The 70892-nt window shown below is 36.3% G+C and overlaps 6 protein-coding genes across 17 annotated transcripts; 4 read left to right on the forward strand and 2 right to left on the reverse strand.

The window, feature by feature from the left end:
- Positions 1-15546: 15546 nt before the first annotated feature.
- Positions 15547-23425, reverse strand: LOC131011958 (biotin--protein ligase 2-like). Of its 5 annotated transcripts, none has more exons than XR_009097150.1 (11): positions 23246-23425; positions 22888-23155; positions 22724-22785; positions 22122-22270; positions 20588-20708; positions 20237-20392; positions 19602-19647; positions 18450-18522; positions 17238-17314; positions 15991-16099; positions 15547-15901 (listed from the first exon to the last, which is right to left on the reverse strand). XR_009097150.1 is itself a non-coding variant. In XM_057939862.1 (10 exons), exons 1-10 carry the CDS (start codon positions 23352-23354, stop codon positions 16057-16059), a joined length of 1104 nt encoding a protein of 367 aa, XP_057795845.1. In that variant the 5' UTR covers positions 23355-23378; the 3' UTR covers positions 15547-16056. The 5 variants fall into 5 exon arrangements, 2 of the variants coding, with proteins under 2 accessions (XP_057795845.1, XP_057795844.1); XR_009097151.1 differs by having other exon boundaries at positions 15547-15896; positions 23246-23378; XR_009097149.1 differs by having other exon boundaries at positions 15547-15924; positions 23246-23378.
- A 142-nt stretch (positions 23426-23567) lies between these two features.
- On the forward strand, positions 23568-28515 carry LOC131011957 (histone-lysine N-methyltransferase ASHR1). 4 transcript variants are annotated; one of them, XM_057939859.1, is made up of 14 exons: positions 23568-23721; positions 23834-23985; positions 24114-24273; positions 24888-24942; positions 25040-25164; positions 25616-25704; positions 25781-25862; positions 25967-26071; positions 26179-26269; positions 26366-26488; positions 26614-26720; positions 26880-26949; positions 27102-27165; positions 28142-28515. In XM_057939859.1, exons 2-14 carry the CDS (start codon positions 23954-23956, stop codon positions 28305-28307), a joined length of 1269 nt encoding a protein of 422 aa, XP_057795842.1. In that variant the 5' UTR covers positions 23568-23721; positions 23834-23953; the 3' UTR covers positions 28308-28515. The 4 variants fall into 4 exon arrangements, with proteins under 4 accessions (XP_057795842.1, XP_057795843.1, XP_057795840.1 ...); XM_057939860.1 differs by having other exon boundaries at positions 24117-24273; XM_057939857.1 differs by having other exon boundaries at positions 23588-23721; positions 24139-24273.
- A 330-nt stretch (positions 28516-28845) lies between these two features.
- LOC131011956 (serine/threonine-protein kinase MPS1) lies at positions 28846-33971 on the reverse strand. Of its 3 annotated transcripts, none has more exons than XM_057939855.1 (6): positions 33597-33971; positions 32537-32935; positions 31324-32282; positions 30166-30366; positions 29882-30043; positions 28846-29602 (listed from the first exon to the last, which is right to left on the reverse strand). In XM_057939855.1, the coding sequence occupies exons 1-6, from the start codon at positions 33808-33810 to the stop codon at positions 29099-29101; spliced, it is 2439 nt and encodes an 812-aa protein (XP_057795838.1). In that variant the 5' UTR covers positions 33811-33971; the 3' UTR covers positions 28846-29098. The 3 variants fall into 3 exon arrangements, with proteins under 3 accessions (XP_057795838.1, XP_057795837.1, XP_057795839.1); XM_057939854.1 differs by having other exon boundaries at positions 31324-32351; positions 33597-33969; XM_057939856.1 differs by having other exon boundaries at positions 28846-29610; positions 31324-32351; positions 33597-33965.
- Positions 33972-34076: 105 nt separating this feature from the next.
- LOC131011959 (multifunctional methyltransferase subunit TRM112 homolog A-like) lies at positions 34077-35577 on the forward strand. 2 transcript variants are annotated; one of them, XM_057939863.1, is made up of 2 exons: positions 34077-34211; positions 34793-35577. In XM_057939863.1, the coding sequence occupies exon 2, from the start codon at positions 34840-34842 to the stop codon at positions 35206-35208; it is 369 nt and encodes a 122-aa protein (XP_057795846.1). In that variant the 5' UTR covers positions 34077-34211; positions 34793-34839; the 3' UTR covers positions 35209-35577. The 2 variants fall into 2 exon arrangements, with proteins under 2 accessions (XP_057795846.1, XP_057795847.1); XM_057939864.1 differs by having other exon boundaries at positions 34099-34211; positions 34758-35577.
- A 9359-nt stretch (positions 35578-44936) lies between these two features.
- Positions 44937-52303, forward strand: LOC131011960 (synaptonemal complex protein 1-like). 2 transcript variants are annotated; one of them, XM_057939865.1, is made up of 20 exons: positions 44937-45075; positions 45250-45466; positions 45565-45614; positions 45947-46154; positions 46237-46362; positions 46486-46584; positions 47342-48018; positions 48095-48343; positions 48426-48554; positions 48650-48718; positions 48803-48913; positions 49646-49753; positions 49839-49949; positions 50012-50098; positions 50607-50696; positions 50810-50884; positions 51082-51168; positions 51277-51339; positions 51684-51787; positions 52100-52303. In XM_057939865.1, the coding sequence occupies exons 2-19, from the start codon at positions 45301-45303 to the stop codon at positions 51783-51785; spliced, it is 2607 nt and encodes an 868-aa protein (XP_057795848.1). In that variant the 5' UTR covers positions 44937-45075; positions 45250-45300; the 3' UTR covers positions 51786-51787; positions 52100-52303. The 2 variants fall into 2 exon arrangements, 1 of the variants encoding a protein (XP_057795848.1); XR_009097152.1 differs by having other exon boundaries at positions 51274-51787.
- A 4089-nt stretch (positions 52304-56392) lies between these two features.
- Positions 56393-58469, forward strand: LOC131011961 (uncharacterized). Its single transcript, XM_057939866.1, has 2 exons — positions 56393-57194; positions 57803-58469. Exons 1-2 carry the CDS (start codon positions 56675-56677, stop codon positions 58396-58398), a joined length of 1116 nt encoding a protein of 371 aa, XP_057795849.1. The 5' UTR covers positions 56393-56674; the 3' UTR covers positions 58399-58469.
- The last annotated feature ends 12423 nt before the right edge of the window (positions 58470-70892 follow it).

Raw genomic sequence — 70892 nt, forward strand, 5'->3', positions numbered from 1 at the left:
ATTTATTATTTGCAAGACATTGAAACTCTAATTCATTATTATATTCTACTAATTAAAAAATGATACTTCGTCCGTCCACGAAATGAGTGAGTACCAATTTGAAGGTGACATGAGTTTTAAAAAAATTGATTAAATGTGTGAGTGGAATGGAGTACATTTACCAAAAAGGAAAATAATACTCATTTGATGGGTGCGAGCTCCGAGCTGGTTGAACCTAAATAGGTGGCATCTTTTTATTATACGCCACATGGCGTAACCGCTCTCTGTCACGTCACCCTCCTAAATGAGCCACCAAACTTTATATATTAATTGCTCATTTATTATAATTTGAAAATAAATAATCAAATATATTAAATTTATGTGTTCAAGATGTAGATTTTAATTTAATCTCAATTTATTCCAATGAATTTATCATAATTAAATATGAATTAATCATTTTTTATATATATTTCTCTAATATATATCACTACATCAGCGCGCGCGCAACGAACGCAGTATTTGATTGTAGTTAAGAATAAAACGTAGTTAAGAATAAAACGCTGTCGTGCATAGATGAAATTCAGACAACCTGTAAAGAGAGCAACATAATCGCAGTCCGTGGCTTTAACTAATTCATACTACGGAGTATTAAATTAGCAATGCCGTGTGGTGTGAACACATTTACAATCTAACAATTGCTTTTAGGGAATATTTGGTGCTGAGTATCCAAATATCTACAACTATGTGATTTAAATATACAAGTATTGAAAATTTGATAATTTTTTAGAGAACTCTGATAAAATAATAAGAGCATCTCCAATGCAAGTGTCTTAGATGGTGGTCTCCATCTAAGACACACCCCTCTCCAATGCATTGTGTCTTAGACGGGTGCTTAGATCTCAATTTCCACAAAATTCACATTTCTACACTTTTATTTTCAAAATTCCAAATTTCATTAAAATTAAAATTCTACATTACAATAATTAAAATAAAATTAAAGACATTTAAAATAATTAGGGAAAAGTATCACATAAGCCCCTGTCGTGGTGACCCTTTTCACGTCTGGCCCCCTATAGTCGAAGGGGTATCAACTAAACCCCTGAACTAATTAAAATCGAATAATTTCCCCCCTCTGACCTAACGCCGTTAAGTGTCCGCTAACGTTTGGATTTAATTGCACCCTCTACTTCAGGGGTGGATCTGCACCTTATTTTTTTTGTTTTTTTTTTTTATATATAATTTCAGCAACCCACCTCCGACATCAACTTAACCGCCCCCGTACTCATCGGCTCCAACTTACACTTTGTCAGCTCGCACGCGCTCAATCTCTTGATCGTCGACTGCTTACCGCCGACATGCAGCAGCATCACCAACTCCAGATGTGGACCTGGATCGAATCCTGCTTGATCCAAATCCATATCCGTATTTTTTTACTTAGGTCAGGATCCGGTCCAAATCCATTAGGTCCAAAAAAATGAGATTCATGTCCAGATCCATTAGGTCCAAACCTGCAGCTTGTGGTAAAGGGTAAGTCGTCAAAAGCTTTTAATGATTCCTATAGCCTCAATAGGTGGAGTATGACAGGATACTCTTTATAGGAGATCACCTATACAAGTGAAGAAGTGGGGCCGCTTCAAATTATCAATAACACTTGTGAATCCAAGAAATGGTCCAAGGCCATAAATGGACACAACGTAAGAACGAAAGATATTAGATCTATTATTGTGTGTATGTTGTTGACTTGATTTACACAAAAGTTGACCGGTTCAAGACATCGTGTTCACCGAGCAACAAGTAAATCCGATGGCATTACACTAAGGAAGGTTCAAAGCTAACAACTACATATCTTGATGCAATAATAGGTCGTCGGGACTTAGTTTTTGCATTTGCATTAATCATCATTCATGTGGGGGATTGTTGGAATAAATAGCTTATTTAATACCATAGAGACACGACGGTTCGGACCATCACAATACCCTTCCAAAACAGCGGGATATCTCGAATAGTGTATACTATGAGATATTGTGTGTTTTAAGTCTCTCAACACTCTTATCAATGCGGTCCAATGATCCTTTCCAGGATTACTTGTAAACCGACTCAATTTGCTAATAGAATATGTTATGTCCGGCCTTGTACAATTTGATAAGTACATTAGGCTTCCAATAATTCTAGCATAGTTCGATTGTGATACAGGTTCTCCTCGATTTTTGGCTAAGTGTATATTTAAGTCAACGGGTGTTTTAGCCGGAGGTAGATCGAAAGCTTTGAATTTCTTAAGCACATTCTCAACATAGTGAGATTGTGATAAGACTATTCCTTCGGGTGTTCTAAGGATCTTAATTCCTAGAATCACATCCGCTAATCCCATATCTTTCATGTCAAAGTTCTTCTTTAACATTTCCTTAGTTTCTACGATGATTTTATTATTGCTACACATAATTAGCATATCATCAACGTAGAGACAGACAATGACAAAGTTGTCGGATGTTCCTTTGATGTACACACATTTATCACATTCATTGATTTTGAATCCATTTGACATCATTGCTTGGTCAAATTTCTCATGCCATTGTTTGGAAGCTTGTTTAAGTCCATATAAAGACTTGACAAGTTTACAAACTTTAGTTATCATTAAAAACTTGTGGTTATTGCACGTGCTTTTATTGGACTGTTACAAGTTTTGGACCAATCAAAGACGTGATTACAGATGCTGATATTTTAGGGGATCTCGATAATAATCTTTACGTGCAGTGCATTAACTGAATTTGATTAGGTGTAACACTCCCTCGATCCATCAATTTAAGTATTCATATTTCGGTCCCCTTGGGATGGCCTAGTGGTTGGGGTGGTTGCCTGTTATCCAAGAGGTCATAGGTTCGAGTACTCTCGGCCACAATAACCACTAGGTGGGGTGTGTGTGTGGTTTGTATTATTTATAATGTAATTTCATAAAAAAAAAAAAAAAGTATTCATATTTCTATTTCAATCTCTCTTTTAATTTAATACTCCTTCTATCTCGTACTAACAAACCAAAAGGATTGAGTATATAATTTATAATAAAATATAAGAGTGAGGGTTATTTTTTTATGAATATATTTGTCTAAAAAATAATAGAGATAAATAAAAATATTTTTTTTAAATAAAAAGAGAGACAATTATGTGTGGGCAACAATGACATATGGTACAAATAATGAATTATGTGATGATATTTGTTATATATTGACTTTTCATTTTAGAAAATGACCTATTAAAATAAGACGCCTAAATAAAGAAATGTGTTCTATTAGTATGAGACGAATGGAGTATCATTTTCTACTTTTTAATAAAAGTATTTTACAGAATCCTATGCGAGCCCCTTACATTACTTTAATCACTTTCATAAAGATGAAGACCTCTTATTCCACTCACAACACACTCAACCACTTATTAAAATCCTTGTCATTTTCAATAGATATTCCTCTGCCCATTAATAATGACTTACTTTTATTTTTTATTTGTCTCATTAATAATGACTCATTCAAAAAAAATATATTACTTTTTTCATAAAATATTATGAACTTCACCACTTTCTATAACTTTTATTCTTTAATAACTTTTTTTCTTAATAATCTTGTCAAAGAGTACTTAATGAGACTGAGCGAGTACTAAAGTTTAGGGAATAAATAGAATACTTATTTATTATTTATATATACCTGGAGAGAATGTGTATTGTATCCACTTGAGGCCATTTATTCAATAGCTTAGTAATAACGATGGAATTATGAGAGGTGCATTGCTTAAATTCACAGGGACTCGTTTCATACATATAAGATAATGTGTCATATATTATAGGGGTCAGCATTCGGACGGTTCGGGTCAAAATCGAACCGTATCGAAAAAAATCGAACTCAAACCGCTCATAAAATTTGAAATCAAACCAAACTATTTAGATGGTTGAAATCTAATCAAACTGAACCGTAAATTTTCGGTTCGGTTTGGTTCTGCTAAACCATTTTATTGTATTTATTTATTTAAAAATATATATTAGTAATGTATTAATAATATTTAATTCTAGATGATACAATTATAATCTAATATGTATAAAGTACTAAAGTGTAAAACCCTAAAACATGAATTTAATTTTTAATTATTTAATAATGATTTATTTAAAATATATATATTTAATAATTTATTAATAATATTTAATTCAGGCGGGTTCGGTTTGAAAACCGCACCGTATTTTCAAACCCGAACCCAAACCGAAATAGTTCGATTTTTTTAATTTCAAACCGAACCGAACCGTTTCATACATAAAAATCGAACCAAATCGCTATTTTCGGTTCGATTTGGTTAGGTTTGGCGGTTCCGAGGTTTTGCTCAGCCCTAATTAAATGTGTTTTTATCATGTGTCATATTAATAAAATATATTAAAATATTTGTAAATATAGTGTGTTGGTCCGTATATTATAGGAGTATTAAGATTATATAAAATTAATAATAATTATAATTATGATTTGTATTACGTATAACACTTCTTTAAATGGTATGTAGAATCAATAAAATATATATAATATTTTGACTTTTAATTTAGAAAGGGTTATGGATACCTAAAAATATATATACGAACTTTGAGCTCATTTTGATTTTTCCCACAAATTTTGAAAGTTGTCAAAATATACACCAACTTTGATTTATTTTCTTTTTTCCCACGAACTTTGAAATTGTCACACAAACTTTTGTTGATTTTATTTTTTCTCACGAAATATATTGTTATAAAAAATAATTCAAATATTTCTTTAATTTTAATTTTTTTCAAAACAACGTCGTTTTGTTTAAGAAATATATTTTAAAATTAAAAAAATCATGTCACTCATGAATAATTGTTATCTATCATTAATTAAATTATTTGGATCATTTTTCTTATAACAATATATATTATGAGAAAAATAAAATGAGCCAAAGTTCGTGTTTGATAATTCTCAAAATTCATAAAAAAAAATAAAAAAAAAATCAAAACTCATGTATTTTTTTGATAATTTTCAAAATTTATGGAAAAAAAATTAAAATGTGCCCAAAATTCATGTATTATAATAATTATTCCGATGTCAACGTCGAAAATTGCGTTCATTTTAAATTATGCCGACATATACGAACTTTGCTCAATCTTTAACCATCATAAACGAATCAACTATTAGCTGCACATCATTTAAACGAGATTTTAGCTCAATCAAAATAATTGTTGAGTTCAATACGCATTTAATATAACAAACGCTTTGACGCTTTGTTGATTTTTTATAAGCACTTGTTTGTAGAAATACAACACATATATAATCTTCTATAATTCAAAATTTTAAACAGAGAAAAATATTACCCAAAATGATGAAACTGCATAGTCGAAGTAGAAATAGATGCTGTGGAATATCCATATGTATATGAGCATTAAGTGCCAAATAGTAGACATTGTAATCATACTCTTCAAATTCAACGAATTGTAATCATACTCTTCAAATTCAACGACACCGTTTCTCAAACAATACAAACGACAAATGTTCAAACCAATATTATTCCCAAATTGTAGATTGCGACATTATAAATCAGCGGATTTTGCAGAATTATTCTGAATATTTATTTATTTATTTGTGACACGCAATTTTGAAACAACGAATTATTTTGGTTAAAATATTTTGGGTCTGTCCGGGTCTGGACCTACTCGAACTCGGATCGACCCTTACATTTATAAAATATAATTATTTAATTTATATATTTAATATTTATAATAATATTAATTAATTTCAATACCTTAATCCCTATTATTCTCTAGAATTCCTACCGGTAATGTATTAAGTCTTAAAAGTTCAAATCTGAACTCAAGTCAAAACCCTAGCCACCTGCCACCCCTTACCCACTCAAATATGTGTTGGTATCGTATTTCTTATGTTTTAAATTTAAAAATTAAGTGCAAAACAAGAAGAAAAAAAATAACATTGTCAGCGGGTCGGACCCGGACCGAACCGAACCACGGGTTCGGTTCGATCCGGTCCTGGGTCGGTCCACACCTAGGATTCAGTGCGGGTCGGTCCAACATTTCAAAAAATTCGGTCCATCAAATTCGGTCGGTCGGTTCGGATCCGACCCGCTGCTCACCCCTATAATTTGCTAGGAAATTCGATATAAAAATCAATAGAAAGTCATGAGTTACGTTCCAAATAAAAATAAATAAAATAAAAATCATAGCACGGATTATAAGCTTGTTTTGCTGTTCCAGCCTTCCATTAGATTTAGAAATGTCGGTATAAAATTTTGTTTAACAATTATGGTCGTTCTGCTAAGACTGCGAGAAGGTGATTTCCTACGAAAACCTGATTTCAGCTCTGATCTCCTGGATTGTTACCCTGCTTAATCTCCAATATCGGATGGAAGACGATCTTCGAAGATTCCCCAGAGAAAAACACCCACTCAACAAGCGTCACTCAGCTTTAATAGAAACCTAATTCTCTATAATATAAAATTACGTGATATCTATTATGAGAGCTGATACCTATATTTATAATTATAAATATAGGTAAACCTAACTTATGAGCTAGGCTATTTTTCTTCTACTGGACTCATGAGACATTAGGAAAGCCCAGTGATCAAATACAAACAATAAAGATGAGTCTCAAATGAATTACTCCATGATCAGCCCATGTCATAATTAATTCATAAATATTGATTCATTCCATTAGAGAATCAATATTAACTCTCCTTTTATTATCGATGATGGTCGGGGATTGTATTTAGACATATCGAATCCCAGTATTTAAAATATCCAACATCCATCAATTAATTAAAGCTTCTGACATATTATATTAATTAATTTCTTATTAATCCTTAAGTAGTACCACTCAATCTTATGATTGCACGTGAACTTAATCAACCCACAAGGTTTATTGCAATAAATCTTTTCAACTCCTTAAGGGGACGTCATCATCCTATACCGGATAGGTCACCTAATAAAGATTACCACATGTCATATATATATTACTATCACCCAAAATACAAATTATTCAAATTAATATGTAACTCTCATCCATAGTAAAACAAAGTGATACACAAATTTATATATACACCTGAAATCTTATTATGATTAGGTTCCGTTAAGTCACCGAGATCTTGATTCTTCACTTAGGTCAGATAAAAAGGATACATCTCACTGTGATCCTATCAATACGTTTACATGCACTAGTATAGACAAGTAGTCAAGACAAACTATTTCCATCTATATTGCAGCCTAAACCAACAACTCGTCCTAGCGTCGTCTCAGCTGTGATCAAATCTATATCTCATAAGGTTATTCAAATTATATGGTCTTATGTGGTTTACAACACACCATATAATCTACTTATATAGAGATAATTGGGCATACATATGTAATTATGGATAATTCAGATAGAAGATAAGATAGTGAACTTAGAAATCATTGTATACAAGCATAAAAGGTTCTTTTTTCAGTATACAAATTCAATAATTAGTTCTTCCAAATCTAACGTACAAACTGATGAGGACAAAAATATACATCCCTGCGATACCGTAAAAAAATACCCAAATACTAAGAAGGCCCATGATGAACAGCGCTGTTCTACTTTGGAGCAGCCCTGCTCAACCGAAACACCACTGCCAAGAGTAAAGAGAAGCCAAATTATGAGGAGTCCATATAAGCCCACCGAGCTCGCCAATCCCTGGACCATCCAGGTCGAAGCCCAATTTATAAGTACCTTCAGCCTAGCGAGCCCAATTCTTTAAGATATGATCTACTTTATGAAGAATCCAACAAATATCGCTAATTAAGTCCGATATCGAAAAGGTTTCAAGAAGGTCAAGACGAAAGAAGGGGGGATAAACATGAAGACCTATTGTTCTATTCCTAACCTAGATAGAGTTTTATTCCTAGTACAATTCATGCTTATTGTCTATAAATATGGAAAAAAAAATCCTAATGTAAAGGCATCGCCAATCATAATTTTTCTACGCAGAGCATCACGCTTAAAATCAATACCAATTTCTACGTTCCATTACTTTTCTCGTGTTCTTATTATTTTTGGTTACCAGGTGTTATTTTTAGGCACAACAACTGGCACCGTTTATGGGAAGTCGATACCCGAGCTAGACGTTAGACGATTCAGCAGAGGCTATTTATCATTCCGAGCAATCGACCACTGAAATCCATGGAAAGGGAAGGTACCAACATCAAAGTCAACCTAAGCATCAACGTGAATCTCAACCAAGAAGAAATTGTATTTGCTCGAATCCTAGAACTGGCGGCAAGAGCTGTCAACGCGAGAGTTACCGAACCAAGTCTTTCTGGAGAACATGCACATATTTTCAATCTGGTGAGAAATAATTTTGTCACAAATTCCAGGATCAGCCCGCAAAACCCTCATTGGTTACTAGCGGAACTACCTACACATGTGGTCGAAGCCGTAGATCCCTCGACCCGCACATCAGAAGCACACGCTGGGAATTCAGAGAAAAGTTTGCAAGTGCAACGACGAGTACCTTTTAAGAGAAACGGAAGCAGGGGCAGATGTATCAGAGATACACGCAAGTTCCCAAGGTATGATCCGTGCATCGTGACAAGCCAAAGTCAGGGAGATATTTTTCGGAGCTACAGGGACAAAAGTTGGTTCCATCCTCCCAGAACTTACAAGAAGGACCCCCACAGCCAGGGACGAATGACTCATTGTGTGAATTCCACAACAAATATGGGCATACTATAGAAGAATGTGCGCACCTGAGGAATAGAATCGAGCTATTAATACGGATAGGCCGGCTGCGGCAATACACCTGAACAAGAGCCATCATCTACATCACAGAGATTCCACCATCGGGAAATACAGATGATCACTGGAGGAGAGTCAAGCGGGACAATTGATAGAGACAGAGAAATAGAAACCAGGGTCATAAGAGGAAAAACAGAGCAAATAATGATGGTTACCTCTGCCCGTCATGATCCAGAGATCTCTTTTGGGCCGAATGATGAAAGACCGTTAATGCGCCCATATGCCGACGCTCTGGTTTGCACTATCACATTAGCAAGGTGTGTTGTTCGTCGAACCCTCATAGTACACTGGCAGTTTTGCCATCGGGAAATATCTTGTACAAGGAATGCCTACAAGCCATGGGGATAAACACACGACTGAAAAGAACGACAAACCCGATCTATGGATTCGCAGCAGAGAAAGTGTTGCCCCTAGGCCGAGTTGAACTTCCGTTCACAATAGGGTGTTATAGAGCGCAGAAAACCATGACGATGGAGTTTCTAGTGATAAACCAAAGGAAGCCTACATACAATGTGATCCTTGGACGCCCAGCTTTGAACGCCTTCCGAGCAGTTGTGTCCATGTATTACTTGAAAGTGAAATTCCCGGTGGAAAAAATGGTAGGGAAAGTTTATGGTAACCAAGTAGTTGCCAAAGAATGCTATGTTGTAGGGCATCAAACAAGCAGAGCTGGTGAGTCAGGGATAACCACAAAAGGGAAAAAAATATGGGCAATTTCGGGATTGAAAGAAGAGCTTACCGAAGTCAAATAGATATTGCTATCAATTTCATTGTTTGGATTTTTGATCTAATTCGATTAATGTGTCATTAAAGAGAAAATTTATATAAAATTATGTGAAACATTTAATAGAATTCTTATATATGATTTGAACCAATTGAAAAACTCGGTATCACACTTGATCTGGAGCTGATTAACTGTGATCCTTGGAAATTTGTATTTGATTTCATCAATGAACAACCTTTGCATTTTGCAAAGTAAATTATTGTTATTTGTTGAAATAAAAATATAACAAAAAAAGCTGGCTTCGACACGATAATGTAGGCACAAGGCGACGATGACACGACGGCTAGCAGCAGACGAATAGGGGGTAGGGCTAAACTAGAAAAAATGAATCTTGTCACTTTATATAAAGTAAGATTGATCTTACTATAAGAAAATTATGCATTGAATAGAATGCTTACCCAATAAATAACAACTTGTCTTTCTGATCTCCCAATAAATAATCAACTCTTTCAAGAATGTCTCGAACTATTAAAGTTTTTCATAAAATGTTTCGAACTTTTATTTTTTCCAAAAAAATTTCGAACTTTCAACATTTTTCATAAAAGTCCTGAACTTTTAGTACTTTTGTATAAAATGTTTTGAACTTTCGTTATCTCTTATACACTCCCGAACTTTCAGCATTTTGTATAAAATGTCTCACTGCATAAATTTTGGTGATAAAAAAATGACTCTTCTCAAATGAATTGTAATCAAGTTGCGAATCATATACCACTAAGTTGATAATTTAAGACTTCTCTGGCGAAATGAGTCATCTTTCAATCTCCAGATTTTGTATAGCGGGCTGGGATATTTTATGAAAAACGATGAAAATTCAGAATTTTTTAGGAGACATAAAAAGTTCGGGACATTTTATGAAAAACGCTGAAAGTTTAGGATTTTTAGAAGAAAATTGAAGTTTGGGATATTTTATGGAAAACGTTAAGAGTTTGAGACATAAAACATTGTTAACCCTATAAAACATTATAAATACAATAAAACTGTACTTTTATTATAAATATATAAATAAAATCTCATAATCACTTAATTTAAGTACATATATGAATATTTAATGCAATTAGTTAGTTTCTTTTAATTATTGGAACAATAATATTTAAAAATAAAAGTGCCTAATAAAATATTTAAACATGTATTTATACAATTCAAGTCATTATCTGTTTCATTTGAGAATCGACTCAACATAAAATTCGACAAATACATTTTGGCTATTTAAATAAATAACTACTTAAATTTGTCATTAGGGGAGCGCTCCAATGAGACCCCCTATTTTTAGTGAGCTCTTAGACATGATCTCGTGCATTTATTTTAGGGTTAATTCTCTCTAAATCCTTAAACTATAGTCATTTTCCGTTTTTTCCCTCAATCTTTGAACTTCCCACAAAAAACCCCCAACTTTCAATTTTCCCTAATTTTCCCATGACGGGTTTTCCGGCCAAATCTGAAGTCGGAATTTTCCTATGTGGCGTTATTCATGCCAAATCACCCTACACGTGGCAAATCACACCCTCACACGTCACTCTCCCCCTCCCACGTCACTCTCTTTCTCTCTTCCCCCATCCCATTTCCCCATCTCCCCCCGTCTGGCTCCTCCCTTCTCTCTCACCGCCACAACCGCCCAGATACTGGGGACGGCGACGTAATGGAGCTACCGCCGCCTTAGAAACGAATGCGCTCCGGCTCCCCAGCATTCGACGCCCCTATCGACCTCTCGCTCCTCGAAGCCCTCGAGAAATCGCAGCAGAACGCCATCGAAACCCTCGACCTCAAAACCTTAAAGAATCTCATCGAGGTGAAGCCTTCTGCATCCGAGCTTGTCTGTGAGAAGACGAAGCTGTTGAAATGGCTTCAGGCGCGGATTAAGATACGTGAATTTGATAGTAATAAGCAGTATGCTTCTGAAATTCTGGCGATTTTGTTGCAGAATAGTGCTGCGAACCAGAAAAATTGAAGAAGAACAAGGAAAAAACGACGTCGTTTATGTACCTTAGATACTGCGTCGTTTTGTTAAGAATCCGGCGATTCCACGTCATTTAATTCCGGTTCCACGTGTACCCGAAATTGGCCGGAAAACCCGTCATGGGAAAATTAGGAAAAATTGAAAGTTGGGGGCTTTTTGTGGGAAGTTCAAAGATTGAGGGAAAAAACGGAAAATGACTATAGTTTAAGGATTTAGAGAGAATTAACCCTTTATTTTATTAAACCTATAGCTGATATTGTACCTAGAGTGCGAATTTTTTCTCAAGATTCGAATCCTGGAGGGAGCGAAATATTTTAAATTTCGTTATTCATCAGTATATAATATCTTGTTTATTAGTATATATGTCTTATTCATTACCATTTTTTTAAATTTCGATATTCATCAGTATATACTGCATTGTTCATCAGTATATATTGCCTTGTTCATCAGCAATGTCTCGCGAAAAATAAGGATTTTATTGGAGCGCATCCCTATATATATATATATTAATAATATTATCATATTTTATTATTTGAATAATTTAAATAACTTAAAATCATATCTAAATTACAAAATTTCGTAATTTAATAATAGTATATACACTTTCACAACTAAAATTGCACATATATATTTAAGGGTTAATTCTCTCTAAATCCTTAAATTATAGTCATTTTCCGTTTTTTCCCTCAATCTTTGAACTTCCCACCGAAAATTATCAACTTTCAATTTTTCCTAATTATCCCATGTTGATTTTTTCGGTCAATTTCGATCACATGTGGAACCGGAATTAAATGACGTGGACTCGCCGGATTCTTGATAAAACGACGCAGTATCTAATGTACATAAATGGCGTCGTTTTTAGCTTGTTCTTCTTCAATTAAAATTAGGGCTCTCGCACGTAAACCCTCATTCCACAAATCTGACGAATTCCTTGAAATCTTTCAAGGATTGAAGAAAATATCTTGTGCGTTTCCAAAAACTGAAGAATCCACAGCTCTAGCATGGGGTTGAATCGATCTTCCGGCAGCTCCACCTCAAAATACGATTTTGAGAGAAATCAACAGAAGATGTGTAATTGCAAGGTGCCTGCCGTGATTTTGACGTCGAGGACGACGGCCAATCCGTTCCGGCGTTATTATTGTTGTCGGTACCATCATCAGGTAACCTTTCTGCCATTACTTCGTCGCCGATCAACACTTCGCACCTCGTCGCCGATGAACCAGAAACGAGCAGGAGGAACTTTGCTTTGCCTTCGATTCAACTTCCTCTCTTGTGATATGTGGGTATGTGTTTGCAGAAGTTGGTGGCGACCATTCATATTCTTAGCGCCATTTACCCCCCAAGCATTAAACGACGTCGTATTAGGTGATTAAGAGTCCACGTTGGAGCCACGTACCGTCACGTATGAAATGACAATTGCCACATAAGAAAATTCCGATTCCAAAATTGGCCGGAAAATCCGACATGGGATAATTAGGAAAAATTGAAAGTTGATGATTTTCTGTGGGAAGTTCAAAGATTGAGGGAAAAAATGAAAAATGATTATAGTTTAAGGATTTAGAGAGAATTAACCCTATATTTAATTAATATCAATCTTAATTATTTTTAAACTTTCTATTGCATGGTGGGCTCCTTTCTCCACCCATAATACAAGTAATTATCATTATTAACGTTAGTTTTTAAGTGGTGCTCTATTTTTACTCACAATATATTCAACTATTTTATTAAAATTCGTGTCGTCCATTGTTTAGAATTATTTTTTGTGTGTGGAGGAAGTATTATAGATATTGAATCATTTAATTTGCTGGAACGTGATAATAAATAATAATGTGAAGATGGGAAGACATTAATTTTGAAAAGGGTCCACGAGACGTGGTTAAACATGTGATGTTGTAGATGATGATTGACTAAAAATGGTGGAGATCCATATCTATGAAAAACCATGATTTGATTTCATTGATTTGATTAAAAATGCAACGCCCCGATTTTCTTTGCTTTATCAACACGCCTAATGGGATCTTTGACTCACGATTTTTCATGCATTGCACTTTCCATTTCTTTGGATATTGGTAGATTTTTCATGAATATTGTGCCGGTGATCTCGTATATAAGTAAGTAGATGAATTCTCCTTGAAAGGAATAGATGTAAACTGTAATTATGACAATCTCCAACTCAAGACTTTTTCCAATCCACAGTTGCTGAGTTGCAGCCATAATTAACGATAATCATTTCAAAGTTAATAATACTGCTTAATTCTTAAATTTGGACTTCCTCGACTAATAGGAAGATTCTTTTATTTAATATATAATGGGTTAAATATCAAATAAGCCCCTAACGTAGAGGCCCTTATTACATCTAACACCCTATGGCAAGGGGTGTGTCAACTAAGTCCCTGAAGTATTTAATTTCCGTCAATTAAGCCATTCGCCCTAACGGACGGTTAACACCGTTAACTATTTTTTTTTTAATTTTTTTTTCTTCGTGTACCGGGTGTTCGACGAAATGCCTGCTAGAAATCATCAGACTGATCCAATACAACAGCAACTTCCCTGATTGCTTTTGATTTTGATGGATGGAGAGCTTAATCTACTACACCTCTTGACATCATTTCCACTTCAACAGATTTTCACACGGAATAACATTCGCATCGTGCTCCCGCACCAAAAAGACAACCACAAAAAGCTGCAGCTTCCCAAGAAGCCTCGCCATTGTCGGCACACTGAGGCTCCGCTAGACTTCTACCCTCCGATCCCGACTCAGTTGACGGCTGTTATGAAAACGATGCTTGATAGTTATGATAGAAAGTTATCATGGGAGCCGGATGAAATCGAGGCCATTTCATCCCTTTTCCAAGGCAGAGCCCCTCAGAAGCCCGAAAATTTGGACCGGCGGCAGCCTTTGCCTCTCCCGCTTCCTTATAAGATTCAACCTTTGGGAGTTCCCACGCCCAAGAAACTTATTAGAACTCATGTTGTTGTTTCAAGGCAGCATGTGTCGACTCAGACGGACAACAGCAAATTTCACGCCGCCACTGCCTTGATTCGACTCACGGTTAATTCCCTTCCCCAGACTCAACACACAACGACAACCACAACACCAAAATTTTAACCTTTCAAGATATTTGTAGTTGAATTATTGAATTTTGATGGGTTTTTCCTTTACTAAGGCGAGATGGGAATCGGTGATGGAGATGGATGATTCCGCTTTACATGAGAGATAACCCATTGCGATTCCTTCAATTACTAAAAGATGTTGAATTCGTGCATATAAGGTTGGTTGCTTTGCTTTGGTTGCGCGGTTTGTGGAGGGAGAGCTGTAGGTGCCGTGGAACTGTAGATTGTAATTGCAGCCAAGATGAGAGAGAGGGGGGGGGGGGGGAGAGAGAGATAAAATTAAAAAAATAAAAATAAATAGTTAACGGTGTTAACCTTCCGTTAGGACGAAGGGCTTAATTGGCGGAAATTAAGTACTTCAGGGGCTTAGTTGACACACCCCTTGCCATAGAGTGTTAGATGTAATAAGGGTCTCTACGTTAGAGGTTTATTTGATACTTAACCCTAATATAATAGTAAGACTTACTATTATTTAAGTTTTTTGGAGTTCATTTGTTAATACTCAAGTTCAGAGAAAACGAAAGCGAATATTTATTATGGCTTAATATTACCGCCATATTTGACCGCAGTTAGGTTTATTCTCTACAGATACTATCTAATCTATATTCCAACGAGTATTTGAACCCTTAATCAAATTTTAATATTAAGTTACGAATTCACGTTTCTTCTAACCTCTAGTTTTTGCTCCGACATAATTTATCATCCAATCTTACGAATCGAATATATAATATCATTATTATAGGATCGAATACGAATAAGTATTGTTTATATTAGTTAAATAAATGAAGTAAATTGAAAAAAAAAAAATTCCAACATTTAATTCGATTCGTTTCCAACATAGCGCCAGCAGCCCACCCCTGATGAGTAATGACAACTATTATCACCATGCCGTGTTTGGTAGACCAACAGACATCCAATTTGATTCACATATTAAAATGACTCAATTTAAAATACTCGCTTAATAAACTTGTATTGTTTGTATGTACAAAATACCAAAGCTCTGACGAAAAGCGTTGAAACCAATCAATGACAGAGTGTCACTAATTTCCGCCCAAAGTTTTTTGGTTCCTTCTCTTACATGAAATGATAAATTTATAGTCGAATATATGAGTGCCCTTAATTTAATAAGGTAAACAAAAACAAGAATATTTTTGAGTATAAAGTAAAGATTAATAAAGGCAGAAAAGTGAAGTATAGAGTTGAAGCTGCTGCAAATCTTCTTGGAACTAATCATTCAAAGCTTGTCTTTTACGTGGAAAAGGGCAGGCTAACCTAGGAGTTTAATGATGCCAAAACTGAGTAAAATGATTAAGTTTGACCACAATAATTGGCATGTAAAAGAGAAAAAGATAGTAACTCACAAGTCATGAATTCACATGGTGATGGCCTCTTTTCTTTTGGGGTTTAAAGTTGGAATGGAAGCTTGTTCAAGCCAATTTCCTTCTGACCAGTCCTTGAAAGAAATCGAAACTGTAGCCACGTGGGTAGCAAAGTTAGAGCATCAACACACGCAGATGGGATAATACAGAGGAAAACAAACACATAAATGCATACGACAACGAATGACATAGCACAAAACTGCATTAAGCACTTGGGAGGGACAAATTATTGCAACGGCGGGGCTGGCCTCCGTCGGAATAAGGAATGTGAACTGAGGGGGAGTCGAGTGTGGCATTGTTCTTCTCTTGCCATTTACGAGTAAAAGTATGGTGAGACGACAGCTGAATAATGTTAAAGAGAATGTCAGTCGAGTCGAGTGTGTGAGTGCGAGCCACACAGTGTTTGTTAGGTAGCGAAATTGAAAGCGAAGGCTTCTGCCAGATCAAGAGAACTCGAGTCGCCGTCTGTTGTGATATCTATTAGTAGTAATGGTGAAATCACAGAGGGATCAGTCTAGTATCTTTCTAAACATCTCCTTCTCTCCTTTCCTAGGTATGGGATTTTGGGAAGGAACAGGAAAAGTTAGAATCACGGTGCACATCAAAGAGCCTTAGCTGCATGTTTTCACGTTTCACATGTGAAAAATATTTGCCATTTGGCATTAGGACAAACTCAAAACAGAGATGCTAGCTGCAAAAGACCATGCAAAGGTACAACTTCTAGACGCGGGCATCACTTAAAATCATTTAAATCAGAGGCAGGGAAAGCAGGAAACATCAAATCAATGATCTAACTTGGTGAAACTTGCCAACAAGTTGCATCTCAGGGTAAATGAAAAAATAAGATTACAAAATAAAAACATATGGGATTATATTTAACTGAAATTGAAAGACTTACAAAGAGCATGAGTTGCAAAGCATACAAATAATTATTACCCCGGCCCTTAGTTTGTCAAAACTTAATATACCAAGTTTCTGACTTAAACATCAGTTTTTAATTATTTAGAGTTCTAAACCAATACTCGTATATTACATTCTCTAGCTACATAACAAATCTATATCTTTGACATGCTCAAAACAAATTGAAGCACGGGGATAATTTCACTGCTAGTTGCCAAATCAAAACACACACATTATATTTAATAATTTTCGTGTTTTAGGAAACTGAATTCGTATTTTAGGAAACTGAATTTATATTTAAGATTAGATATAGTGGGATCTGTGAGTACCTATTTCCATCTGGATGAAGCTCGCATATCTGACCATCATCAGTGGCAGCCAATAAATATCCAGAAGGTGTTAAGCCCTGAGAAGCAGAAGTATTATGCTATAGCAATAAGCACTTGGACAGTTATAAATGACAGTTAGGCCACTGTTATGGTAACTTCAATAATTTTACTTGTATTTGTAAGAAAAGAATATTTTAGAATATGTCAAATTCAATAGGTGGAATAGCACCGGGCACGGAAGTAAGAGGACATAAATTGTTACAAGCACCAAAAACACAGTGCAATATTATTGGTTAGCGGTGGAAGTTCATAGTTACATTGATGACTAGATACCGACTGTAAAAGAACATAGCAAAATTGATCAGTGGAATCATGCCAAAGCTTGGCCATCTTGCTCTGACTTGCACCAAATAACTACTTCAAGGATTGGCAAAATGATAAAAAATCCTGTAAAATTGCAAAGCTAATAAACCCACCTCCTACTCTTTCAATAATGATTTTGGACTGTAGTTGTCTACACTTGTGTGAAATTATACTGTCAATACATGTTGATACAAAATTGGCTAATTCTTCCTAACTCGATATTTTCTGTATAGCAAAAATAATAGGTTTCCCATCATCCGTGTTGCTCTTACGTGCATCAGCAAACAAATGAAAGTAAAAGTAACACAAAAGGTAAAAAAGAAAAGAAAAAAAGGCAGGGGGAATAAGGAAAACAAAGAGCTGTTGTTATGAACTTTCACGACTTAAGAATTTACGGATGCAAGCTAGGATTTCTAAAAATGTGCATTCTATCTTCCTTCAGAAAAGAGCTCTCAGTGATGTGGCCCCTCAATAATGACAATTCAGTGGGATGGCACTGATAGGTTATTTCCCTTGGTTCACTATATTATCTCTAATTATTCTTCACATTAAATTTGCTCAAGTGTGAATTTGTTCCAGAATTGTTCTGAACAATCAAATCAATTTTTGCTCGTTCTTTAGAAAATCCACCTACATTGCACACTACTAAATTTTGAACAAACCAAGCATTCACCTTATCTTGTTTCGTGTACAGTTAGAGATGATTAATCAAAGTTTCCTAAGTGAGATTGTAATGGCCTCCAGAAATTGCTCGAGGACCAACGCAAAGTGGATTCTGTGGTGAATTGAAGAGCTTTTCAAATAAGATGTAAGGACAAACTCGCGATCATGTTTTTCCATAATATTCACCTGGATTGTGACAACATTTTCAGAAACTTGGTCTTCACTCTCACTCTTTTCCTGTAAAATAACTCGCTGTCCGCTGCACGCAAGTTACATAATAAGAAGCAGGAAAAACACGATATTCTACTAAAGTCACTCATCTGTAAATCATTGCATTCTCAAAATGACCAGAAAATTTCTTCTTTCAGTGATCACTTGTTAATAAATATTCAGGCTAGATCTTAACATGACTGGAAACTTTATATATGACTCTTCTTAAGAACCAAAGCTTGGTTCTTTCATAATTAAAGATAACTGAAGGTTTTCATTAGGAAAGATCACTGAAGGTTACAGTGTACATATTCAATGATGTGCTATTGATACTTTGCCTTTCCCCTCTCTTTCTTTCTTTTTTTCCCCTTCAGTTTTATGCATGCAATGCATATAGGTGGTCTTAGTAATGACAGAACAAGAGACAATGACATTGGTGGTCATAGCCATAGGCCTATTTTTTACTAGTTTTTATAGTGGATTCAGTATTATAATTGCACCTCTGCTGTAATAACAGCAACGATGCAAAGAATAAATTTCAATCTATTTATTGTACTTCTTCACTTCCTTTCCTTATTTCAAACATTCTAGAGCAAGAGATATAAGTTCATTCATTTTGTTTTTCATTTGTGGGAGCACACACATATATATATATATATCTCTTTTTATGCCTAGGGGTGTGGAAACTTTTAAAATTCAACATCTCTGTTTATGCCTACGCCTGTTTATGCCTACGGGTGTGGAAACATATATTCGTGCTTCCACATCTCTAGGCATAAACAGAGATGACATTTCCCTTTTTGATGGGTCGCCATTATGGATGGTGACTGGTAAGTATCTATGCAAACATTGATGTCAGTTAGTCTCTAGTAACAAATTTAAAACCATGATCAGGGAAGATATTAGGACATTTGGAAAATAACGTAGAAATATAAAAAAAATATTGGAAATTATCTTTTTCAAATTTTTACAATCAACATAGCCACATAGATATATCCAAATATATCTTGGTAAAATAGATACACATAAACATTGAATGTTTCATCCTTGGGCGAAAGCAACATGGGATTTATTTGACAGCCATAATCAATATGGCTTGTGTCAGGAATCACCACTTTATAGTCTCACCTGTGAAGCCATGTTTTATAGTAGAGGTTCTCCAGTGCCTGAAAGCCTACATGACAAAATTAACCACCTTTGCTTTCAGAATAAGCTATTGGAATGGAAACTAGTAGTTCTGCAGACCAACATAATTTACTAACATAAGGAAATCCATAAAAAGTTCATTCAGTGTCTAAATAAGTTGATTACACCGATAATACTTTTTGTTGAATTGATAATCGGGTGTGGAAGTGCAAAATCAAATCCAAATGGAATCAAAGAGTGGCATACTTGAACATTAAATTGGAAACATCAAGCATAATGATATTCACAAGACCTGTTCTGTTTTGCTAAAAAATAAAGTCTCTGAGCACATATTAAATTCTTAGGAGATATATTTGGTTGTCAAATGGCACAAAATACATTGTCATTGTTTCCTTTGTTTTTTGTTCCTATAATTGAACTGAAAACCCTTCATAGAGATCTGAAAAAAGAGATCATGCTGATACACAAATATTTTTTTTATGTCGGAACCATACTCTGAACAAAAAAGATATGGAAGTCGCGTCAAATGTTTGATTCATATAGCACTTTTCAGCTAGGCAAAAAAGGAAAAGAAAAACCGTAACAAATTGGTAGAGAGATAAAGGAAAAATGAACACCTTGGCTGAGGAAGATATCATGAAAGACCTCAAATTTATTGAAGAAAGCTGCTATGATATCTTCACGCTGTAGTTGATTCGCAGCATATCCCAACCTCTGCAGCACAGCATTCAAGCATGTTGTTGGTCTTTGATTATCGATATTCAAGCCGATTCCTAAAAGTATAATACAAGTACCTCAGTGGAAATCCTTGTGATTTCAAAAATTGTTTGATGTTATACCATATAGTAACATGACCATACGTGACTAAATTTCAATAGGTGGCAGAAGTAAAAGAGTGAATCTTTTCAAGCATTAAAATGAATGGAGAAGGGGTCTGCTAACAATCCATCAAAGAGAAGAGTATTTACCAGCACTGACATTAAACTTTTTAGACCTATATGTTGATGTGCACAAAATGCCACCCACTTTAAGACCATCTAGATACAGATCATTTGGCCACTTTATCCGGACATCTAGTGAAGGCATTCCCTGAAATGGTACGCTATCAAGATGTGAATAACAAAAAAGAAGTAGAAAAAAGGTCAAGATTAAACTATAGATAAGCACAGTAACCTGGAAAATGAGATATCAAAACTAATCAACAGATAAAATTTATGATTTTACAATCCAAAGCAGCCAGAGAATATAGCTAAATCATTTGCAGAAATAGCTCAGTTTCTTAAAGGAAGTAAAAGCACAGTTTCTAGAAAACCATCACAAACCCCTAATTCTCTCATCGGAAAGGATATAATGTCCCATAGGCCTGCTCAGCGTCCTGAACACTAGATTGAATTATCAGAACTCCTGGAGAATGTTAGCCTAGTTTATATATAATTTCATGTTGATGATATTCAATCAAATTGAAGAATTTCACATCTGCAACCTTGTGTTGTTTACGAAATTGTACATAAAATTAGACACAATCATTGGTAGAGAAGTCATACTCCACAGTCCACACCTACACATTGAAGAGAGCACAGTTTTATTACAGCTTATAACCACAACCACAACCTAAAGATCCATCATGTTCCTAATCTCTAGTAAAAAACTCTATCAAGACGATCACTTTCTATGCACTCAGCTCTCATGTAAGCTCAATGTCTGCAGGTATAACTGCATTAAGCTCTTTGTGATGAAATTATGAATTACTGAGGATGCAAATCAAAGCAACATCTAACAAAAGCTTAAGCAGACAGAAGAAATTTTAAGGGCTCCATTCCATATCAAGCTTTCTCGAGGACTTTCTGATACAAAGCTTGCAAACAGGCTCCAAAGCTCTTCATATGGAAAGGGAGTCGACTCAATGTGTGTAACATTACATCTAGAGCTTATACTACCTTTATTCAACAGCTGAACTGCTGAAGTACTTGCATTGCAACTGCAATAAACAACTATGAGAACTAACTAAGTTCATAACAAATGACGTGACATCTTCAATTTGGTTTGAACAAGCAGAAAGGATAAAAGCACCTAAAACTAATTTGGATCTTGACTGGAGCACACATAAAAACAATATTTTGATCATCCACTCAATCTGAAGTTCTAATAAACGTTCAATTTCTGGCTACTACTCAAAGTTAGTATCATTACTGGTTACTACCAGTTAAGATGCAATATCTTTATGAGCCTAACTTATTCAATTAGTGAAGCGTGACCTCTGATTCGTGTATACTTATTATAGCTATCAATTTTGTATACAGGTTAAAAGTTTAGCACTGTTTCACATACTTGTCCTGCAGAAGGATCTTCAGCAACAACTTAGCTTGGACCGCTAAATAGCTTTATCATGCAACTAACTCAAACAGGATTGGCAATCGATAGATCCCATGACTATTCAAATGAGATTCTATCTTATTTTCGTTTGACAAATGGACACAAGCAACACTCAGCAAAAGCACTTACATTTCTTCGACAGACATCATTAACTGCTTCAGTCATAGCCAAACAAACTACATACTGCACAAGTGGCACCACTCTCCCATCTTCCATCTGAATTGTGAATGAAAAGAGAAGGCATCCCTTTGGTGACTCCCATACATTCTTCGACCGACCTTGAAACCCGAGCAAGATGTAATCAACAAGGGTTAATCATAGTTTGTGCCCCCAACTTTCAGCGTTTACCAAAAAACTGTCCCCAACTTATGCTATTTGAGGTTTTCACTTCAAAAAGGCCCAACTTTGGAAAAAGTGCGACTTATGTCCCGTCTTAATGATGATGGAATAATGAGTCGCATGACCAGAATCTACAGTATTCAATATAAAATTGCAGAAAGAATCCGAAACCCTAAGAATTCGGCAAAGTGACTGATCATTCCATTTTCGGATTCTGTAAGGCAGGGCATAAATTAAACTTTTTACAAAGTCGAGAGATTTTGAAGTGAATACATAAGTTGAGGACATTTTCGACAAAAACTAAAAATTGAGGACACAAACTATGATAACCTAAACAACAATTACACATAATATGGATGCATAGATTCCAATGCACAAACGTAGATTAATACCTCTGCCCTTGAACTGCACGTCAGCAACACACACAGAACCAATGGGCAACTCACCAAAATTACTGCCAAAAATGCGTCAAAATAAAACATCACAAATGGATAAAACTCATTTACAATAAACTACATTTTCCTCATCCAAAAATGCAATAAAATGGAAGCCTTACTTCGCAACAACATCATGCGTGGAAGCTAATCGAGGAGAGTAAACGAGCAGCCTCCCGAAACGAGAAGTCGAGATAGAATTCATGTACGAATTCACACGAAAAACGCCGTCGTTGCCAGCACTCTCAGTCTCCGAATGCAAACACACACTCACCGGCGATCCATCGGGGAGTTTCAATGCGTTGTTCGTCTTCAAGCGCCGCGCAAATTCGTCTTCTGCAGCCGACTTTCCGCAAAGCACGAGCGTCGTAGATGATTCCGACTCCATTTCTGAAATCGAAAATTTAGCGACACAATGAAATTAGCTCTTCATTCGTCGCAGAAATGCAAACACTGATCGCAGAAGTTGATGAGTTATACTTGATGATAAGTAGAGATTCTTGGGGGAGAAGCTGAGGTTTTGAAGAGAGAGAAGCGGAGGAGGTCGTATTAGAGAGAGAAAGCGAGGGGAGCTGGTTACAAAGAGCATGGGAGACTGGCACTGGCAGTGGAGGCGGAGATATCAATTTCGCAGCTTTTTCAGGGATTTTTCATTGTCATGCGGAAAATTTGAGAAGTTTGCAATTTTTAACCGTCAAAACGGGCCGTCGGGCCGGGCCTAGTTAGCGCAGTCTAATCCTCACGCCGAGGCCCGACCCGGCCTGGCCCGCAGACCCGTGAAGAGAGAAACTTCAAATTAAAAGTTGAGTTTCCTTCTTTGCAACTACACACAGTAGCGAATTCTAGCTCTGCGTTAATGGAAGAACTACAGAAGGCATTAAACGGAAAAAGTTTATCAATTTCGACGCTTCCAGAAAAGGGCCGCTGCCTCTTAGCCGCGCGTGATTTCTCCCCAGGTTTTTCAAGAAAGAAGTTGCTTTTCTTTTTTCTTTCTTTTTAATCTTCAATAATTTCTTCAGTTTTTGCAATTATTTCTTCTTCGGATTTTGATTGTTCCTTGTGTTGTAGGGGAAGTGATATTAAGTGAGAATCCATATGTTTCTGTGCCGAACAAGAACAAAGAATCGCCTCTGTGTAAGTGTGAATGGTGCTTCTCATCAACCAACCTGAAGAAATGCTCTGCTTGCCATGTTGTTTGGTATTGCAGCAGCAAATGTCAGGTAAAAATGGTGATGATTGGTGTGCTTTTGGGTTGAAAAGAATGAATATGTCATTATCTTGAACAGGAGTTTGTTTGTTCTCTTTTTTTTTAATGATTTTCTGAAATTCTTGTCTTCTGTGTGGTAAGTAGCTACATTTGTGAACACTTTCAGAGGTCAGATTGGAAGCTGCATTCTGAAGAATGCAGAGTGCTGTCGAAGGTTGACAAGCAAAGAGTGAGTTCACTCACGCCATCCTTACGATTGATGGTGAAACTGTGTATACGGCGAAAGCTGGAAATTGAGAAGGTGAGTGGATGCTTGAAGGCTCTCCTTGTAGTGCCTGAGTTTAATGATTGTTGATAGCTTAGAAATTTGGATCAAGAAGAAAATGTTAATGATGATAAATGTAAATGAATGTAATAGCTAATGTTTCTTTCAGATGAGGAAGGCTTTCACCTATCCCTGCCTTTGCTCTGCATAATTATGTTAACTTGCATATAAATTCTTAATGTAATAGATGCATCGTCTCCTTCCATTTTTGGCATTTCTAGCTAAACTGAATATTGATTTTATATGTGACATAGCATTTACAAGATTCTGATGCAGGGGTGCATTTTAAGTACATAATTTACTCAAATAAAACACATGGGAAAATCTCAAATCTGCAACTTATGTATTGGAAGTTTATCTGTCATGGAATTAAACAACTGCCCTATGCGTGGGAGGACAAAAAAAAGTTGGAGCTGGAGATGGTTGGGTCGTATAATATTAAGGCATTTTCATCATCAATGTGCTCAATTGCTTCAGTTGTTTACCATCTTTCTGAAGTTCTACTCCTTTGAGGGGTAAAACATTCATGCTTAACACTTACAGATAATTGCAATAAGCCTAATGATGGTTGATGATTTTAATGCTGCTAGGTTATCCTTACTTCCACAACAGAAAGTTACAAGTATGTGGAAGCGTTGGTTTCTCGTATCCTTGTGTACTGTTTAGTCCGGACTTGTGCATTCTATGCTATGAAGCGTGTTAAACTTCTGCAGCTATTGTATTCTTTACAAAACTAAAATAGATATGTCAGATATCGATGAGAAACAGCTGCTGCTGTATGCACAGATGGCTAACCTTGTCAATTTGATACTCCAGTGGCCCGATTCTCAGATCAACGTCAAAGAGATTGCCGAAAATTTTTCTAAGGTATCTAATGAACTAAAGATCGGATTCTTTTTTTCTTTTCTTATACTTAGTTTGTCTCTGCTCATATATTTCGTGTTTGGGGAATTTATCAATATCCCACTCGTTGCTCAAGTTACAGCTGGTAACATTATTGTTTGTTGCTTTGATATCCATATATTGTTACATGGCTTCAATATGTATGAAATATGGCATTTAGTGGTTATAGTCACATATGAAGTTGGCAGTCGACGCGTTAGGAAAGTAATTTGTACTTATTGTCCTAAGTCTAAATGCATGAGGGAGATTAGTCATCCTCGTAAGCCATATATATCTGCATTCTTGAGTAAGTGGAACAGAATTTTGATAACCAAAGAGCGTGAAAAAATCTGTTGCCACCTGTCGATGAAGTTTGATTTATTGAATCTATTGGTCTCAATGAATCATTGCCTCACTTCTTATTTTCAACACCCAGCTAGCATGCAATGCACATACTATTTGTGATGGTGAATTGAGGCCCCTTGGAACAGGGCTGTACCCTGTCATTTCCATCATCAATCACAGGTATTTTCTCAGACTTAATCTTCTGCCTCACAGCCTTGCCACATAGGGAATTTCTAACTAGTTCTGGCTATTTTAGCTGTTTACCGAATTCTGTTCTAGTATTCGAGGGAAGACTTGCAGTTGTACGGGCCATGCAGCATATACTTAAAGGTACTGAGGTAAATACCTTATAATGCACAGCTGTTTGAAAGTCGTTTATGCTATCAATGTTTCTTCGGATTTGATGGGTATTCTTATACATCGTTGTCCCTGCCTTCTGAAGGTGTTGATCAGTTATGTAGATATTGCTGGAAGCACTTTAACTCGGCAGAAGGCTCTTAAAGAACAGTACTATTTCACTTGTGCTTGTTCTCGCTGCATAAAATTGGTACTTTGGATAGCCCCTCCCCCTTTCTTGGCAAAATTTCTTTAACAAATTTGAGAATACATCTACTGTTTTCTGCTCTCCTGAACTAGTTTAGTTCCATGCCTAAGGGACAATCTGATGATATTCGAGAAAGTACGATTCTGGAAGGTTATAGGTGCAAGGATACCCAATGCGATGGATTTCTTCTACGTGACTCTGGTACACCTTTGTTAATAAGAATGTTGTTACCTTTGCTTAATTTTGGAGTTTCTGTATAGCTTTGAAGTCATTTTGCTTCTCTCTCTTATGCAACAGCAGATAATAATGGGTTCGTTTGCCAGCAATGTGGACTTCTTCGGGAGAAGGAAGAAATTACTAACCTCACTAAAGAATTGAAATCAATGTCAGAGAAAGCTTCCGAGTTGCTTTCTTCTGGTCGTATCCCTTGAACTCTCTGACTTATTTTCACGCGTTTTTCATCTCTAGTAAGGTAGTTGTAATACTTGTATATGGAAAGTCAAACTGAAGAGATGAGAAGCAATGGGATCCTTAAAAAGATTCAGATAAGAGCAAGGCAATTGAGGCTTATAAGATGATTGAAGGATTGCAACTACAGTTGTACCAACCATTTTCAATCAGTCGTATGCGAAATCTGGAGACTCTCATTAAGGTGTGTTTGCAGTTTGAACTTCACTTTTATAGTATTCTATTGGTGGCTGGCATGAACTCTTGAGTTGTGTAGCACACTTATGCTAACTAAAATGAATACCACTTGCCTTCATTACTTGCTAACTGCTAACATAATTCTTCGAAAATCGTATTTCCATAGATATTTATGGAGCTGGAGGATTGGACGGAGGCACTTTCATATTGCAGATTGACAATTCCGACATATGAGAGTATGTACCGCGTTTACCTAATGCTTCTGGAAGAATGAATCTTAGTTCTGCATTAGAAGATCTTCATATATGTTGCCTTTTCAGAATTATAAACAAATGTAAGTTGATGTTTGTGATGTGCTATTGGTTTAAATACTCTTTTGTTCATGCAGGAGTGTATCCAAGATCTTACCCTTTGATTGGACTTCAATATTACATGTGTGGGAAATTTGAATGGTAAGAATTTTCTACTTTTAAAATATGTACACTTTACCTACTATTAGTTGGGGTTTCTAACACATATATAGAATTTACCTTATTATTAATGATTCTCTTCATATTTAAACCAACAATAAGCTGATTGTATCTATAGGACTCGCTGCCTACTTAAAAGAAAGGGATATTAGCATCAAAGTTTTCTGAAATTGCACCTTTTTCTTTTTTTTTCTTTTTTCTGAACATAAATACACGACCTTTCAATTTTTTTCTGATTTTTCACACGATTTTAAATTTTCCCAAATTGAAGTTGAGTTGACAGTCGAAAATTCCAGCGTGGCCAAATCGGCAATGATAAAAAACGACACAGTATTGGAACTCACCAAGATGTCGCCGTTTATAACTAAATATGAATTTTTAATCCAGGAAGCAGCTTCAAATGGCATCAATGAGCTCAACGATGGTCTTGAAAAATGCCCCATCCTTTCCATAAATATATAGTCACGATATGAATCATTTCTAGACCATGCTCTTGAAATCTAGATATATGCCATGAACCTTTTTTTGAACTTGTCGTGAATTCCCCTTAGTCGAACAATTTATGAATTTGAAACCTATATTTAGTTATAAACAACGATCTTTTGGTGTGTTTCAATATTGTGTCTTTTTCCTCATCACCGATTTGGCCACGTTAGGATTTTTGACTACCAACTCAGCTTCGATTTGGGGAAATTTTAAAATCATGTTCATAATCAGAAAAATAGAATTACTTCATATACTTAAGTTCAGAAAAAAGAAAAAGAAAAAAGAAAAAGAAAAAAAAGGTTGTGTGCAATTTCATAAAATCTCCAAAATCCATGTATTTAGAGGCAAATATCCCTAAAAGAAATTCATATATCTTGAAAGATGATCAAGTCAAGTGGTGATAGCGATGAATCTAGTTGGTGCCCGTTTCCTTCATCTACCATGGAAAGTGTAGCTGAGTTTAAATTTGCAGGTTGCTGGGCGAGACAGAAGCAGCAGTGAGATCACTAACGAAAGCCTTGGACGTATTGCGAGTGACTCATGGAACAAAGAGTCCATTCATGGTTGAACTCGCGAGTAAGGTGGAGGAAGCTCGTGCCGAGGCTTTGTACAAGCTTCATCCTCGACTTGAAGATTGATCCTCGACATCCGCTGCCACGGATTGCTGCTCCCTAGTGGCTTGTAAGAGTTTTGCAAGATTGTGTTACTGTTGCCGGTGTTGCTAAAAACGTGTTCATGTATGTATTCCAGCATGGTGTAGGAGAAGAGAAAAATATTAAAACCTATAGTTCTTGGTTCAAATTGCATATTAATTTATAGTAATCACTTGTCACTTGTCTTGTTTAAGGTGCAATGCTTGTTGCAGTTTGATGAATTTAACAATTGGCATCACATTTGCTTTGCTAGAATGAAAGGTAAACAAGTCCATCTTTCTCTCAATCATTTTATAGTGATTGAATTAGTCAAGTTTTCTGTTGTACATCTTTCCTTTCTTCCCTTTTTAGTGACATTCCAACTCAAATCAGATAACAGCAAATCCTTAAATTCAACTGATAAAATTGGCCAGTCCAAATCAGTTCAAAAAATTTGTTCGACCAAATTTGCTTCAAAAGCTTAATCCAACAAGATATGTGATAGCAGCTGTAACTACAACATGAAAGGATAGCTTACTTGTGATGATGATGATGGTGGCATTTGTCTTTACCACCAAAAATTCTACATATATCAATATATATATATTACAAAGGCAACACTATCCACAGATGGTATGATCCCAAATTAGTATCAAAGAATATGAAAGCTTAACAAAATGGGAACCTAAACCACACAAAGATTGTCATAGAGAAAAACAACTCTACATCTTTTGAAGAAAATGAAGTATTGATCTGGTCTTCGAGTTCTTCACGAGCTAGCTAACTGTTCCTGGAGCTCAAAGCAAACGGTTGAGAATTTGCAAGAACTTGCGCAACTGGTCTCTTGGGTTCGTTAGCATGCCATAGAGTTGAGAGCATAGAAGCGCACCCTTTTGATCGTCTGCAGTTGATTCAACAATGAGTTGAACCAATGCACAGAGTTGGTCAGGAGGGCTAGGTGATTTCGGTGGAACTGGAGGAACGAGAAAAGGGTGTTGGAGTAGTTCAGGGATCCTCCAACGTTCATTCCGGTCCCAAGCAAGACATTTCTTCAAAAGATCCAGAAGCCACGGGTTGGGGAGAGGCTCGTATATGATCTCATGATTTGGATCAGTGATGACTTTGAATTTTGCCCAGAAAGTTCTGTATTCTGCAAAAGGCGTTCGTCCATAGACCATTTGGTAAAGGATGCAACCAAGGGACCAGATATCTGAAGGACGACCACATTTTATTGTGTTGCCGTTAGCATCCGTCTCATTACACATAAATGCTTCAGGAGACATGTAACTTAGGGTCCCGACCTGCAATGCTGTATGATCTTAGGAAATGAAGCATATTCGAAATGCAAATGTTAATGCATAAATGTCTCAATCAAGACAGTATTATAATAGCCAGACTGAAGACTTGAAAGATCGTAGGGCATTTAAAGAGATTTTTTTTTCAATGCTCAAACCTTTTATTATAAGAGAAAAGGTAATCATGTTTTTATGGATTTAATGACTTTCTGGCATGTAAACTACTTTTAGGAGGTAACTACCATCTCTATGTGAATATAACATTTTAAAATAATAGAAGGAAACCTGTGAGTCCCGTTGAATGTTTGTCGTGTCACTCATTATAGCCTTGGCGATCCCAAAATCTATTAGCTTCAGGGAACCTCTCACCAGAAGAAAATTAGCTGGCTTCAGATCAGAATGCACGATACGTTCCTCATGAATAGTGTTTACTGCTTGCAGTATTTGCTGCATCATGATATGAAGTGAAATGTTAATATACTTATATCTTGCTTGAATCTTTGGCAACCAGTTTCGTGAGGAAGTATAGAGGTAATGAAGCAAATGAAGGAATGGATTTCGTGAAGGACCTGCCAATAAAAGCGGAGCCAGTTCTCATCTATGGTTGCATTAGAACCATCCAGTTCCTTCCATTTCTGAGCTAGCATGTGGGCTAAATCAATTTCTCCATATTCAAGTACCATGTATATAAACCCATCATCTCTAACCCTGCCTTCCTTATTACTCATTGAACCATGCATCACTTCCTTGAGTAAAGTCTTATCTGTCACCTAAAAGTACAACTAGATATAAGTTTGTATCTTGTACATGTGATATTAGTTCACATAAAAGAAAGTAGCACGAAGAAGAAGAGAATATGCATAAACTTTTCATAACAAGAAGTTCTTACACTTTAAAGCATAAACTTCAGTAAAAGCCTTCCTTGCTTCTCACGGAACATTTTATGTCTACGCAGGGGACCTTATATTAGTGTTTTAGTTTCTCACATCAACTTTGTCACCAATTTGTTCAGAAACCTTAGCAACAGTTCCAACATGTGTCCCTCAGGACTGCATTTCACTAAAAAAAATTATCATCTGCATTCATATAGATTTGATTTCAACGCATTCTGATGTATTTTGGCAATTCTTTACAGTGAGTGAACTTGTTGAGCAGTTAACACTGCATCATTCATATTCACATAAACAAAACCAAGCTTGTTCTCTATATTCATAGTGGAACACTTGAAGGATACAGAGGAAACAAAAATTGCTGCATCCATTTCAATAAGTTGACGTTAACATGTAACACTTATGGTGTCACACCTGTGACCTCACCAGGGTTATACTTATTTGGGAGAGTGAAGCACAATGGTTACATTCCTCAATATTTTTGTAACAAATCGAGTGGATTAAGGAGCTCTTAGCTAATAGGCAAAACCATCAAACTAAGCATGACAGCAGAGGAAAAAATGTGTTGTCTAGCTAAAATCTAGTTAAACTTGTCCATGATAAGGTTATGATTATAAATTTAAAGTTTAAAGCTATCTTTCAGAACAAACCAAACAAGGAGGACATCAGGATCATAAAAATAAACTATTTAAGGGTATTCATTCAAGCTTACTTTCAGCATGCAAAAATGTTCCGACACATAAATTAATACTCCACTTGATATTCAAATTACATCTGTAGCCTAACAAGTTTGAAGTGGTATAAATACTCATAGCTAGTAATTGATAGAGATAGTACCTCATAATCAACCAGCTGAATGATGTTGTTCTTCCCCCTCAGTTTGTTTAAGTACTCTATTTCTTGGCAGAATCCAAATGCCGTGGCATAGTCACGGCCTTTAAGTTTTATCTTCTTCAAGGCATAAATTGTGCAATCTGATGATATAACTTTATGGACCTCACTACTTCCACCACTACCTATCTTGCCAAGTCTTTGATAGAGCTTCCCATTAACTTTGAAAAATAAGTCAGGATCATAACCCTTCTTACGAGAAGTTGATGTTGCTTTACCAGTAGCACCTCTTTCTAGTTTCTCTGACTTGGAATTTTCCAATTTCATATCTGATGGAGGTACATCTGGTGGTGGAAGTTGAGATTTTTCATTGGGAGCATCTCCTTTGACTGGAATGCTGTTGTCTACTTGAGGGGAATCTTTAGTAATACTATAATCATGTGGTGAACTAGTCTGGAACTCCTTACATGGACCAGATGATTTATTGACTTCCATTGCAGTTGCAAGAGCAGAGCTGACAGCTTGAGAAGTTACGGCTGACTGAGAAGCTGATTCTCCTACAGCATTCTTGGATAAAGAACATGATGGCTGAACAACGTCCATTTGCCCTTCATTTTCTTCAGCTGGCCCAGTGCCCAATTGAGAACCACTTGCTAGAGATTGCAAGCAATAAGTTGTTGAACTAATCATAGGAGCAGAGCTTGAGTTCATTAGCGTTGAAGTAACACAAGAAGATCCAATCAATGAAGACTGTGTCATGGCATTATTCAAATCATTCTGTAAAAAACTTCCAAACTGGTGGAGCTGATCATGAACACCCATTGTCCTTCCAGTCAATAGAGAAGAAATACCGCCCTCAGACCTAAGACTGTTTTCCATTTCCATGCTTTGAAAATTATGATTTCTCCAGTCCTGATTGACAGCAGCTGAAGTATCCACTTGATTACCCATACCCGTCTCTGTTTCTGTCAATGCAATTGAATCCATATGAGACAATAAATTATCTGTTCCAGTAACCATTTGATCATCGGCCCCTGCATAGACAATTTGCAGTATCTGCTATAAATTGTGAACTGCTACTAACCCCTAGTTTTACCACACTACTTGACATCCATTTACATAATAGTTTTAGTTAGTTAACTCATTTTTCATAATCAAACATGCAAAACATTCTGAGATCTCATTGAAGCGTTACTTAAAAAATACAATTTATAATTACCAAGAGATGTGGCAATGGCATCGCTGGAAAAATGAACCTTCCTCTGAACTTCCCCTAGAGCATTCCCAGGGCCTGGTTCCAATGAAGCAACTGCATCATTGATCTGAGGCCTAGTAGGCTGGTCTCTCTGAGTATTGAAAAGCTTAATATTTACATCATGTGGATCTACAGTGGTAAACCCTTCTGAAGGTGGAGATGGAGTTATTGGAACATTGTCGTGATTGTACGCACTGCCATATAGCATGGGCTTGGGCTTTGGAACGGAACTCCTTAATCCCTGACTCTGCAGGATATCCTCTTTGCATTTTACGGAATCAAATCTTGATTGTGGTTTTATACTTGATTCTTTTGGAGGCTCTCGTTGAGGAACCACATTTCTTCTCGGTCTATGCATTACAGCTAATTGTCAATGCAAACAAATCCAATACAAACGATTAGCAAAGCTAAATTGATAATGCACCAAACAAACTTACCTTACTCTACGACAGCGAAGAAATAGTAGTATACCAGTAACTATAGGCAAACTAAGTACCACAAACATCAACTACAAGCACCGGAGATCAACTAAAGATTGTGATATCCCTTTTTATAAAATGCTTCATAAATCACTACCTAAATCAACATTTGAATCATGAAGCTAGCTTGAAGCAAAATTAGAGTTTAATTATAAGACTAGGGTACTACAGTTAAAGCATGAGGTAGAACACCTTAAAGATCGTATCTTTGAAAAAGAAAATCTCGTTGAACTAGATTTTTAATATAATGCAGAATCCACTGAAGTAAGTGGAAACTAATAAAAATGTAATTCACGAAGTAGAAATGAAAACTCCAGCATATTCAACCCGTCTACAGTCAGAACTATCCAAATCGTCGCTGCAAGGTAACACAACAGGATACAGCATAATATCCCAAATTTGTTTTACGATCTTTGCTGTATTTGATTCCTGATTTGTCTTAATTCGTATATTCTCCGTTAAATTGGAGTCATAGCAGATCAGCAGGAGTCATGCTTAAAACCCTAATGCCCATAGCCACACACATTAGCACTAACAGACTATACCTACGGGACGGTGCCGTTTGAAGGCGGCTTGAATATCGCGAACGAAGTCGGGAGGGGACTGCGATGAGGACGACGTCGAGTTGTAGGTGGAGCTGGTGTTGAAGGAACGACTGAGATTAATCGAGTCAGGGTTGATGGTAATCGGACGGCTCTGCTTGGGGTTGAAGAACTTCGCCTCGGCAGGTGGGGCCGGAAGGTCAGGCTCCCCTTCCATCGATCAATCGCTCAAGCATTTCTGATTCTCGACGAATATTTGCTGAGAAGACCACATTCACGGAGATGCATCCATTACAGCACTCTGCACTGTGTGTGAGCGTGTGTGTGTGTGTGTGAGAGAGAGAGAGAGGGAGATGATTTTGAAATTTCGCAAAGGCGCTCTCTGCTGCTTGTCTGCTTATTTGTTTTATTTTATTGTTAATCTATTTTGATATCGGCTGTCTGAGGCCCAACATATTTTGGCCCATTATAAATTGGGCCTTTTAAACATAAAACTAAAGGCCCAATTAGTCATCAAACATATTCAAAGGGCTCTCTACTTTTCTTCGTCTTCGCCAGTTACGAACAGAGACGCCGTTTTCAGGCATTTGGAGGTCACTGCGTGCTACAATACGCCGGGTGCGTACTTCCCTCCCTTCTCTATTTACAGTTCCCTTTTCTTTTTCTTTTTTTTCTTAACACTTTTATGCTGCCAATGTTTTGACTTTGAAATAAATTGAATTTACCCTTATAATTTTTTATTTATTTTTTTCTGTTTTGGATGATGATAAGCACTTCGATTTTCTTTAGTCAGATATGTAATCTGTTTTTAATTTCTAGTTTTAGTTTTTCGACTATGGATTGAATGATGCTATCTTTCTTTTATTTTGATTGAATAATCTCTGTATAAGGTATTACTGCCGCAAAAAGGCTACTAATTTGATTTTAAGAAGTTGGGAGTTGTGAAAATAGATGTGTTATTATGTCCGTTGATTATGTTTTAAGAGAAGCAATGAGCTGAGCAAAAATTGTGTAACAAAATAGGGTTTAGGGTTTAGGGTATATCGAAAAACTACTTAGAATAACGAAATACTCCAGATTGTATTTGTTGAGAAGTGTAAAATTGTATGGATCATTGCTTTTGATGATTTATGGCACTGACCAGTCTATTCAAATTGTTATTAGAATTTGTAGAAGTGATAGTTGAAGTTTGATATTAGGTATTCTTGAGTGAGTGAAGCCCCAAAAACAGCAGGGGAGACCAAGAATGAGACTCTTAACTCATAATATGTTATCATCAAACATCAAAGGTGTTACCAATGGATTCCCGCTTCGGATTGAGGTGGAGAAAATGGTGGAGAAGGAGGTGGAGTTGAACGCGGACTTCCTCCGGAACATGTTTGCCAAGGTTGAGTGGAAGGCACTCGTGGAGGCCTCAAAAACCTTGGGGTATACTGAGCTACCCGACAATGCTGAACCCTCCATGCTCGACTCTGATGAGTTCCTGCACAGGTTCCACCACGCCCTCCTCGAGCTCCACCTTGAGGAGGGCGCATTGGTCTGCCCTGAGACTGGCCGGAAATTCCCGGTCAACAAAGGGATCCCTAATATGCTGCTTCATGAAGACGAGGTTTGATTGCTGCCTTTGCTGAACGTATGTCCTTGTATGGTCGTGTTTAGGAATATATTTGTCGATGTTAGGATGTAAGAGCAAGTTGGTAGGGTTGTGAAGAAACATGACAGATAATTTGAATGGTTTTGTGCTTGTTGAGAAATTTTCAAACGAGTTCTTGTTTTCTTTGAGAGTCGTCTTGTTTGGAGAGTTTCGACATCGTATTTATTGCTCAAGGGGGATCTCTGAATTTGTCAAAATAGAGACTATTTTGATGAATGATTCAGTTCTGTGGTATAGTTGTGTTTGAGAGATGGGATAGCTTCATGATCATGATCCTTAGGTAAATCACGTGTTTTACTATAATCAATGATTTGTTGGATTTGAAATTCATATTTTTCGTGTCAGATTTTTTAATCTCCAGTTATTTTAGTGACTCTTTTCCGACGGTTTATTTGTCATGATTCTTACATTTACAAGGCATATAAATTACTGACACTGTGTTAGTTTTATAATTTTTTTTATTTATTGGTATGCGTCTTTAAACGAGTGAGTTCATCGATCTCCATTTTATCGAGGCTGAATTTCAATGATACTTATCCTCTGGTATTCGGTTTTAAATTTGTACTATAAAAGAAATGTTCATAACATTTTTAATATTTTCTATGTTAGATTCTTCAAAAAAAAAAGTTTTGATGTCCGAGAACCATATTTGAGATATAACTTATTTACCCAAATAATGATAATAAAGAACTTAAGTGACTTCCAATATGTTAAATATTTGTAGTGACCCCAACTAAGGAGATGTACATTGAAAAGTTAAAAAGTAAAATAAAGAAAAAAAAAAAAAACTCAGCTCTGTTAAGTATTTTGCATAAAATATTGGTGGAGACTCGAAGTTATATATATTATTTTCCATAAGTTTACTCATTTTTCACTAGACTTTTTAATTAATCTTCTCAGTAATAGAGTACCCATCTTTTTATCATTGTAGTATTCATTCGTGGATAATTCGGAACTAAGGTTTATGATGATTATCCTTTGATGAGGAATTATCAGAAATATTATTCCAAATTAAGCAAGACATTCTCACGAATTACGGTCTACTTATTCTGGTCATAACACATTAAAAATCAAAATAATTTATTTGATTTTTTTTTTCAGAATTACGAGAGAGATCTATTATATAATCAAATAATCGCACGCAGGTGGAACTACTACCGACACAAAAATGGAAAAACTACCCAAATGAAAAAACTACATGTACAGACAGACGAGATTGAACCCAAGACATCTCACAAATACGAGTATTTAAGTGTCTCAGTTTTACCACTTGAGTTAAGTCTAATTGGCTAAAAAAAATCAAAATCAAAATCAACATAACTACAAATACAATATCACAAATTTTGAAAGAAAAAAAAACAGAAAAAAAATACAAAATATACTATTGTAATTTGTCTTGTTTTACAAATCTCGTCCAATACAACTTTTTATATTTAATTTGTCAAATTTACTACCGAAACTTTGTATATACTTAAATTTTAGAGTTAATACATCAAAGCATCCATTCCATTATTATGATTAAAAAAAAAAAAAAAAACCTTAAAACTTAACCAATTTTATGAAAGAAGATAATTTTTCAAAACATATAATATTTCTAATACTAAATTCAAGTTTTAAAACTTGAATTCTTAACCAACACTAGCGGTTGGTTGTGAAATTCAAACTTTAAAACTCGAGTTTACAACTAGTTGTTGGTTGTGAATTTAAGCTTTAAAACTAGAATTTACAACCAACATTATTATTGGTTGTAAAATATAGAACAACTAGTTATTAATGAGATGAAAGCGTAGCGCGGAGTCAAACCTAAGGTGGCGACGCGGCGAGGAGAATCTAGGCGGCATTCCACATCGACGGAGAATGAAAGGTGCCACCTCTATTGAATGTTTTCGGTGTACTGAGCTCCGATTCTTGGATCTTAAAAAAAAAAAAAAACTTCGATTTTTTTTACATAGTAGCAAATTTGTTGATGACGAGATTTTTCATCGACGATACAGAATCGACGCCTGCACCTACAGCTAGAACTGATTCCTTCAACAAAGTGGTCCAATCTCTTTGTGTCTTGGTGTTGGTGCATTTATTCAAATGAATAAAAACTTGCCTTGTCGAGATATTGATTCCTTCGCACAATAATTTTCGACTGAGTTGTATGAATGAACATTTGGAGCTTACATCATCATCATCTAATTTTCCTTTTATTTGTGAAAGGAATAGCCTTTACGACTGCCCCTGGATTTACTTCTTATTGTCTTTGAATTGAATCTGTTGGTGGCGTTGAGATACATCAGGCAAGCGGTAGTGACGAGGCAGGGATCCGACAAAGAGAAGTGTGAAAGTAATTTTGAGTAACTTAAGTAGTGTGAAATTAATTGAAAATGATAAATTTAAAATTTTTATATGAAAGATAATTGACAAACATGATTTTCGTACATCACTTTCGCATGAACTATTGTCATCTTCCCCCATGATTTGATTGTTCATGTGTGTTTGTATCCTAATTTTAAGTTTTTTTGAGATTTGATGCTTGGTGTAGCTTTGAAATGATTTCAAGGAAAATCAAGGATTAGTTGGAAGACTGTGAGGACATGAGATCGAAGTACACCTCGAGAGGAATCCGTGAGCGTAAAGACGACGGAATCGAAGCTCGAACGAGGGAGAACGGAACCGACAAAGCCGGCTGCGCAGGACCCTACGGCCGCGGCAATGAGCAGTAGCCCGCGGTCACCACCCGCGACCGCAGGGGAGACCGCTGCTCATGTGCCTCGAGTCCAGGGAGTTTCCGTGATCCGGGCCGTGGCCGCGGGCCTTCCACTCCTCCAGACACGGTCCTAATCGTGGTCACTGTCGCGATCGCGGGGAAATGACGAGTTTTCTCCCCCAAGTGGGCCTAGATGCGATTTTCAGCCCTTAACCCCTCTTCTTCCCTCGTTTTTGAGGGATTGATCATTCCCACACATTCAATACTCCCCCAAATCCTCCACAAAAGAACCCTAGCCTCCATTAAAACTTCCAACTACCATTTGAAGAGCATTAAAGAGGAGTGAAAGAGAAGATTGAAGGAAGCCCCATAAATAGAATTTGTCACCTCTCACTCTCTCTTTTCTTTATGTACACCTTTGAGTTAGGTATGTTGATTATGAACATGTTAGGCTAAAATCCTCCTTTGATTTGGGGATTATGCTATATGGATGATGTAATTGATTGATTATTTTGCTCAATATATGTCTTGATTGTCCCATTTTCATTATCTTTTCAAGCCCTAGTTTTATCTATTGCATGAATTGTTGGTCACTCTTTATGCATTTCTCATTTTTAATTTGAATCGGAAGAGGATGATTACAATCACTACAAAAAAAGCGCTGATTACCGACGGCTAAATGCCGTCGGTAAAAAAAGACGGCCGCCGGTAAATAGTGTTACCGGCGGCGATAACGGCGGCAATCTCCCGCCGCTAAACGGTTCGTCGGCAACGACAATAACGGCGGCGAACATCCGCCGTCGGCAGTTGTCGCCGTTAAACGGCGGAGCCTAGCCGGAGAAATAGCGGCGGCAGACACCGCCGCTAGTTACCGAGGGCTATCTTGCCGTCGGTAGAGAGCCACCGGAGTCCGGCTGACCCTGCCGGAAAACTACCGACGGCGAGTACCGCCGCTAACTAGCGGCGGCGAATCGCCGTCGGTAAAAATCTACCGCCGGCCGGTGGTTCACGCCGGAGGATGGCCGGGTATTTACCGAGGGGAAATTGCCGTCGGTAACTACCGACGGCGTTTTGCCCACGGTAATAGTTTTTATTTTATTTTTTTATTTTATTTTATTTTATTTTATTTTATTTATTTATTTATTTATTTATTTTATTGTATATTGTATATCCACAATTTATTTCCGTATTTATACGGTATTGCATACTTTAGACGAACTTCCCAGTCGGCGACCCGACTTCCCAGTGGGTCACCCATCTTGCTTGTGCTATGTGTCAAGCACGCTTAACTTTGAAATTCTTTTCGAGTGATCACCAGTACAGAACACTCGTATTATTGATATATCTACATCTATTAATTCATTTAAATGCTATATACTCACTCATATAATTATAATCTTTGAATATGTGGAGATAATACCTTAAATATGTTGTTAATTAGTGAGCGAGTTCGTTTCGGTCCTTATTTTTATCGTCGGTAAAATATTTAATTAATATTTAATAATTAATTAATTAATTAATTAATTAATTTTTTTTTTTTTTAACATTAATACACCAAAAGTGTTTTAATTTGGTTATTATAATGTGATTTGAATTTATTTGTTTATGTTAAATGCAATCATCATCATCATTGCCATAAATATATAAAACATTTATAGTTTTAATAATTAAAGCACTTGAAATATATAGTTCAATAAAACATAAATTTGAAAAGAAAGTGCAAATGTAATTTTGTTTGAAAACATAAACATAAGTCTAAGCATCATCATCATCATCATCATCGGCATCAGGGTGTGGAGGTGGCGGAGCCTTATACATCATCATAAACGCCTCCAATTGAGCCACGCGGTCCTGCATCTGTTGGCGTTCTGCTTGCTCTGCCGCCATGCGCTCCTCTATCTGTTGGCGTTGTGCTTGCTCTGCCGCCAATCGCTCCTCCAGCGTGGAGATCCGTGTCTCATAAAGCTGCTGAGACACCGCAGAAGTGCCCGTGCTGCGGATAGACCCCCTACTAGCCTGACTCTGCCCGGCACTCCCGACGCCGTAGATCCGTGACCTATCAATTTGCACCACCTCCAAATACACCTCGTCTAGCCGCTCCTGTCGTCCTGTGGCAGCGGCCAGTCGATGAACCTCGGCCTAATACATACATAACAATGCATAATTGTTAGAAAATAAATACATTCACTAAATATTTGAATAAACTTAAACACTTACGTCAATTCTAGCATCTCTCTCCGACGTATAACTTCCGTCGGCGTACGTGTGGAGGCGGAGGAAGGTGGCATAGTTCGGTGCATCCTGGGGAGTACCAGGATCCAAGCTCTGTATATGCATTTATATAAGATAAATAAGTTATATTAGTCAATATATTAATTTAATTTATATACTTAATTATTTGTTAATTACATACCATATACTGCTGCAGGATACGAGTCGACTGGGACCCGCCCACGTGCCTACTGATCCCTGTACCCTCCCCATCGGGATCGGACATCCGGTTGGCACGAGCTCGAGTTGAAACAGCCTCAACCTCGGGCTGATGCCAGTAATCCCGGAGTCCAGTCCAGAAATCGGGAGTCATCCAGACGGGCCTAGACATCTCTCTCCCTTGGCTGATACACTGCTTGAGAGTTGACTTGTAGTCGCTCATCATGTCGGAGTACCTTTTGCGGGCTTTTGTCTCCCACATGATCCTCACGTCATGCTCATATATGGCCACGTTGCGGGATGTTAATTCTCTGAAGAAGAAACTTAACTCTGTAATTGCCTCCCAAACATTCTTAGGAAGAAGTTCTTTAAATGCAACAGGCAGAAGGATTTGCATGAACACGTGACAGTCGTGACTTTTCATGTTGTGCATCTTCAGGGCGTTCATGTCAACGCATCTACTAATATTTGACACGTACCCATCGGGAAACTTAAGACTCTTGATCCATTGGAGTAAGATCTTCTTCTCTTCCCTGTCAAGCGTATAACATGCTTTCGGATACCCTCGAGTTCCATCCACTTTCTTCAACTCTTTCCGCTTGCAGAAGGTGTTCAATTATTCTCTAGATTTTTCTGTATCTTTTGTCTTCCCCTTCACATTCAGGACAGTATTAAACACGTTATCAAACACATTTTTCTCAATGTGCATAACATCCAGATTATGTCGAATCAAAAGATATCTCCAATAGGGTAGATCCCAAAATATGCTTTTCTTTTTCCACCCTACATCTTGATATTTGGCGAGTTGAGCGTTCCTGCCATCGAAGTCTTCGGTAACCTTCACGAAGCCTAACCCCTCGATTTGATTCAAGATTTGTATTCCTGATCTTTGTTCTGGTGGACCAACATTGCATGTCTTATTCCTCAAGAATGAAGTTTTGTTTCTCCTAAACACATGGTTAGGAGGTAAGAACTTCCGATGATTATCAAACCACGATTGTTTTCCACTCATCGGCAAAGTGAATGCTTCTGTATTCTCCATGCAATGTGGACATGCCAATTTCCCAGCTGTACCCCACCCAGACAACATAGCGTACGCTGGAAAATCACTGATAGTCCATATCAGAGCTGCTCGCATCTGGAAATTTTGCTTCAACGATATGTCGTAAGTGTTCACACCAACCTCCCACAGAGATTTTAACTCGTGTATCAATGGCTGTAAGAATACGTCCAACTTCATCTTTGGGTTTGATGGGCCAGGCACGAGGACTGTGAGGAACATGAATTGTTCTTTCATGCACAACCACGGAGGCAGGTTATACGGCGTGACAATAACTGGCCAAGAAGAATATTGACGCCCTGATTGTGCAAATGGGGCAAAACCATCTGTAGAGAGGCCCAACCTCACATTTCTAATCTCATCGGCGAATCCAGGAAAGACTGAATTCAAATGTTTCCATGCCGGAGAGTCGGCCGGGTGGCGCATTATCCCATCGTCTGTGGAGGTCGCATGCCACCGCATATGTTCAGCAGTTGCAGGAGATGCAAACAATCTCTGCAATCGGGGCGTCAAGGGAAAATAGTGCATCTGTTTAGCGGGCACTTGTTTCTTTCTGCGACTCCCAGATGCACGCAAGCTGTCCTTATATCGTGATTGGTCACAGAACATACAACTATGTAGCTCACTAGTTTCCCCCCAATACAACATGCAGTTATTAACACAGCAATCGATCTTCTCTACTGGCAAACCCAAACCACGTAGATTTCTTTTCGTACTATAGAAGTCTTCTGGACAGTTGTTACCCTCTGGTAAAGCAGCTTTCATCATCGAAGACATCTGATTGTAAGTCCTCTCTGACATGTGGCTTTCAGTCTTTATGCTCATGAATTGAGTCATCCAACTTAATTGTGAGTACGTGTCACATCCTGCGTACAATGGAGTATCCGCTGCATCCAACATATTATAAATCTGTTGAGCGTCATTATTGGGCGGCTGCTCCAGATTTGGAGGATCTTGATAATTACTAGGTCCAGCATGGTCATGCACCATCCTTTCGTAGTTATTATATAATCCATCATCCTCATTCATTATAGCATGTTCTCTCGGCAAGACAGCGGTGCTTCCCCGTGACAAACCCAAACTTTGTAATTCAGGACAAATCCACGCCTACTAACATGTTCTCTGACCGTAGGTACATCTAAATACGCTTGATTCTTGCACTTCTTACACGGGCACCTAATGTTACCTTGTCCATCTGTGTACGCCGTTTGATTGAACGCCCACTCAAGGAAAAACTCAAGCCCCGTTTCAAATGCGGTACGATCATTGTATCTCGCGTACATCCACGTACGATTATCACTCATTCTTGCAAATTCTAATTGAAAAAAACAAATAAAACATAATAAATTACTTGAAATCTAACAAAATTTCGACAGCATAACCCCACTATCCTAACTACCAAGTGCTCGACTCTACCAGCAACTATAGTGACCATAGTGGTCCTAATTTACTAAGCCTATACTAGGTCTACCCGACCCCCCAATGTCGAAGCAATAATACAATACAAATAAAAGCAATAAAAATCATGGTAATTAAATTAAAAACAATCATTTGTAGGGAGAAGATCCTTAAGAAATAATCAATTTCTATCCCAAAGGGAGAAGATCCTTAAGAAATTGATTAAATCTATCCCACAATATATATATATATATAATAATATAACATTTCATAAACACATAGCACATAACATTGAATTTAACAAAATTATCCAACATATATAAATTATTCTAACAAACAACTTAAACTAATTGATTAAAATTAATATAATTTAAAATTAATCATGCTTCATAATTTAAAATTTAACTAACAACATCATATATTAAATGGATTAATATAATTTAAAATTAATCATGCTTCATATAATTTAATTATAAACAAAATCTATTATAAATTAATTAACTATATATAACAAATAATTAAATCTATTTAATTAATATATAATTAAATACATAAATAAATTCATAATTAAATAATTAAATAAATAAATTAGAGAGCGTACGGTGGTGGTTTCCGGTGGGTGTCGTGAAGAAGGCGGTGAAACGAGGTCGTCGAACTACAATAAATAATATAAGTGAAATTATATAATTATATATATATAATTAAAATTAATTAGATATATATATATATATATATAGATCTAGAGAGAGAGAGAGAGAGAGAGAGAGAGAGAGAGAGAGAGATACCTGCTGGGTCGGCGGCGGTCGGCGGCGGCGGAGGCGGCGGCGAAGGAAGAGCAGCAGCAGCAGGGGAGGGGCTGGGGGGTAGTTTCTGTTCGCGTGGGGGGGTTGGTTGCGGCGCAGATACTGAAAAAATGGGCAAACCCGCTGCCCTATATTTTAAAGGTTACCGACGGCAAATGCCGCCGCTATATAGCGGCGGGGATTTTGCCGCCGCTAAGTCTATAAATTTAATTAAATAATGCGTATTTTAACATTAACGACGGCGACGCCGCCGTTACATACCGGCGGCGAGTTTGCCGTCGGTAACTGGCCGGTAATTTCGAAATTTCGGGTCGCCTGCAATGCCGCCGCCTTGCCGCCGTTATCTACCGACGGCAAAATCGCCGCCGGTAGTTTTCGCCGGTAAATACGCGCTTTTTTGTAGTGAATAAATTAGGTGTTTGAAACATATCGACTCAATAAATCTGGAGGTTGAGAGTTGGGTGAGAGTTTATCGATCCTATGTGCTTTTGAGAGTTATAGGTTAGAAGTGAACCTGTGACAGTAACTATGACCCGTAATCTACTGTTTTTAGTCGTCCAAGAGAGGGCTAGTTGGAAGATCACTTTAGATAAATAGGTAATGTCAAGACTAATATTGAGCTAACTTGAAGTCTATTAATCTATTGATACCTAGTCCCTAAATCACCTTAATCACTTAACTAATCCACTTTGCTTGTTTTAGTCTTAATATTGTTAGGTAATTTGTTAGATAATCAAACCACTCACTTCTCTACTTGGTCTAAATAGCCCTAGTATAATGACTTAAGGTAATCACTAGAATATAACCACTAATCCTCGTGGGATACGATCTTACTTTCATATATTGCAACTACCCTTTATACTTGCGGCATAGAAAAATAAATTGTGAGCAATAATATGGTAAGTGTGTGTAATTTTTTTTTTTTTAATGGATAGTTTTTAAATTTGCTATTTTAATTTGAACATTTTTAAATAAATTTTACTCCATTCATCCCCTATATTTATGCATACATTTTCTTTTTGGTATGTTTCCCAAATTTATGCACACCTTATTTTTTTATGAGAGCCTATGCACACCTTATTTTTTGGATATTATCTCACACATAATTTTTATAATTTTACCCTTTCAACTTACACTATTTACTCATAATCTACTAAACAATATCCTTTATGTGAGACCCTTTTCTTCACTATTAATATTTTAAATAATTTTTCATTAAAATTCGTAAAAAAAACATCTATGCATCAAGTGTTTTATGGAAAAAAGGAAAATAATAGGTCGGCATAAGAATTGAAAAGAATGCAACGGCATGGGTTACTATAAATACCAGTTGTTTGGCGCCAAATTAATTTCGATCGCTTCTCATCACTGCTCCTGCAAAAAATCCTCTCGGCGAGTACGCTCTTCGGATTGGATTGCTAGAGTTTCTGTTCACAACAGAGGTAGAATTGCGGAATTCTTCTCATAGTAGAGCGCTCAAATACCTTACTTTTGGTCCGATATTTTTTAATCATTTCAAACTAATCCTTTCTGTTACTCCGTTCAATAAATTACTGCTCAAAGTGATTGTTTCCATTGAGATTCCACTGAAATTGAAAGAACTGTGGAATCTAAAGGTTTGAGATCGAACTGGCGCTTGTGCTGCGGAATTCGTTGGTAACTTCGCAATGAGTAGACTTCTAGGATTGTCAGGCATAAGAAGCCTGGAACAGTTCAAATCTTTGTCTGGATCTAGTTCCGGTGCTGCGAACAGGAAGATTATCTCAAATGCTTCGCTTGCAACTCCAGAGTCGGCTTCTTCGGGTAGTTTCGCCAATCTGAAGCTCACAGCAGGTTATAATGACTTTTCGTTGTATTCCTTCATCGCTTGGCAAATGTTAGCAATTTTATGCTAATTTTGACAAATTGTACGATTTGTCGTCTTTCTCCAGAAAAATTGGTCAGGGAGCAAGCTTCTGCGAGAACTGACCTCGAATTGGCGGTAAATTGAGAAGAAAGATATATAAGTCTGTTGTAACGTCTCTACCTGCACATATGTTCTCTACGCACTAAAAATTACTACCTATTTTTTAAAAAATTTATGTTGTGCATGTCTATACAAGTCAATATTTTGATGTTCATGCATATACACGATGATGTGCACGGTATAAGTACGAATTATGTCTAGACGTAAGCATCCTACAATTTTGTCATATGCGTTATATTATTCAAACCAGAAACTGAGATCCGAGTTAATGGACTGCAGGATTTTTTAAAGTAATTTTTGATATCGTGTAATCTAAGAGTAAGTTGAGTGTATATTTGAAAATGCAGAATTCTAAGCTCAAGAAACTGACAGAGCAAATGTCTGTACTGGAAGAGAAATTGCAAATTGCATACAATGAAAACGTGAAGCTTAAAGTGAAGCAGAAAGAAGATGAGAAGCTCTGGAAAGGGCTTGAATCAAAGATCTCATCAACAAAGACACTGTGTGATCAGCTCACCGTAACCTTGCAGCAGCTGAATGTTCAGGTTCAGCAAGGTATGTCTTCTTCATAAAAGGAAAATCTCATGTCCATGGTATATATATGTTCTGCTGTTCTGTTTACCGTAGACTTCCACAGCTGAGAAAGATAAGGCATATTTTGAAGATAAACTGTCAGCAACTTCAGTTACTCTCAGTGATTTGCATGAGAATATGAAGTCTATGTCCTTGAAGTTGGACTCCTCTGAACAGACAATTAGAACTCGTAAGTGATATAATATGTGCTATTTCAGTCTAGAGCTATATTTATTCAGTTTAGTAATCTAGTTGTTGCCTTTGGTGTTTTTTATAATAGAGTATTTGATTTCTTGTTGTGTTATAAATCAAGGTGAGAAGGAACTTATGGAACTTGGCCTTGAAAAGGGAAACCTGGAGACGGCCTTCAGAAATGAACAGAACAAAGCTAATTGTTTGATAGAGGAGAAAGGTAATGCTGATTTATGTGAACCTTTTAGAATCAATTGATAGTATAGTTTGCAAAACTCGAATGCTTGTAATTGAAGCTAGGCTATATTGCTTTGAATGCCTTAACAGTTAGAAGGATAAATATTAATAAATTCCTCGCCAAGGTGGTATAACTCTGAGTTGTTATGTGGACACTTCACATCACCCATCAAATACTTTCAGTAACATCATTTTCCATTTTAATGTCGGAAAAAATTCACAGCATGTTCTACGGAGCCGTTTCACTTCCGGCCTTGCAAATTTATCAGATTAAAAGTTCTCATATAATTCTAGTTACATCTCATCAGTTTAAAAGAAGGTTATGGTTGCCTGGATAGGCCTTACCCTTGGAGATCATCTTGTAGATAATTTGGTTCAAACTCCAAATAATTGAGGAAGCATAAACGCTGCTGCTATTTCAATATTTTGCACAATCCGAAATGCATTTTGTAAATTAGCTTAAAATGTCAAAGTAAAAAAGATAACCTGAAGTTAAAACATACTGCACTGTTTCCATGTGACAAGGATATCTGTAAATGAAAGATTATTATCAGTGCATTGTTTTCAAAGATTATGAGCATTCTGCACATTTTCTCATATCTTAACCCTTTACGCTTTCATTATGCATTTATGTACCTGAACTGGTGTTTCCTTGTTCTTTTTCCTATAGGTTGTTTAAATAAATGTATGTCATGCCCAATTGGAAGACTTTTTACTTATCCTTTTTCTGTGTAAAACAGACTGTGTGTTAAAAAGATTGGAAGAAGATGGAGCAGCACACAGAATTGCTTTAGAAAATCTGACGACTACAATGGAAAAATTGCAACTTGAACTGAGAGTAAAAGAAGATGACGTGCTTGAACTGAGTCTGTCCAAGGAAAAATTGGAGAGAGAAAACAAGGTCCTGTTATCTAGCAGAGATGATTTTTCTAACAGATTGCGACTTACACTAGTGGAGGTCAAGAATCTTGAAGATTTTGTGACTATGCTGGTTGTGAAGTTCAAAGAACTGGAGAGGCAAAGTCTGGCATTTTCAGACAAAGTCATTCAATTAAATGCTTCATTCGATTCATGTTTGGAGTTGGCTCAGATGGAGAAAGACATTGTCTCAAAGTGTGCTCAAAGAAAGTTCGATCAGATAAACGACCAGTGTGCTAGTGTTATATCTGAGAAAAATGCTCTACTAATAGTTAATCATGAATTGAACATTAAAATTCTTGAGCTTCAGAAAGAGCAGGAATTTGCAATGGTACAGCATGCTGAAGAATGTCGCTTAGCAGAAGAGAAAATTCGGAAATTGGAGTCTGAATCGGAAATGCTTGTTACTAAGCAGAGTGAAATGCAAGCCTTGATACTCAAATTGGAGGATAACCTTAGGATTTCTTCAGAGAACTCAAGAATATCAGAGGAAAGAGTGGTATAAGCTCATTCACTTAATTTGGTCTCTCGTTAACTGAATATGGCATGAGTTGATTTTTGTTTTGGTCATGCAGCAAGATTTATCAATGAAATTTTCCGAGTTAGAGCTAAGCAGCAAAGGTCTTATAGATGGACTAAAAACACAAATCCTGAACAAGCAAGAAGAAAGTGATGTTTTACAGAAGGAGGTTGAGAAAAGAGAAGAAAATATACATTTACTCAAGGAAAGAGTGAAAGAGCTTGAGAATGCAGTAGAGGAAAAGGATCAGATTCATGTGGAACTCAAGGCAAGAGAGAAACAGATTGATAATCAGAAAGCAGAGGTATTCTTCAATTGATTTTCAACTAAAAGTTTTGTACAGCTGTCTCTTAGATGGGTCCGTAACTACTGGTCTTCTGTTTTAGGTTATGGCTTCCCTGGCTGACACTGAAAGTAAGCTTCAAGAGGCCAAAAAGGAATATAATCAAATGCTAGAAAGCAAACAATTAGAACTATCAAAGCATTTGAAAGAAATCTCTCAAAGAAATGATCAGGTCTTCTCTCTTTTCCTTCACTATCTCAATTTCTAATGCATATCCTTGTTGCTTTAGAGATTCATCAATATGACTATTTGTTGGAATCTGATCAGGCCATTAACGATATACGAAAGAAGTATGAGGTGGAGAAGCAGGAGACTGTTAATCTTGAGAAAGAAAAGGTTCTCTTGGTTACTTTTCCGTTATGAGGTACTGCATCTTGCTTTCAGTTTTGTTTTAAAAATGTTCATCCTATCAAATTTCAGGCAGATAAAATTATCCAAGATGTGGAAAAAAGGTGTGAGCAAAAAATTGAAGAATTCAAAGAAGAATCTCGACAACATTTGCTGCAGGTGCAGGAAGAACATGCTGCAGCGGTAAGCACTCTGTCCTGTTCAATTCAAGGTTGTCAAGTTTGTGAACCGATGATTCCAATAATGAAATAGAAAATAAAATAAAAAAGGGAACACAATGTAAAACTGGGAGAGCGGTTGAAGAATAACTCATTATTTTTGTTAATTCTAGTTAAAAATAACTGAGTCTTGAAGTGCAATTGAAAATATATTGAACTGATTCGTGAATATAACCATATGAATATGAGAGTGGAGCTAATTATGATTTCCTTTCTCCAAAACCATATAAGACTGAAGTGAGTCTAATACCATCTATCCTCTTTTTCACCACATTCTGAAACATAGCTGAATCTTCCTTTATAGTTACACCTTTACAAAGTTAAATTCACTATACTCACCATTTTTTTCGATATTACTCCTTTTTAGGCTACGTACATATTTTTAACGCTGTTGCTTTTGTAAAGAATATTTAAACTGGATTAGTAATTCTCTTCCTTGTTATCTCTTTCACTAAGCTTTAGTAATTTAAAGCACCATTTTTCTTTACTGAACTTGAAGAAAATAGCTTGCTTGATCACAGGTGCTCTGTAAATAAAAAGAAGTCTGTAACATAGTATTCAGTTTATGGAAAGACCTGCATTTTGAAAATTATATTCCTTGCTTTCCTAAACCATTTTTTGGTTCTGTTTCTGCTATGATGCATGGAGCACAAATATGTTGAGATGACTGAGATGACTGTTGATTTCTTCTATACAGGTTAGCAACATTCATAAGGAACATGCTAAAAAAGAAATGAGCCTCATATCTAAGCACACTGAAGAACTAAGGCGCACGGAACTTCATGCTGAAGCTGAGTTAAGAGAGGTATATCATTTGTCAAATATGTTACTTCACAGTGATATTTTCAGCAGGTGGTATCATGTAGTATCTTATTAACTATTCCTTGCAGAAAACAAAAATGCTTAGGTCTGAGCATGAGGCTCAGTTAAGAGCTTTGAGATGCGAGCATGAAGATGAGTGCAAAAGACTGCAGGAGGAGTTGGATATTCAAAAGGCGAAGGTGAATCATTAATTCCATCTGTAGTTTCACTACAACACTAATGCTGTCATTTGTAAATTTAGGAAGAGAGGCAGAGGACTTTACTGCAGTTGCAGTGGAAAGTAATGGGTGACAATCCACAAGAGGACCAAGAAGTGACTTCTAAAAAGGTCTGCCCCTCTACCCCTACAGTATGAGAAAATAGAAAGAATGAATGGAGTGCTTAAGGGTAGAAATCATGACACATGAACTTTTCAACCTTGTAGAGAGAAAAATATAGTATTGTGCTATCTTTTCTACTATAATAAATTGGATTGATTATATCTGCTAACTTTGAGAATAACAGATGATGATTACCAAAACCATGCAAGTTTGAACGTTGAAATTGCATATATAATATAGGATACAGAAAATTATTTTGTATAATGACATTATCTGAGTTTAGTTTTATTTCTTTCTTCTCCCTTCTTCTTTTGAAATATAACGGATCTTAGTAATTCATATATTTGTTTGTTAAAGTTTCCATTATCTGAAAGATGTAAATACGTGGTATTATATTATCTACCAGTCACTTATTAGTTATTGTCCAGAATATTTTGAGTAAGTTGCTAGCCATTTGTTCATGAGCTAATACTTGCATATAGATGAGATTTACTTGATGAAGTAAATATTATGCAGAACTACTCCATCTCATCTTCTAAGATGAGAAATAAAGAAAGCAACAAAAGAATTCAGCAGTCTCTTGACAGAGCAGAAGTTGATGAAAAGGTGTCTCCTAAACAAATCTAGCCTTTGCTTTGTCCTGTTTCACTCATATGGAATTACTCATGGAGTATTCATGTGCATTTGAAATTTATTTGTTGATTCACTTCACCTCACAGGCAACCCAAACTCCAGTTTCAAACATGTTGAAAAAGGTCGAGAATGTGAATAATCTGCCTAAGCACAGCAGGAAGGTGAGAATTTTACAAGTTACTCTTAAATTTGCAGATAAATGGGTGAATTATTCACATTTCCTCTACCTCTTCTGTGCACGTGAGTTTTCAATCAGTGAATATCTTCAGAGACAACAAAATAAAAGAAAACAATCCTACTTCTGAGGCCAAAGCTATGGTGCTAATAATCTGTCACGCTTACACTTCACAATTAGCAGGTGACTCACCATGAATATGAAATTGAAACATCAAATGGTAGAACAATTACAAAGCGGAGAAGGACCAAAAGTACAGTCATGTTTGGGGTCAGTAGTTATTCAATCATTTAACAGTATTCAGTTCTGAGGTTCCTTTAGACAAGGAGGCAGGCTATGACTGGAATCTTCACTTTGCTGTAACCATTTGTATAGCAGGACCCAAGGAAGCAAAGGAAGAGAGACACACCAAAGGCAAAGACTCCCAAAAATGTTATCCAGGCAAGTGTCCACTAAACCAATCGTTCAGAAACCTGTTTGCATTTGCTCTTGGCATTTTGTTTTCTCTTTAAATTCTCTGTTTCAGTGATTGTTCTTGATTTCGAACCAAATTCATGGATCACAAAAATGTGGTGTGGAAAACAGATAAGAATTGGCATCTGTTGATTCACCTTATATACTATGAACAGCTATGATCAAGCAATATAAAAACTATATATGTCTGCATTTTTCTACATGTGCTCAAGCAGTTTGTCCTGCAACACACACAAAAAAGTCCCGGAATAATATTTCAATTCTAGAATTCTGTTGGCTGTTGTTAATGCTTGGTCTTTAATGTGATCTAGGGAGCCAAAGGAGGAGTCCCTCCAAAACCTTCCAACATAGGTGATTTATTTACTGAAGGATCTTTAAATCCTTATGCAGATGATCCCTATGCATTTGATTAAAGGTATTCCGGTTCACCCTACAATATTCTTGAAATACATGTTTAAGTGACTATTGCCCCACTCTGTGCACTACCCGTTTATCACCTTGCTTCCAAGCTATTCTGGATACCAAATTTCCTCTTTAGCCCGAGTGTGAACGTACTTCTAAACATTTCCGTGTGCTGATTTCTTGAAAATTTTATATGACTATTTTCATTTCTCATGTCAGCCACTCTTTTGAAACAACAACTAAAAACAAGAGAAAAAGTTGTTTTTGAGGTTTAGCAAACAATGTTATTTTGCCTTGTCTAATGCAGTTTCTCTTCTCACTGCAGGATCTGGAAGTAATTTCCACTGTGAATGAACACGCCTTCTTGAAGTGAATATTAGCTGCACTGCATATATATTCATGCATGAAACTAATCTCAAACAAACTTAGTATCTCAAACATATTGATTCTGTCTCATTAAGTGCCATAAATTCTTCTTTTGCTCATTTGCGGCAACATTTCAGACTTAACTTTCTTTCTCTGTTTGTTACATAACTACTTACGTTGAAGTCAATTATACTTGCTGTTCGTGGCTAGCTCCTCTAACCTTCCTGCTAAGCTTTAGTCATATGGACTTCTTGAGTAGATATATTCATGAAAGTAAATGTTTTAGAAACCACCATTACCATCTACCAACTCCCTCACTGGAAAATGCAATTTTTTTACCGTTGTCTCTTTGATTATTGAGTATTTGTTTGGTTTTTATTTATTTATTTCACCTATTGGTCTCGCTCAATAACAAGCTTTCACATTTCCCTTTTGAGCGTCCACTTGAAATCCAAATTCCAAGTTCTTTCTTCAATAAATATTTGGCAAAATTATCGATACACAGTAGATAGTCGGTTTCTTTACAAGAAAAAAACATAAAGAAAATATCAATACACATGACATGCATGCACACACATATATTACATTATTACTCATACATATCGGATTATCTTTGAATTGAAGCGACTTTTACTTTTAGTCCTCTAATAATTAAGTTCCGAATCCATTCCTCATATTCTGTTGTTACGACTACTTTGTATCTAACAAAGTGGAATCAACATTTGAAAATTGAGCTAATAAAAGTACTAGATTTTATTCCATAGCATATGAGGCTTTAATATGATTTTGAGGCATAAGGAATCAAACCAGCTTTCTAATTCAAAGTACCATTAATTATGAAGTAATTAGTGCGTTTCTTGTTCTTAGCAATGCTCTTAGTTCTAGATATTCTAATTAAGCTTGTGTGCCACTACTTTTTTTATATAAAAAAAAATGTTTCAACTTTTCAAGCAAATTATACTAACATGTCGAAAGTTAGAATTTAGACTGTACTGTAACAATCTTACAGATACAGTTGATATGAATGTCGAAAATTTTGCCATGTGGAATTTATAATACTTATGATAGTATTAATTAGAAGCACACTACTATGGAATGAGATTCAGTGTACCACACTTTATGTCCCACTTTGTGTCCCACTTTCAATTTTATTTATTTTCTTATATATTTATGTATGACTTTTGAGTAGATGTAGTTAAATGTTATCGAAATGCGATTCATCGCCCACATGGATTAATTCAGCAGTTTGCGTCATTCAAACTAAACTCAACCATTTATGTTTTGATTAATGAACTTAGAGCATCTCCAATGCATTGGTGCTTATAGGGGGTCTTAGATGGTGGTCCCCACCTAAGACACATCCCTCTCCAATGCATTGGTGCTTAGAGTGTGTCTTAAATCCTCATTTCCACAAAATTCACATTTCTATACTTTTATTTTTAAATTCCAAATTTCATTAAAATTAAAATTCAACATTACAATAATTAAAATAAAATTAAAGATATAATTAAAATATGATAATAAAATAAAAATTACAATAATTTCCTAGGGCTCAATCAGATCAAAATAAGACCAAATGTGCACTTTCAAGTCCAAAGTGAGGCGAGCATGCATCTCTGCGTCTTTCAAGGATGCTTGTCGTGCCATAAATGCACGAAAATCCAGCGGAACACCGGCACGAGGATGAGATGTGGCGGCGCTACTCGAAGCTTCGTCGGCGACCTCTTCTTCCTATTGCGTTGCGTGCTTGCCTTCGTCTTCGATGATCATGTTGTGCAAAATGATGCACGTGAACATGATGTCGCTCATCTTCTCCTTGCTCCAAAGACGAGATGATCCTTTGATGATTGTCCAACGAACTTGAAGCACGCCGAAAGCTCGTTCGATATCCTTGCGAGCCGCTTCATGCATCACTTTGAACCTCTTTCTCTTCGCGTCCGTCGGATGTGTAGGACTCTTTACAAAAATAGGCTAATTAGGGTAGATGTCGTCAGTCAAGTAGTAACCACTTGTGTAGTAGGAGTTGTTGACTTGATATGTGATTGGCACCCCCATTCCTTGTAGGCGATCGTTGAACAACGTTGAAGCGTTGAGCACGTTGATGTCGTTGTTCGAATTAGGAGTCCCAAAAAAGGCATGTCAGATCCATAGATCTTGAGATGCGACGGCTTCGAGGATGATGGTCGGTTCCCCCTGATCGCCGCGAGTGTTTGCGCCTTGCCATGCCATTGGACAATTCTTCCACACCTAATGCATGCAATTGAGGCTCCCTAGCATTCCCGGGAAGCCGTGCTTCGCCTCGTGCAGTGCTAGAAGCCTTTGGTAGTCGACGGAAGTTGGCCTCCTCAAATATTCCGCGTCGAAGAGTTGGACAATGGCTCGACAGAATTTGCGCAAACACTCCAACGAGGTGGACTCTGCAATCCGTAGATACTCGTCGTACTGGTTCGCTGCCCCACCATTAGCTAGCATACGAACAACAAACGTGCATTTCTACAACGGTGTGAAGCTGGGCCTGCCAAGTGCATCCGTGCGTTGTTGAAAGTATGTATCGGACTGCACGGCGTCGACGATGCGCAAAAATAATGCACGACGCATACGAAATTGGCGCCGAAAAACGTTGTCGGGGTAGACCGAATTTTCGGCAAAATAATCCACGTGCAAACGTTGTGCTCCGGCTTCACGGTCCCGATGAATGTACGCCTTCTTTGCCACTCTTCGTCGATAACGACGGGGTTCCGTTGTCGGATAACCAATAGCTTGAAGATAACCAATAGCTTGAATAATTTCATGAAATTGTTGCACGAGATTGGAGAATTCTTGAGCACGTCGCTCGTCGCCGCTTAATGAAGAGAATGACATTCTTGTAGAGATTTTTTTGAGATGGATATGAATTTTTAGAAGTGAATTGAATGGAGATGAAATGTGGTATATATAGATAAAGTGAAAAGTTATATATATATATATATATATATATATATATATATATATATAACCTATCCTACCCTTAATCAGCCAACGGTCAATTTTTTTTTTAAAAAAACATATATTCAAACGGTACAAATTTTAAAATAAACAGCATTTTCGATTTTTTTTTTAATACCATACACCCTCGCCCTTCGCTCTGATTCTCCCCTTCGTCCCGGCTTCGACATTGGCCGGGTCTCCAGCACGGGCAGCACTCCAGCGACGCGGATCGACGCGGGCTTTGTCACGCCCGCTGGAGATGCTCTTAATTTTCAAATGTTAAGAATCTTAGCTCATACGGGAGGTATTTAATTAAAAGGCTACTACATATATTTTGTAGGTTTTTCGTATTTTTTCTGTACTCCCAAAGCTATGAAAGAAGTGAAAAGGTACACAAAAAGATGGGAGATATGAATATTATGGGAGAATACTCCAGTTTTAGTTTAAGAAATGAAAACCATAAAGTGTATTTCCTAGTTATCCGGCTGTCCTATATTAGAACGAAGACATTGCAATTAATTAGCTCATAATTAAATAATTTTGTCTTTGGCTGTGACAGTTAATTTAAATATATTGTACTATCCATTAAAGAATGCGAGATTCCTTCTATTTAATAATTTACACATGCTCCCTTTGTCAGTTAGTATATGATGTCTCCCTCAGTGTCCCCCTTCCCCATCCTTTATTGTTCTCCTTTTCTTTTTCAGTAAATAAAGGTTGTTTATATATTCAGTGAAAATACATTATTGCATAAATATTTGAGAAAAAATAAATTATACTACGTATAAATTATAGGTTTTAAAGATCACACACCTCAAATCTCAGCCTACCTACTATACTTAAGTATATACGTGTATCAATAGTAGAGTTAAACATTCCCTAAAAACAAATACAAAAATGAAGAAACCAAATAACCTTTTCTGAACTTTGGAAGTCATATTAACTTCAATCCAATTAAATTAATTGCAGTCGATATCCTTATTATCAATTGTACGCGTTACATCTTCTATTCTCATGTCATCCATATATGCCACGTGTATTTCACGATATCATAATTTTACATTTATCTTTTATTAACACTTAAACAAAACAGGAAGTGCAAAGCAGCTGGAAATCGTAAAACTACATCATGAATTGAACTTTGATATATATTGTTTGAAGTTTTGAACATTTTATTTAATTTCAAATCTCCTATTGGGGATTTTAAATCAATATCTCGATGTTAGCATATATTCAAACTACGCTCTAATAGCCTCTACCATATCTTTTAATATTAATTAACTTAGTTCGATTCCACAATGGGGTAAACATTAATTTCTTCCCAACAATTCCTGGTACAGAATTGAATTGTACACATAAAAGGCAAAGCATTACTATTATGTAAACACACACACACACACACACATAGAGAGAGAGATTTAAGCTCAATGTAAAGGGAGAAGCAATTCATCTCATCTCCTCTCCTTATTTACTCACTCTTCCACCCTCTGTAAAAAGTGCATGTTTGTAGTCACTTTCTTGAAATAAAAACAGACAAAACTCCACTCCAATATTCTCCGAGACAACAATGGCCAAAAGCAGAAAGCAGAGCAGAGAGAAAAAAAAACAGGAAGAATATGAGAAACCCCATTCATGGGCAGCTGTTCGAAGCCTCTTCACCTGCAAGTACCTCCAGGTACAACACCAGCAGCACCTGGTACACCTCCAAGAACCCAAGCCGAAAGAGATAACAAACAGCAGCAAGAAGATGAAGTGCTCGGGCTCCCTCTGCAGCAACACCAAAGTCATGCAGAAGCCAGAGATCATCTCCGCATCTCCCAACAAGAAGAGGGCCGCCGCCCATCTCTCCTCCTCCGAGAGCGACGCCTCCAGCAGATCATTAATCAAGGCTGCAGCCTCCCCCTCCGTCAGAAGCATGCCCTTCAGGAAGCTCTCCGGCTGCTACGAGTGCCGGATGGTGGTGGATCCCGTTCTCGGCATGACCAGAGATCCTTCCTTGAGGGCTACCATCTCTTCTTGCCCACAATGTGGCCAGGTTTTCATGAAGCCTGAGAATTTGGAGCTGCATCAAGCTGTTAGGCATGCTGGTAACAATTCCTTCCTTTTTCTTTTTTTTCTTTTTAAATCAACAATATTAAATAAAGATATTTACAGACTAATTTGTTTGTGGCAAGATTTTAAAATTTAATTCGAGGGACACTCGGTATATTCAAATGCACGGTGCATTATATAAATAAATTTTAATTAAATATAATTATAATGTATATTCGGGTGTGCTCAAGTTTTTACAAATTACTAATATCTAGTCAAAGTTGTTTGTTCAATTTGTGGGAAGCGAGTACTTCAATGCCTAGTAGTTGTTGACAATGTGTGTAATTAGTACAGATTGGAACTCGATCTGCCCAAATGCTTATTTAATTTCCATGTTACCTCCTAATGAGCGCATAACATGGAGTAGTAATAGTTTACATTTGTTAAAAATAAGAGAATTGTGATTGGGTTTGTGTCACCAACTTAATTAGTCTTTGAAGATAGGGTCATTATTGCACAATTTGTCACTCTTCCCAAAATTTCATTAATGATGCGTGTGCGTGTGCGTGTGCGTGTGTGATGGGGCGTTCAAGAAATGGCACAAAAAGTAGTAGAGTAAAATAAAAAAATGTGAATTAATTAAGCATGAGATATGCAATGGCAGTGTGTGAATTGGGAGCAGAAGACACAAGCAAGAACATAGTGGAGATCATATTCCAGTCAAGCTGGCTGAAGAAGCAGGCCCCAGTTTGCAAGATAGAGCGCATATTAAAAGTCCAAAATAGCCCCAAGACCATCTCCAAATTTGAGGAGTACAGAGACAGCATCAAGGGCAAAGCCAACCCGAAGAAGCAGCAGCCGCGGTGCGCCGCCGACGGCAACGAGCTCCTCCGCTTCCACTGCACCACCCTGATGTGCTCGCTGGGGCTCAACGGCTCCTCCAACTTGTGCAACTCCATCCCCTCCTGCGCCGTCTGCAGCATCATCAGAAACGGCTTCAAACTCTCCTCCAGAGGGATATTCACAACTGCCACTAGTGGAAAGGCCCACGACGGATGTCGGGACGACGGCAAGAGGGCTATGCTGGTGTGCCGGGTCATCGCCGGCCGGGTCAACAACAACTCCGACGCCAATCTCGACGACTATGACTCCGTCGCCGGACCCCTCGGACTCTATTCCAATTTCGATGAGTTGTATGTTTTTAATCCCAAGGCTATATTGCCATGTTTTGTTGTAATCTATACAGGTTTTTCATCTTAGATCATTTCCTCTATTTTCTTGTACATACAACTTTTTCAATTCTGGTTTAATTAATTCCTCATATTTCACTTGTTTGGTCTTCATGTTTGGAAATGGATTGATTAATAAAAATAATATCATAAATAATTACTTATCATTAAAATTAATTTATCTCAAGGGTGATGTGAAGTCATTTTTCAAAAAGAAATACTAGTAAAATAAGATATGACATCAGTTTTACCACAGTTCTTTTGATTAATAATTTGGAGTATCAAATCAATAGATAACTCCAAATTATTTAACTATCCAAAATTAAACATGCACTAATTTTTTTTTGAAGCAAAACATGCACTAATTTTATATATGAACAGTTTTGTTATTTAGTACTTAATTCGTCCCATTTGAAAAGTCCTATTTTTAAATTTAGATAATCACGTTTATCATTAATTCTATTTGAGTCACCCAACACATAATAAATTTACACAAACGACTTTGCATCGAAACTATATTAGTTTTGTGGGTTTATGAACATGGAGGAACTTTGAATAAAATGAGAATTAAAATAATTGTTAGTTAAATAAATTTAGATCTATTGTTGATTACTCCCTCCGTCCCGGCTTTTGATATCCAGTTGAGAATGGCACGAGTTTTAATAAGTGTTAATATATAAGAGTAGCCACTTTTATATAGTAAAAATAAATTTTACCCACTCAAATAAAAACATAAAAAATACCCACTTTTTGTGTTAAATGACTAAATTACCCTTCTATATAAATGGCAAACCCTAGCCTCCTCTCATTCTCTCATTTTTTTCTCTCTCTCTTCTCTCTCTCTCCTCCCTCTCTCTCTCTCTTCTTCTCTTTCTCTGGATTTCTCTTTTCCAAGCGGCGCCGCCGTACGCTCCCACGGCCACCGCCAACTCCGTCGCCCACGACGAGGCCAGAAGCAGAGCTACCAACCCCGGCAGCGGCGCATCCGCCGTCGGATCTCAGCCGGCGCCGATTTCTCTCTCTTCTCTCTCTTTCTCTTCTCTCTCACTCCTCTTTCATACTAAGAAGCACCGCCGCAGATCTGCGCTGGGCGGCGGATCTGAACCTCAAGGCGTCGAATTCGTCGTCATATTGGCAGGGGTATCTGTGCCCCGACGCCGGGCGGTATTTGACGGAGGCCACGACGGCGGCGAGCGCGCGGCAGAGGTCGTCGCAGGGTTTGGAGTGCGGGCTGAAGCAGGAGAAGCCGCCGCCGTCTGATTCATCTGGTCTTTGAAGCTTTAATTTTGTGATAATTTTTCATTTGAATTTAGGGATCAAGTTTGAATTTTGATGAAGCCGATGAGAATGATTGGAATGAATTTCTGCAGATTGGATAAATTTCTTCCTAATTCAATTGAATGTAATCGAAAAAACATAAAAGTAACGAAGAAATTGATGAAAATCGCGTAATTTTGTACAAATGTTCTTGAATTCACAACCAGGTTTATGAATTCACAACTGAATTATCAGCGTTGGTTGTGAATTCACAATTGAAATAGTGTTGGTTGTGAATTCAAGTTTCATTGGTTGTGAATTCACAATTTAAAATAATGTTGGTTGTGAATTCAAGTTTTATCGGTTATGAATTCACAACTCGAAATAATGTTGGTTGTGAATTCACGCGAATTCACAACCAACACTTGTTATTCACAACCAATACTTGAATTTAGTTGTGAATGTGAACAGTGGGTATTTGTAAAATTTTATATGTAAGGGTAAAATGGTAAATGTGGGTATTTTTTAAAGTTTTTATATTAGTGGGTAAAATTTATTTTTACTATATAAAAGTGGCTATTTTCAAAATCCACTCTTTTAATAAAGTGATTGGTGTGTTGTGAGTGGAACAAGGGTCCCACATTTTATGTGAGAGTTAAAATAATTAAAGTGGAGTAAGGGTCCCACTACTTTTACTAAAAATATAAATGGATACCAAAATGTGGGACGACCAAAAAAGGAAAGTTGGATACTAAAAGCTGGGACGGAGGGAGTATTATTTTGATGCTTTTCTTGGATTGACGGGGAAAAAGAACAAGGCACATGCCCTGATGAAAATTTTCTTTTTTATCCATGGTAATTTTGTTAATAAACAAAAAAATATATAAGCAGTAAATTTTAGGTAATAAAATGATGCATGCTGAAAAGTGAAAAAGTAAAAAGATAGAAAAAGAGCAACATGAAAATGTGAAGTTGATATATTTTACGGGGGCAAGTCAGCTTTATTACAACGGTGCATTTGTCTTCATGTATTACTAGCTACTCCATTATTATCCAACTGAATTATCCTTTAATGAATTAAAGATGCCAAAGCATTCTTAATCGTGATCAGCTTTTATATATTTTACTTTAAATTTAATTATAATATATTCTATAAAGATATTTGGTACACATATACAATAAACTATAAATTTAAATCTTGATCTCCATTTAAATAAGTACAACTTCGATGCATAATTTTTTGAAAAATATTTTTTATGAGATAAATAGAAATTTTAAAGATCGTGTTACGGTAAGCTCGAATTTAAGATATTTAACTTCAAGTATTAATCACTCTATCACTAGACCAACACACATGAATGAAAAAAAAATTATATATTTTATTTATCTTTCAAGGCACGTGGTGTTTTATTTATGAAATCCTCTATATTTCTTCTAGTGTGTGTGTATCATTAATAGAAAGAATAATTTTGAAGTCTACATTTTAGTTTGTTTGACTAGCATTGACCAACACACCATATACAAAGTTATTATCATTTGTTATAATGAAATAATCCGTAAATTATTAACAAAATTTGGTGGGCTTATTAGGCCGAAGCTCGATCGATCCGACTGACCCATTAGTCTATATTTTGCGAGTTAATCTATAGCTACTAAAATTGTATATTAAATTTTTCCTTGAAAAAAAAGAAAAAGAAAAAAATAATTGTATACTGAATTTTAGTGGTAGTGTAGTATTAAATTGTTTCAGGAAAAGCATGCTCAATTTTACTTGTTTGAATCTTGTAGATCTTTTATGATAAATTTTAAATTATTAATTAAACGCAAACTATGACTGCCCATTTGTGATGTACAATATACTAGTGAACATTCTCTGCAAGTCTGAACTAAATTTCATTCGTGAGGGAAAATTTGCAACTATTTATGCCTTCATTTGTTTGTTTTTTAGCCTGGGCCATTAAATGGTAATGCTGCACGCATGAATTTTCTTGGGTTTCTGCATTATTTTTTATTTTGATTTTTGACTATTGTTTTGTACTACTCATTGGCTCATCATTTCTGCATTATGGCCCTGTTTGGTTAAAGTCAAGCACCAAATTATGGGCTTCAATTCTTGTTTATTACCACTATTTTAACACTTCAAACTCAAAACAAACAGATAAAAACAAATTAACTACTTCGGTTTGGGCACCTATGCGCCGTCGACATTCTCAATCTTCTCGATTTCTTCTACTCCCATCTTTATTCAAATAAACATATATTAGTTCCCATGTTTTCTCTTCCTGTGTTTAGATTTAAATTGAAAATATATCCTCTCCAAATTTCTTTTGACAATATATGTCCTTCCGCAGGCATTCAAACGGTGATGACCTGATATATTAACAGTGAGGTTAAGGGTTCAAACCTCATCGTTCCCTTTTCCTCCAAAAAAAGAAGCAGAGTGACAATATATCGATAATTATAAATTTCAATCTTGATATACCTTATTTACAAAGAAAAAAGAAAAAAAGAAGAATGAATGAATACAAAGTCCAGAATATAATGAAGCCATATATAATTTAATTTTCGTATTGTTTGAATTTCAATTTAGTTTCTATTAGTATTATTTTTAGAGGACTGTAATGCCTGCTTGTGGAAGTTAAAGTATATTCAAACCGTTTACACAATATATGCCTACCAACGAAAAGGAGTGCTCGAGACCAAGAGGTCCCAAGTTTAAATTTAAGTTAAGCTTTATTGCACATGATTTTTTTAGTATAATAATATGTCTTTTGTGTGTGTGTGGACTATTACACAATATTGTGTTTATCTTATGAAGCCATATCAAAATGATTTTGCTAGTGCGATTTTTCATCCTTATATTTACATATTACAACACAACATGGCGCATATTTTACCTAACAAGCACAATGATACTTGAACGAGTTGTGTCTCACAAACAAACAAGAAAGTACGGATTATATTAAGGGGATGTTTACTCTGCATGATTGAATATTTTTATGTTTAAGAGTAGGATTTCTCCAATCTCACCCTTTCATTGAAATATCAATAAAACAAAGCTAGCTCAAATGATAGAAATAGTTCAGGGTCTTTGATATCACAAAGTTTCAATCTATTAAGTAAATAAGGGATTAAATTACTATTTTTATGTATCAAGACTAATCCTCCAAAATAAACGCCCCATAATTGATCCTAACGGCTAGCTAAATATTAACGATAATTTAAGGCTTCTTAATTAAGAAAAGACTAACATCCACTTACTTAAAGAAACACCAAATTTAAGAGTAAACGGTACATTATTATTCCAAGTTAGTTATTATAAAAAGATAAGAAAGGAACTCTTGAAAGATACAACCAAGCGACCTCTTAAAAGAGAGTACATGCGGACATTTGAATTAGAATAACAATAAACATACACACAAATTGTGAAGTACTCCCTTTGTTGCTAAAACATTTTCTTAAGCTGAGTCCATATAAGTTTTAATAAAATTTAGTTGTGTATTTGATAAATACGGATATAGCTCCTTAAATTAAAAATACCTAAAATTAAAATTAGAAATATCTAAAATTAAAATTAGAATAATTAGAAATTATTTCTAAAAATAAATAAAAAAATATTTAATTGAGATCAAATAAGAAATAAAAATGTTTGATGAGGGAGGGAGGGAGTATCCATTTTGGAGAGAGAGAGATGATTAAGAAGATAGGATGGGAAGGTTGTAATGATATTTGGTTATATAGCATGAGGTGGAAAAGTGTTGTGTCGAGGGGACCGTGAAATTGAATGATGTATCATCCCTCTCATCATCACACATATATTATGTCAAGTCAATTCCTTTTTTCCTTTTCGATAGCTACCCAACACTCTTGTCCAAATTTACTTCCATTTTCGATCCACATATTTGATTACACTCTGTCAGAGTGAGTTTCTTTCTTTTTTTTTTGTGTTGTAAAAGTATATGATATCGAATTGTGTATCTCTAAGTAAAAGGTCGAGATAAATGATATGTAACCGTCTAATAACTTAGGTCAATTAAACTTCATATATAAGGTGATCATATTCGAATACAGATATAAATTTATATAGTAGATAAAGAAGATATTTTAGTCATTGAGGTATTAATGTAACACCATACCAGTCATGGTGGTATGCCTGGACTCCTTTGGTACTAGTGATTAAGGCGCATAATATATTTAATTATAACATCCTATCTTGTTTGATAAAGAAGTAACGAAATACACGGTCTTTTATAAAATAAAAGTCCGAAAATATTAGTATTAATTTGAGTGATTCTGTATATACCACCTATAAAAAATGTTATATGTAATACAAATCTTAATTATAATCATTATTAATTTTATATAATCTTAATACATCATATCAAACATCATATATATTTTATAAATATTTTAATGCATTCTATCAAACATGATATTAGTATGACATATAATAAGATACATCACATTCAAATATATCGCATCTTATTTCATACCATATACTAAATGAGCCTTAAAAGTATAGGTCACTTAAGAGTGTATCAATTTCTGTGCATATAATAAAATATAATTCCAAAAAAATAATAATTAATTTGAGTCGGACCAATTAAGGATGTCTCAGTAGGATAGGCCACATAAGCAAGTAGCAATCTATCCCTCCCATCCCAAAATAAATAAATAACAAACTATTGTTTTATAATAATAATAATAATAATAATAATAATAATAATAATAATAATAATAATAATAATTCCCCAATTTCCTTAAATCTAATCACTAGTTTTCAAATTGTAGATTTGTATATAGTACTCACTCCGTCCACAAAAAATAGTCTCTTTTTTTACAATTTTAGAATGACCGCAAAATATAGCCCCTTTCTATTTTTGGAATGTTTCTCTAACATGGTGAGCCATTTTCTCTACTGAAAATACAATTAATTATCATTATTAATAATACTTTTTAAGTAAGACCCTTCATCCAATTACAATATCTTAACAATTTCATTAAAACTCGTGCCGTTGTCTTTTAGGACTATTTTTGGTGGACAGAGGGACTATCTTTTACTTCTAGATTTATAGTTTATTGTATTCATTTCGTTATAAAATAAAAAGGTCAGAAGTATAGTTATAAGTTTCATTTTTTTTAAGTCTTTCGGAGCTTAAAGTATCGCTATCCCCATTCGGGCCTTAAAAAGTATAAATGTTTATAATGGTAAATAAATTATTTGAGCTAATAATGTGTTTTTCATGTTTTTAAGGGAAAGATTAATCTTGTTGATATTTTATTGGATTTGTAAATGAGCTATCAAGTTGAAATTACTTAGAACGGAATTTCGAAGAGCATTTTACAGCTTTTGCCAATATGGGGAAGGAAAAGAGTCGAAAATTCCTTACAGCACTGTGGATGTGCGTAGTCTGGATACTGTGGAAGAATCGGAATGAAAGTCGTTTTGAAGGGAAACCGTGGGATATTCAGAATGTGATCCGCGATATAAAAGTTAGGTTTTGGAGTTGGAACAAGATCTTTAACTTTTTTGACACAGAGCTCAGTTTTTCCTCATGGATGACTGGGATGGTGTCATGTGTTTTTGTGTAATTCCGGGTTGGTACCCCTTGTACCAATGTTTAATTTTAATCCCTTTTTCTGATCAAAAAAAAAAAAAAAGTTGAAATTACTTAGAATAAATTTTTTAGAAATTGTGTCGACCATTCTCAAAAGGATGTGGTATTTTCTTCGACTTATTGATCTCTACAAGTCAAAAAAGAAAAGAAATTAAATAAAGCATATTAGAACAGCAGTTTAATTGAGCTATGATGGACCCTGAAAAAATATTTATTCGACTAAACAGTATGCGTGTTTCCATTGGGCCTCTTTTGTTTTTGAGAATATGCTTCTGTTGGGCCTCTAAAATAGAAGACTATAACTAAAGGACAATTACATTCATAGTTCCCGTTTTACTCAATAACTTAATAATTATAAATTTATTATTTTATTTTATAATTCAGTCTCAAAATTAGATACTCTATAACCCATAAATAACCCTCAAATAATGTAGTAATTTTATTCTTTCATCGTGGGATGTGTATATCTACAAATAATTGTGCAGCATTCAAATTTCTGTGTCCGAAAATAGTCCCTTCTATCTACACCATCTCCATCTCGTGCTATTTTTCTTAGTTGAATAAGTGATATATACGAGCAAAATAAGATACCAGTAATTAAATGATATACTGCGTAAACATAATTTTTTCTAAGTGCATTAGTATTTGTACATAGAAAACCTGGAAATAATAAAAATTGAGAAGTCAATTATCTTGCAAAACAAAAGTGAAAGCAGCAAGAGATAAGAAACAAGGATGAGAATGAATGGATTAACGTCATTTTCCAACCTTCTTCCTCTGAATCAATGGTAGGGGCATTTGCACCGCCATCAGATCTATGGCCCCTTAAGATAAACTTCAAACCAAATCTTCTATTTTCCAACGTAGTACATACAAGAATTTCGAAAACTGAAATGTCATAGCAATTTTTAAAATTGAGATGATATACAAGATTTTATAACATGATTCGGAAAACCAAATACAGAAAAATAAAAATTATGTTTGGGGCTATATATAGACTTTAGGATACTTAATTTAGGGGCTATAAGTTAGAGGTAGGGTAAAATAGTAAATTTATTATTATTATTATTATTATTATTATTATTATTATTATTATTATAAATAGATGCTATATTGAGTAAAACGGAAGCTATGAATAGAATTACACAAACCTATATTAAAGGATGGTTCTGTATATAATTCTAATTTCTGTGATTATAGCCTCTTATTCAAGAAATAATAATAAAATTATTAATAGATCTACTGTTTTATCTCTATAGCCTCCAAAATTAGATTTTTAATAAATAATTTCATCACTATAACTCCCAACAAAGAAAATGTTTGAATTAAACCAAAATGCATGTATATAGCCCCCATAAATTGGAAGAAAAAAGAAGAAGATGCATTACACTTTCTCAAATTCCACAAAAGTCATAATTTAACTCAAGAATTTCGTTTGCATGTATGTTTGACTATGAGTTCCAAAAAAATCCTTATATCGAATATGGGTTAATTAAAATCGATTTAATATTTTAATGCCTTTGCTTAATCAATCTGAACGCGCCGCCCAACTAAGGCGACGATTTGATTCTAATTAGTATGACCCTTAAATTAATATGTAGTGCATGTCACAATGGTGGAGACTTTTGAGTAATACAATACACATTTTTTGTTGCTACAAGTAGACTCCGTCCGCCAAAAGTATTCCACAATTACTATATTCGGCGTCCGCAAAAAGTATTCCACTTTCCTTTTTAAGCCATGGTCCCACCATCCAGCTTTATATTTTATCCTTAGAAACACTCTTTATTTACAAAAAACCCACCTCAAATTCAATCTCAACCACACATTTCATAAAGTGGTGGGGCCCTTTCTCCACTACATCAACATCATCACACATTTTATTAAACTCCGTGCCCGGCCAAAGTGGAATACTTTTGGCGGACGGAGGGAGTAATTGACTTGGTTACTTGGATTCCAAAATTAATACTCCCTCCGTTCCACTCCAATAAGTTCATTCTTTTTGAGATGTTTCACTCCAATAGGCTCATTTTCATTTTTAGGTAAAAAAAATTGTACTTAATTGGTGTGGACCACACCACTTTACTACCACTTTTCTACTAAAAAGTAAGTTTTCTTAATCTCCGTGCCCAAAAGAAGTGAGCCTATTAGAGTGGGACGGATGGAGTACTATAGTATATACGTCATTTCCACGATTCCTGCAAGAGCTTTTCGATGTGGAAGAAGTTATGGTGCGGACGTGGCTGCATATATTTTTGGATGCGAAACAGTTATTAGCAATTATGTACTAAAATTGTTATAGTTTGAAAGTGTTGTTTCGTGTGAAACAGATATTGTGCATAGTGTTGTAGAGACAAATACGTGCACATAGAGTAAATAGCAGTGGAATAAGCAAAGTATTTGAACACTCAAAAGTAATTTTTCGACATGTTATAATTGTTAGATCCGGAGGGTCTCGAATAGGTGTATGGGGGAGGAGGAATACACCTATAGGCTATTTTAAAATCAGATGGATCTCAAGATAGAGATCAAGGCGAAACTTTACACACAAACCTGACACCTGTTTATAGAAAATAGTTTTGACCAAAACAAGGTTGATGACTGATACTGAAAGACTCTTCAGTAAGGAGTTATCAGTTAAGTCACAAGAACTCAACTGATGCACGTAAATCAGTCAAGTTTGATGAAAACAGAGATGTTATAAATCTTCCTGACTATCAGAGGATAGATCAGTCAGACTGATAACATACGCAACAAAAATACTTTTGTTTCGCAATAGCCTTTGTTGAGCACGTTGTTAGTTTTAAGTTTCTCTTTGCAATTAATCAGTATTCAGTTTATCAAAGTAAGAACACAAGTAGGAAAGTAAAACTGTAAATAACACAGAGATTTTTACGTGGTTCGGAAAACACTTCCTACATTCACGGTCGATTGATCAGACCAACAACTTCACTCTGCAAGTGCTTACGGGTGCACTGCAAACCGATGCTTGTGCTTACGGGTGCACAGCAAACCGAATCCGTGTGCTTGCCGGGTGCACACAACCGAATCAACTGAAGATCCAATCTTCAGTACCAACACACCTTGTTGGATTTCTCACTCCTAGCACGAACTGACACTAGGATCTCACGGAGATAGAGTACCTTCCTGAACTCCTTTGCAACTCAAACACTCGATTCTATTGGTCGAAGGGAGGTTTGAAATCTTGCCAACTAAACTTCAAAGAACAAGTTCTTTGGAGTTAGTTTTGACCTAGGCTCTGGGTAAACAGAGGTTTGCCTAAGGTCTAAGAGAATATATGTAATCAGTAGTGACTGATTTTTGGCTTTGGGATTCTCTTCTTCGATTCAAGCTTTGGGAATTTGAGCTTTAGGCTGAGAAGCAATTTTGGCAGAGCTTCAGCTTGTGTTGTTGAATCGGTGAAGATTGAAGTGATCCTCGAGCGTTATTTATTGAAGAGGTCTTGAATAGATCCGTTGGCGGAGAAGCTCTTCAAGATTTTTTCCGTTAGAGAGTGATTTGAACTTGGGCTGAGGCTTCAATCTTCGAGGTTCTTTGTTTGGTGAGAACGGCTATGTTGAAGAACAGGAGATGCGACGTCTCTGATAAAGTAGTCACCAAATAGAAATGACCTCTGCAGAGAAAGGATGATCCTGAGATCTCCGCATTTAATATGGCTATATTTTAGGAGTACGTGGCTTCCTTTGAACGTTGGAGGTTCAGTCTGAGGAAGAATGTTTAACTGATAACGTGTGAAGTTCAAAGTGAAACAAAGAAGGTTATGTGTTAATTATTATTAGTGTGATCTTTTTTGTCATTTTTTGCACGTCCATAATAAGTGTAGTCATTCCATTTAAAAAGATATATCATTATACTTTATCTCACTCCCATACATTATTTACAAAAAAAAACTCATTTCACGAACCATTTTATTTATTACCTAACAAATCAATTCGGTGTGACCCTTTTGATCTACTTCATTCACATATATATCTCAATATTTTTTTAAATCTGCGTCCTTTCATCCACACCACATCACAATCACCAATCATAGCGCGGGAGGTACACTATTTGTACGTAAAGCACAAACTATTAAGTAGTTAAACTATTCACTCGTTATTAATTAAGCAAGATTAGGGGTGTAATCGAACCGAGCCGAACCGAATAGTGGTGCGCTCAAGTTTGGTTTGATAAGTATCGAATCGAATTCCGAACTTTACTTACCGAATACTTTGAGGCTCACGAGCCTATACGAACTTTCTAAATTTATATTTATATTCAAAATATTGATTATTTTATTTTAAAAATAAATTATTTTATTTAAAATAATAAATATATTAATTATTTTTTTATAACAAACAAAATTAATTAGAGATTTATTACAATTATTATTAATTTTAATGGATAAATATAAGTTATGTCTACTAATAATTTATATTTTTCAAGCTGAATCACTTGACGAACATGTTCACGAGCTAACGAGCCGAATACTACTAAGCTCAAGTTTGGTTTGTTTATTTTACGAGCTTCTCTAAACGAACTTGAACGAGTTTTTTTCGAGCCGAGCTCCGAATAGTTCGCGAGCGGCTTGGTTTGTTTACAGCCTTAAGCAAGATACTATATTTGATGCATTATAAAAAATATATATCGTATTATATATTATAATTAGGGGTAATTGCCTGTAAATCCCTAACGTTTACACGGAATTGGTTTTTGCACCTATTTTTATTTTTCTTATTTTAAATACCTAACCTTTAGTTTTTGTCTCAAATTTGTCCGGTGACCGGTTTTTTTTTACGCCGGCGCCGGAAATGCCACTGTGGCAGCCAGAATTGATGAAGTGGCAGCCGGAATTGACACCTAAACATATTTTTTACATGTGGCAAAAAAATAAAATTAAAAAAACAAAAAAAATTCCAAATCATCATCATCTTCCTCAAACCCTTATACCCCCTCCCCCCTGCCAGCACCACCGGCTGCTCCTTCGCCGCCCCCTTTCCTCCCCCTGCCAGCACCACCGGCGACACACAGAGAGGTTCTCGGCACCTCCGTCTCCCTCAGAACCACGCCGCCACCTTCGTCACCGTGACATACAGAGAGCTTGGCACCTCCGTCGCCCTCAAAACTACGCCGCCATCTTCGTCTCCCTCTGAAAACTTGGCACACCCGTCTCTTCTTCTACGACGACTCAGGGCAGCGGCGACATTCTAGCCCCCATTCCCTCCAATTTCCGATGCCAAAAACCCTAGATTCCCAAATTCTAGCCCCCATTCCCTCCGATTTCCGACGACAAAAATGACTCCATTTCCTCTGTTTCAACATTGGCCGACATCAGCAACTCTCTCGATTTGGAGAGGGCCCGGCGGAGATGGGCCTCTCGAATTGGAGAGGGGCCGACGGAGAGAGGCCAGCAGAGGAAGACAGGAGATGGGCCTCTCGATTTGGTCAGGTAGCGACGGCGGAGGGTGGGGGAATGGGAGGGGTCGACGGAGGATGGGGAAGGGGAGGCGGTGGTGGCGTGGCCGATTTGCAGAGATCGACGCCCGGTGGCAGATGGTGGGGGAAGGAGAGGAGGGAGGGCGGCGGGTGGGGGAACGAGGGAGAGGGGGAAGAAGACGGGGGGGGGGGGGGAGGGGTCGACGGAGGATGG

This window comes from Salvia miltiorrhiza, chromosome 2, assembly GCF_028751815.1.
Source record: "Salvia miltiorrhiza cultivar Shanhuang (shh) chromosome 2, IMPLAD_Smil_shh, whole genome shotgun sequence".
In the NCBI taxonomy this organism is placed as follows: Eukaryota; Viridiplantae; Streptophyta; class Magnoliopsida; order Lamiales; family Lamiaceae; genus Salvia; species Salvia miltiorrhiza.

Excerpts from the sequence above, each read along its gene's own strand:
- LOC131011961 (XM_057939866.1), top strand. The coding sequence starts at position 56,675 with ATGGCCAAAAGCAGAAAGCAGAGCAGAGAGAAAAAAAAACAGGAAGAA. Across the intron at positions 57,195-57,802 it reads TCAAGCTGTTAGGCATGCTG|TGTGTGAATTGGGAGCAGAA; the intron begins GTAACAATTCCT and ends ATGCAATGGCAG.
- LOC131011959 (XM_057939863.1), top strand. The coding sequence starts at position 34,840 with ATGAGACTCTTAACTCATAATATGTTATCATCAAACATCAAAGGTGTT.
- LOC131011957 (XM_057939857.1), top strand. The coding sequence starts at position 23,622 with ATGGAAGAACTACAGAAGGCATTAAACGGAAAAAGTTTATCAATTTCG. Across the intron at positions 26,072-26,178 it reads GTTCTCGCTGCATAAAATTG|GGACAATCTGATGATATTCG; the intron begins GTACTTTGGATA and ends TCCATGCCTAAG. Across the intron at positions 26,270-26,365 it reads ATTTCTTCTACGTGACTCTG|CAGATAATAATGGGTTCGTT; the intron begins GTACACCTTTGT and ends CTTATGCAACAG.
- LOC131011960 (XM_057939865.1), top strand. The coding sequence starts at position 45,301 with ATGAGTAGACTTCTAGGATTGTCAGGCATAAGAAGCCTGGAACAGTTC. Across the intron at positions 45,615-45,946 it reads GAACTGACCTCGAATTGGCG|AATTCTAAGCTCAAGAAACT; the intron begins GTAAATTGAGAA and ends TTGAAAATGCAG. Across the intron at positions 51,169-51,276 it reads AAAGTACAGTCATGTTTGGG|GACCCAAGGAAGCAAAGGAA; the intron begins GTCAGTAGTTAT and ends TTTGTATAGCAG.
- LOC131011956 (XM_057939854.1), bottom strand. The coding sequence starts at position 33,810 with ATGGAAGGGGAGCCTGACCTTCCGGCCCCACCTGCCGAGGCGAAGTTC. Across the intron at positions 32,936-33,596 it reads CAAACGGCACCGTCCCGTAG|CTGTAATGCATAGACCGAGA; the intron begins GTATAGTCTGTT and ends ATTGACAATTAG. Across the intron at positions 32,352-32,536 it reads TGCCATTGCCACATCTCTTG|GGGCCGATGATCAAATGGTT; the intron begins GTAATTATAAAT and ends TTGTCTATGCAG.
- LOC131011958 (XM_057939861.1), bottom strand. The coding sequence starts at position 23,354 with ATGCTCTTTGTAACCAGCTCCCCTCGCTTTCTCTCTCTAATACGACCT. Across the intron at positions 20,393-20,587 it reads AAAGTTTAATGTCAGTGCTG|GAATCGGCTTGAATATCGAT; the intron begins GTAAATACTCTT and ends TTATACTTTTAG. Across the intron at positions 19,648-20,236 it reads TGATATCTTCCTCAGCCAAG|GCTTTCAGGCACTGGAGAAC; the intron begins GTGTTCATTTTT and ends TTTGTCATGTAG.